General features: G+C 43.5%; 2 protein-coding genes and 1 non-coding gene across 5 annotated transcripts; 1 reads left to right on the top strand and 2 right to left on the bottom strand.

Moving 5' to 3' along the window:
* Positions 1-23,105: 23,105 nt before the first annotated feature.
* On the bottom strand, positions 23,106-31,524 carry POU2AF3 (POU class 2 homeobox associating factor 3). Its single transcript, XM_005611555.4, has 5 exons — positions 31,386-31,524; positions 30,839-30,933; positions 26,798-26,852; positions 25,163-25,392; positions 23,106-23,776 (listed from the first exon to the last, which is right to left on the bottom strand). Exons 1-5 carry the CDS (start codon positions 31,411-31,413, stop codon positions 23,405-23,407), a joined length of 780 nt encoding a protein of 259 aa, XP_005611612.1. The 5' UTR covers positions 31,414-31,524; the 3' UTR covers positions 23,106-23,404.
* On the top strand, positions 26,291-35,811 carry LOC102148027 (uncharacterized). Of its 3 annotated transcripts, XR_011440461.1 has the most exons (4): positions 26,291-26,954; positions 27,653-28,025; positions 28,981-32,026; positions 32,796-35,811. It is a non-coding gene; the product is annotated as an uncharacterized protein (transcript). The 3 variants fall into 3 exon arrangements; XR_011440462.1 differs by lacking the exon at positions 28,981-32,026 and having other exon boundaries at positions 26,297-26,954; XR_011440460.1 differs by lacking the exons at positions 28,981-32,026; positions 32,796-35,811 and having other exon boundaries at positions 27,653-28,213.
* A 6,285-nt stretch (positions 35,812-42,096) lies between these two features.
* On the bottom strand, positions 42,097-44,897 carry POU2AF2 (POU class 2 homeobox associating factor 2). Its single transcript, XM_023644769.2, has 2 exons — positions 44,483-44,897; positions 42,097-43,248 (listed from the first exon to the last, which is right to left on the bottom strand). Exons 1-2 carry the CDS (start codon positions 44,768-44,770, stop codon positions 42,847-42,849), a joined length of 690 nt encoding a protein of 229 aa, XP_023500537.1. The 5' UTR covers positions 44,771-44,897; the 3' UTR covers positions 42,097-42,846.
* Positions 44,898-71,347: the final 26,450 nt, after the last annotated feature.

Genomic DNA, 71,347 nt, shown 5'->3' with positions numbered 1-71,347 from the left:
ACCGCTTGGTAAGTCATGCTGTGGCAGGCATCCCACATATAAAGTAGAGGAAGATGGGCACGATGTTAGCTCAGGGCCAGTCTTCCTCAGCAAAAAGGAAGATTGGCAGCAGTTAGCTCAGGGCTAATCTTCCTCAAACAAAACCCCAAAAACAACTCTTTGCCTTTGTTTGCCACCTAGTCCATGTTGCTTCAATCGCTTGCTGTTTCTGAAAGAAGCTGTGAACCATCCTGCTTCTGTGTCCTTGACATTCCCTTCCTCTCCTGTGGACTCACCTCCAATGCTCAGTTCCAATACCACCTTCTCTGAGAGACCCTCACCATCTGGTCAGAGGTAGTCAATGACTCTGAGCTCCCAAGGCCCACTGAAGGAATTCTCCTACCTCTAGTGAGCCCCAAGGATCCCCTGGAGGAAATGCATTCCCCTTCAGGAGGTATGAGGACACTGGGATTGGACTTCAAACTCACTGTAAAGACAAACCCGCTGGATGAGTTTTGTGCCTGTCACACCAGCCCTGAGCTGTCACCCTCTGCTCATCAAGTGGTCATGTCCTGAGAAACGTCTTTGAACTGATCAGCGGTGTCTATTTTCACTCTATAGCTGGATGGAAAGGGTTAAGCAGTTAGGCAATCCCCCTGTGGCTTGGTAATTTCTGGAGAATCCTGGCACAAGTAATTTGCATAATGCAGACTTATCTCTTGGATAATACAGTGCCCTGCAATCCCAATGCAAATGAACTCCAGTTGTATTAACCTCTCAGGCTTGGGGGCTGTTTTTGACCATTCCTGGGAGCCCTTGCAGGAGATCACCCTTGCCCTCTCTAGCCACAAGGACAGCAACAGTGCAGACAGCACTTCCTATGTCTGGGGTGAGAATTCTCCTGGAGGTGACTCTCACCAACGTCTCACAGTAACTTCAGCAGTCTGGCTCTATGACTCACTGACAGCATGACCTAAGAGGTCAGACAGATCTACTTTCAAATTCTGGTTCTATCACTTAGTGGCCATGTGACTAAGGACAACTTGCTTGGTAGACCTCTACCCTAACTTCTCCACCTGTAAAATGGGTCCTCAAAGGGTTGCCATGGAGATTAGATAAGATAATATAGTATATGCCAAGCACTTAGCCTAGAGCCTGGCGTCTTGAGTGATTGGTGGCTGGGGTGACAATGAAGAAGACAACGTGATCTCTCAGAGATTCCTCTCTGAAGCCTATGGGATCTGATGCCAAAACATTCTCCTTTGAACAGAAGACCATCTGCAGTGTTCTAGAGACATGTGGTCCCCTCTCAGTGAACTCTGGAACTCCATCAGGGGGTGACCAGTGGCCCCTCCCTTATGGGAATCCCCATCCCCTTAGGTAGTCTGCCACTTGTCGAGAGATGGAAGGGAGTAAGCGATGACACTGAATCAGAGATCCTATCAGAAAAGTCTAAGGACACTGTGCACGCAGGAAACTGAGTCCTGTGCATTTGTGTTCTGATCAGATTCACATCTCTGCTAGGGGGAGCAGAAACCTCTGGCTCATATCTGCAGAGCAGGGCCCCCACCTGAGGCAGTTACAAGAGCCAACCTTCTGAGTATCTGCCCCTCCATATCTGTCGTGATCCTGCCATCATAAGCCCTCCTTGCGAGGAAGACCCTGACTGCCTCTGTCAACAAGGAGACTTAGAGTGTGGGGTCACCCTCTCTTCATCTCCAGGGAGATAGTCATATTCTAATCCTGTCCCTTTAGCTGGGGGAGTGGAGAGGACAGGGGTCTTGAGCAGGGACCCAGGATGTTCCCAGAGAAGACACACTGAAGAGGCCAGGGTCCTGGATAGCACAGAACAGTCTGAAGGACCCATGTGATGAGGAGAACTGGGCAAGCTGGGCTGGAGGATAACATCTGCCCCTTCACAACTTCGCTTTGGCTGGTCTTTCCTCTAGGTCACGGACTCTTAGATCCCCCCAGACCAGCAGACCCCACTGAGCCCTGGGTTTGAAGGGCCTGGATTTGGTCAGCAGCCTCAGGCACAGGGATCAGCTCCCAGCCTCCTATCCCTCCCAATCCCCATTCCCCCCACCCCTGCAAGGTAACCTGCTGGTGGAAAGTTAATGAGTGATCTATTGAATCCCACAGGTGAGATGCCTGCTCTTTACTCCCAAAACGCAGATGGCTGAAGGAGACTTTATTTTAGGGTTTAACTATTTGAAAAACTTATTTTGCTGAGGAGTATGGGTCTGGATTTTATGTATCTTAGAGCAGTTTCTTTGCAGAGATGACTCATGAGGGACTCTCGGGCATATGGTGTGGGAGATCGATTCGGCCTTGCGCAGCTTCTCAGGGACCAGGCTTCCCAGGAGTCAAGATAAGGCAGGTAGAGCTCTTGTCAATATTTAATCAGGATACACAGGAGTCGGCTCTGTAAAGGCAACACTCAGGGCTGTGTTTGTAAACTCTGACTAGTTGCCAAGGGAAGTATTAGTTCCTGCCACGTTTGAAGGGCAAGATTACAGAGTTCTTTTTTTCCAAAGTCAGTCGCAGGAATTCAGATGAATACACTGTGCTGTGTGACACCCCCCAGACCCTTACATCTTTAATAGCCCTGCTGGGGTTCTGTGTCTGTGCTGGTAGGGCGAGAGCCTGCAGCTCTAGCCCCCACTTTTTGAGAAAAGGCCCCCTGTCCTCCTGACTGGACCTTCCCAGGCCCCCTCCTCATTGCCCTGACCTACTCTGTCCACCTTCTCTGCTCAGCCAGTGCTGAGCAGGTCAACTGAGCAATGGCCTTACAGGAAGGAAGAAATTCTGTCTTTAAGTCTTTGTATTTGCCCCTTATTATTTCCAGATGACTCATCCTAGGGATTTGGTCTCCCTGGGGTGAATTCCTGCCCTCAGAGCTAAGGGGCTCCTCCACGTTGGGGGTGTTAGTTGCTTTGGGGCTGAACCGTGTGTCCTGGCCTGGCTTCCATAACATTCTCTGATCTCAACAGACAAGTCCTACCCACCTTGTCCTCTACCCAGCTCTCCTTTGGATATCACTTGCCCTTTCATTTCTTCTCCCATGGTGTGTGTGTGTGCATATGTGTAGGGTTTGGGGCAGTGCATGAGCTCTTGATATTTCCCTGATGGAAATCCTGGAGTTGCGACGGGATATTTAGTACTCCCCAACAGATCTCTTCCAGCTCCATGGCATAAATCACAGTTTCTCACAGCTCTTTAGGAGCAATAAAAGTTGCCAACAGTTATTGATTGCTATTCACGCTCTAGATAGAGGGTTAAGCACTTTATCCATTAGCTCATTTAATTCCTCGCTGCATCCTCTGAGCTAAGTGTTATTATCAACTTCATTTTATAGATGAGGCGAAAGAGACACAGAGAGGTTAAATAACTTATTTAAAGCCACACAGATATTAAGTGATCAAGCCAAGATGGAAGCCAAGATCTGCCTGAGTCTACACTGCATTCTTTGCCATCATATGCTAGCATTTCTCTAATGTAAAGAAATAAAACAACCTTATTTTAAATTTATTATAATTGCACAAGTAACACATGAATACACTATTCTTGTGAAAAAATTAAAACTGCTCAGACAAAGTTGGAATGCCCTTTGATCAACATCCTCTTTTTTTGCCCCTTTTCCTCATTCAATGGGTAATTATTCTCAGTTTGGTTAATATACTTTCAGACCTTTTCCTACATATTTACATATCTGTAAATATATGCGTAGAAAATGTGAGAATCATTTGCTGTTCAGCAATACATGGAATCATGCTGATAAGCATCATTCTGTAGCTGCTTCTTTCACTTCACAATATATCTTGACTCTCTTTCCATGTACGTGTAAACAGATTCATTCATTCCTGTCTACCACTGCCTAGAATTTCATATTATGGGTATATACTATAGTTTTCTAGATTTTATTTTTCATTCTCCAATTGGTGAACATTTGAGTTGTTATCAAATTTCCATTATCGCAATGTTTCCACCAAGACCCTTGAACATAGCTCCCTGTGCACTTTTGTGAGTGTTTTTCTAGAGCAGAGGAAGTAGAATTGCTGTGTGATAGAGTATGCAAATTTTAATAGATATGGACAAATGATCCTTCAAAGTGGCCATGCCAATAAAAAACTTTTTAACAATTGTTACACACATGTTGGGGAAAGATACCATCTCTCTAGGAAGGATGGCACAAGAGAAAATGGGCTTAATCAGCAGTAGGACACACACACAGGCAGCAGGCAGCGAGTAATGGGAGTTGTGGCTTCACAGCCTTCTGGCTGGGCAGGTGCCAATCTCTCTGAGCCTCAGTGTTCACATCAGCAAAGTGGAGACAACAATCTCACTAACTCAGAGGGCTATCGTGAGGATTAACTGAGATGATACAGGAAAGGCTCACAGCATGTGACCATGTGCATGCAAAGCACTTGATGACAGTTATCATTAGCTACACGGGAAGGAAGTCAAGACAGGGAATGTTCAGGGCTGCCTTTCCTGGAAAATCTTTAGGGACAGTAAGTCCACATCTGGGTTGGACCCGGATGCTGTCCTCTAGAAGCAGAAGACTGGATGACAGGGCACTGATGTCCAGCCAAGATAAAAGCAGAGCTAGAAGTCAAAAGCCAGGACCTGGATTTTGACAGGCCAGCCTAGGAGAGGTAGAAGGCTATACAGCATGCACGTTCATTACCTTTTAATGAAAATTACAAATTCACAAGAAATGCTTTTGATATTTTTGCTTTTGAAATAGCCTAACTTTTTAGCTCTAACGTCTTTAACATTCTGTGTGGCAATTTCGCAGGATTTTAGGCCATCAAGGCAATGCCAGTACAGTAGCAGTGCTTTCATTTGGTTTTATTTTCCTATCAGCATAGCATAGCCATCTTGGCTTTGATCTTCACTTGATGTGAGGAACCTTGAAAAAATTGTGGAACTGGTTTAAGTCCCAAACCTTGTAAAAACTGGATGATATAATATCAATAAGAAGGCTAATGCTGAGGCTGGCCCTGTGGCCAGGTGGTTAGGTTCGCCTGCTCTGCTTTGGTGCTCCGGGGCTCACCGCCTCGGATCCTGGGCGCAGACCTACACACAGCTCATCAAGCCACGCCGTGGCAGTGTCCCACATGGCAGAACTAGAATGGCTTACAACGAGGATATGCAACTGTGTACTGGGGCTTTAGGGAAAAAAAAAAATAAAAAGAGGAAGATTAGCAACAGACGTTAGCTCAGGGCTCATCTTCCTCACCAAAAAGTATACCTTAAAGGGGCTGGCCCCGTGGCCGAGTGGTTAAGTTCGCGCGCTCCGCTGCAGGCGGCCCAGTGTTTCGTTAGTTCGAATCCTGGGCGCGGACATGGCACTGCTCATCAAACCACGCTGAGGCAGCGTCCCACATGCCACAACTAGAAGGACACACAACGAAGAATACACAACTATGTACCGGAGGGCTTTGGGGAGAAAAAGGAAAAAATAAAATCTTTAAAAAAAAAAAAAAAAAAGTATACCTTAAAAAAAAAAGAAGAAAAGAAAAGCTAACACTTATGGAACATTTAAAATGTACCAGATATTGTGCTAATTAATCACTTTAGGTGTGCTACTAGGTTAGTATCTAATTTAATGTGCACAATAAGTAGAAGTAGGTGGTAGTCCTGGGAGGCAAATCTGGGTTCAGATCCGCTAGCAGTGTGGTCTTGGGCAAGAGACCTAGTGTCTCTATGGCTCAGAAAGTTTTGTTGAGAAGGGTAGTGGACTGATATACAAGACTCTAGAAACAGCCCATGGGCTCTCCGCATGAGAGGGCCCCTCCCTGACCATGATGGGAGGAAGGAGGGGAACAAGTACCAGACTCAGGGTAGAATGCCCCCCATTGGGTACCACTCTAGTTGTAGGACTGAGGTGGGCCTGGAAGCTGGGGAGGCAAAGCCCTCGTGTCAACCTAGGCAAATATAACCGCGAAAGCGGCAACTGACGCCAAGTGCCAGGCTGGGCCCAGCTCTCCTGAGGAGTGGCCTTCTTTTGGGCCTGGTGGATGAGACCAGTGTTGGCAATCCTTGGCTTGAGAGGAAGCAAAGGGGGTCATACATTCCTGACCTGCTTCTTGGAAGTCTTCATGGTGATCTGATACTGGCATGGCAGATTGGGTCTGGAATCAGAGCTCTTGAATCCTTACGAACTTCTTAAAACCACCATCTCCCCATCTCCATCCTTCCCCACGCCCAACTCCATTGTGCCAAAAGATTGCCCAAGGCCTAGTCCATCTTTTTCTAGCTTCTAAACCCTGCTGAAACCCAAGATGGGAATTCCACAGGAGGGACAGTACATTAACATCTTGGCATCTTGGAGCTCATCAGAGCTGGTTTTCTGTCACATGGGAATGCTGAGAACAGGGCAGTGAGAGAGTGGGACACCAGAGAGGTAAGTTTTGATGGTAGAGAGGTTTGGAGACTTGCCCTGGGAGGGCAGGCCTAAGCATGGTGCAAAAGAGAGAGGGAGACAGAGACAGAGAGAGGAGAAGTAAAGAGGTTCTGAAGAAAATCTTCGCACTTGTGACCATCTCTGTCTTGGTGACCTGGTTGTCTCCCCCTTCACCTTGGGACTATGAAGTTTGTTCTCCCTTCTTGGGACGTGACAACTGTCATTCTGTGCTCACCAGGCAGCCTGGAAGGTGGGATGGGAGCACTGTCCTCTCAAGTACCTCTTGGAAACTCTTGTTTCCTGAGAGGGCAGGGTATGGGGAGAGTTGGTCACAGGAAGACAGGTCTCTCTGGGCATCAGATACTCTTTACCTGCAGGAACCTGCTGTCCCCAGTGCCCTTCGACTAGCAGTTGGCACATCACCATCTTTAAAGGGAAACCATTTCTTGTGGGATTTGCTTGGGCCTCAGCTTCCCTCTCCAAAATCAACACAGACAGTTTTCTAGCCAGGGTGTGGGTGATGGAGTGCAGGACGGGGAGCCCTGAGTCTGGAGTGAAGTAGTTGGGTGACCTTGGGCAAGTCTCTTTGCCTGTGGAGTGACAGGCTTGCCAGCTGTAAGGGTGGGAAGTGTCAGCTCGCAGTGCAGGAGGTCGAAGAGCACGGAGCAGTTTTGGCAGAGAAGGTTTGCCTCTTCCTTGGTGAAATTAACAAACATCCTCTTTACACGAAATTGCATCCCTAACAGGTCCTAAAGCAAAGCTAGTGAGTTGGAGGGTCCCATGCAGTGTGAAGAGCTTCTGAGTTTCCAGGTCTCCGTTTTTCCAGGAGTACTCTTCCTAGGGGGACCAACTGTCCCAGTTTGCCCAGGGAGAAGGGAGGGCAAACCAGGACAAGTGGGTTATCTTAACTATTCCCCAAACTCTTTTTCCTGAGGCCTAGGGCAAGACCCTTCTGCCACTTGGTCTCAGGCTGAGTCCAAACCCTGATGTCCTTGGCTCTGACCTACTGGAGTCCAGCAATGGACCCGAGCAACTTGCTTTTCTTTCCCATGATGTCTTACCCTTGGTGTCATTCTCTCCTCTGTGTTTCAGCAATCCCATCCCCCTTACCCACTCTGAGAGTCAGGCAGTCTTGGATTTCAACACTTGGGTGGGTTATTCGACCAATTATTGACATCTGATCAGCACAAAATGACACATATTGCATTCTTATCAGGCGCCAGGCAATATGCTAAGAACTTTACATGTCATAACTCATTATTCCTCACAGCAACTCCATGAGATATCCTTGTTAACTGTATTATCAGGCATTATTATTATCTGTATTAGAGTTCTCCAGAGAAACAGAATCAATAGGATTTGCATATATATATATATATATATATATATATATATATATATATATAAAGAGAGAAATATTTTAAGAAATTGGCTCATATGATAAAGCAGGCTGGGAAACCCAAAATCTGCAAAGTGGGCCTGCAGACTGGAGACCAGGAAAGAACTGATGAGTATGGATACTGAGGCACAGAGGGGTGAAGTAACTTGCCCAAGGGCACATAGCAGGAAGAAGAGGAGACAAAATTTGAACCCGGGCAATCTTTTCTTCAGAACCCGTGTCCCAAACTACGATAGTAAATGGTCTTTATAACATAGGGATATTACTGCACTTATTACCTTGCTGAGTTCTTGGAGGATAAAAAGAGATGTGTTCTATTCACAGTGACTGGCAAAGAGGAGACACTCAGTATTTGCTGATTCCCTTCTCCCTTTTCCCTTGTTATTAAAAATGAGGCACGTGGCCACAGACAGGCTGGTGACTGTTACTATTAGACTCAGATCCTTCAGCACTCCTGAGGAAAGGATTTTTAGCCAGGGGAGCAAGTGTCATAGGTGTGTATGCAATGTTGAATGGCTCGCGGAGGTGGAGATGCTGGCCAGGCCGCCTGCATTCCTCTGTGTGTGTTCAAGCCAGACTGGGGCCAAGCCCTCAACAGGCCAGGAGCCTGGAGAGAGATAACAGGGCCTGGAGATGACCTGTAAAGTCCAGAGCCCTGCAGCCAGTAGGGAGATAGGGGTTGGCTGGCTTCAGGGCCCTTTATGAGCCTGCCCTTTGTCCTGGACTGAGGTCTTGGCATGCACCCTGCCCCTGTCTCTGCTGCTAGGCGCCAAGTGTTGTTGTGAGGACATGGAACCCGTCTGATGGTGATCCCTGAGGCCACCTCACCTGGTCCTCCACCCAGTTATCGTTCCATCTGACCTGAGACCCAGCGATTGAGCTGCCCGGCTGTGGTATGTGCAGGAGATGCTTTTGCTGCAGGTCGCTCGTGCTGGCCCCTGTTGGCTTTCGAGGGGAAGCCACCAAGGGCAATGAGGTGAGCTCTGGGCTCAGCAGGCCTAGGCTTAAATCCTGACTCCATTCACTAACTGTGGCATTGGTCAAATCCCATTACCTCTCTACACCTCAGTTTCTTCATCTATAGATTGGGGATAATATGTCTGATCTCTGAGCTGGTGGTTCAGTTCAAGGTGCTCACACATTTCAAAGGGCTTGACATAAAACAAGAGCTCCTTTCTTCTTGTTTCTCCCTGGAATCACTCTTTGTCTGATTAAGACGTTGGTCCTGAGGCCACCTGACAATCTGCTCTGTCTTCCTTGAGTCTACAAGTGTCAAGGAGAGTTCAAAGCACCTTGGGTTGGCCCCATGCTTGGAGCCTGGGCTTAGAGTGACTGACAAAGCCAGGCCAGGCTCCCCGTCCAGCAGTCTTGGGTGGGGAGGCCAGACTTGGCTGAGACCCAGATGGTGGCGACAGTCTCCCTGCAGGAAAAGCACCCCAAACGACTGGGGTGGATTTCTTCTACGGTTATATCTCCTGGGAACGAGTCCTGGCTGGCTTCGATTGATTTTTTTTGGCTTTTAAGTTATAGCACATGGATTTCTGGATTTCACAGCCCTCTAGCCAATATGCAAATGGTTTTAATTTGAGGTGTAACAGACAGGTGGAATTAACACTCAAAAGCCGGCAGTTTCTTGGTAGTTTCTGCCATAAAGCTGATCACTAAAAGCAAAATTATTCTTTCCTGTAGAAATAGTCTGGGTGTCTTTCATCTTGTGGTCCTTTTAGGCTGTGGTATTGAAGAGGAAAACATTTAAGCAGGAAACTCTAAGAAGAAGGAATTTTTTTCACTCCTTTTGGATATGACACATTGTTTTCTTCGTGTGGGTTTAGCAGGAGTAGGTTGGGGGCTGTTGTCTGAGTGACAGTTGGGTCAATCTTGGATCAGAGAGGCAGAGGCCAGGTAACTCTGGGCAGCCCCCCAGAACTTTTTTCCATCCTTCCTTGTCTATTAGTTCTCTTTTCTTTAACTCCTTGTGGGTTTTTTTTCCTAATGGGACACTCTGGTCCAGTAGAAGAGACATTGACTAAATAACTGGGATGAAGATAATGGTTAAAAGCATGAGCTTTAGAGTGGGACTGATGTGGACTCAAATCCTGATTTTTTTCCACTTCCTGTCCTGTGACTATGGGTTCTTCATTTTACCACACTAAGACTTGGTTACCTGTAAAATGGAAATGAAAATAGCACCTGCTTCATTTTGCCAGGATGAAATACATAATTATGTAAATCATACAGTACAGCCAGCATAAGGTTTAAGTCTTTGTTTAATGTATTATCAGCAAACTTAGGAGCTCTAACCCACCAGCAACTGATGAGTCACATTGTGGTTCCAAGCCGTGTGAAGTGCTCCGTGGGGAGGCGAGAGAAAGATGGGTCTTATTTCTTGGCTCTGAGGAACTCTGGGAGGAACAAGACTTACACATGATGAGTTAAACAGATCTAAGCCAGAGTTTCATAAAATGCTCAGTTGAATGAGGCAAATGATAAGAGGAACTGAAATACAGGGAAGAGAGGCCATCATGAGAAGTGAGAAGTTGCCTAGCCTTTACTGAGCACTTACCGTGTACTGGCTTCCGAGGAGTGGACCCTCAATCCTTGCCATGGGAGGTGGACATATTTACCCCTGTTTTATTCACAAAAGGACACAGATGCTCAGAGACATGTAATAACCAGTCCAAGGTCATATAGCTAGAATTGGCTAGAGCTGGCACTGGAATCTGTAGGATGGAGAGCAGGCTCAAGCTGCCCTTGAAAGGGTACAGAGAGGCAGAAGTCAAAGGGGAGCACTGTTCCTAGGTTTGCTGCCTTATGGAGCTATGGAACTGAACCATGCTAGGACAACACTAGGAGTACTGTCTGGGGCAAGAGGAGGCCCCCTTGGGCACCCCACTGGGCTTGTCATGCTTGGCAGGCTGTGGGCATCAGCGTCAGCCAGTCCTGGCAGGTAGAGACCACATACGGCTTCTGCCTTGCCACAGCCCAGCAATGAAACCCGACACGTGTCTTGGCCACACAAGGTGCCAGGTATTTGACTTCTTATCGGGCTGGGCACATTCCATGGCCAAGTGGTCACCTGGGTTGCCTCTGTCAGGGTAGATCCACTTGGGGCTGTGTGTGCATTTGCATTGCTGCCTGCCTTGAGAGTTTTGCATTTTTGAGAGTCCGGCCTGGCTATTGGGGGGCGGGCGTGCTGGGTGTGCTGCCCTGGCTGCTGTCCTTAGCAGCAGGGAGACGGATGGCATCCTGGGACAAGCATGGTTCTGGTGTAAGAGGACCTGGATTTGAATCCCACCCACCTTTCTTCGTTGTATGACCTTGGGCAGGTCACCTCACCTCTCTAGGCCTCAGTTCCTTTTCCATAAATAGGAATGGTAAAAAACGCTTACCTTCAGTTTCATTTTGAATATCAAATATGATAAAGAGCCTGAATCACCTTGCTAGGTGCTCCATAAAATTAATAATCATTATTTTTAACGACCTTAGCTGCTTCTGAAACATAGAGTTCTGAGCTCTAGACTAGTACTCAGAGGAGAGTGGGCAGCGATGAGTACGAGAATGGATCTGAGGCTGCCATGGTATCTTGCTTGTTCAGACTTGGAGGAGCCCTATCTTCAAATCCTAAGCTGTGCGAAGGAATTAGAGCTGAGTTTGAGCTTGTGGAAATGCTGCACTTCACCAGATGCTCAGAAAGGGCTGTGTGGTTGTGATAAAACTTTGCCCCTAAAATGTCTCTCCTGGGCTGAAACTGGGCTTGAAGAGAGTTTCGCTCAAATCTGTTGTCCAGTTAGGAACAATAGCAATCGCGATGTGCAAATGCATGTGTGTGTTTCTCGTCCACGGTAGCCAGGGCTTAGTGGAAAGAGAACACTATGTGTCAGATGCACGCTGCGTTTAAACTGCAGCTTGCTACCGTGTGATGTGGGGCAAGTTCCTTTACTTCGCTCTGCCCCTTTTTCATGTCAGGAGGGCTGTGTTCTTTTACTCCTTTCTTTCCCTTGGCATCTACAAGAGCCCTGTGAAGTTGACGTTATTATGATTATTATTATGGTGAGCAAACAACCCCAGATCACTGAGTGATTTTCCCAAGATCACTTGTCTAAGAAACCTAGAGTGAGAATGAGGTATTACACCAGGATCGAGCCTCATGTGTTGAAAATCTCATCCAGACCCACCCTGGGACCCTCTCGAAGAAGTTCTGGGCCAGGGGTCCAGTTTGAGACCTTGAACTCTTCTTCTGGCTTCCTAACCACTGTGCTTTTCCAGACTAAATTTCTGTTCTCTGGTGATACCAACTGGATATTTGCATAGTGTATCTCTGAGAACAATCTCAGGCCAGAACTCTGACGTTTTATGAGAAGTTGGCTGATTATATGAGGCACCATTAGTCTGCAGCCATGGAGCAGATAGGGTAGACTGACTCTTTCAGGGGGTTATAAAAATTCTTTGGATGGTTATTGCCAAAAAAGGTCTAAAATGGACTGCAAGGTGTTTCTCCAGAGACATTTTTTGGGAGGGTAGGTCCGGCTTTATGGAGAGTCACTAAAGAATAGTCTAGATGGTCCTGGGGTTTTGATTTTGATCAATTCAGTCTGAAGTCAACTTTAGTCTCGAAAATCAGGTCAACCAGCCTACAGCTCCAACGCCCCAGTCAGGTGAACACAATGAGGGGTCAGGTGAGAGGGTGGAGGGTAGCTCTGGTTAATTCAGGGTTCCCTTCTGAGTTTCAAGAAGTGGAATGACCCCTTAGGGGTGGAAGACCTGTGGATCAAACAAGAATTTTATTTTCCTCCAGCAAATGAAGGAAAATTCACAGTGGTTGGGAAAAAAAGCCACAGAAGCTGTGGCTTTTGTGGATGCAACCTTAGCACTGTTTTCTCCACGTGGCCTTGTCCTTGTTAGCAGGAGCTCGTGGAAGCTGATTGCCGCAAGGCGCCAGGGAGGAAGAGGGGCTGCACAAGGAACTGCACTAGGCCAGGAGGCACAGATTTCTGCAAATCAGGTTGCGGGTGAGTCAGAGACTTCCACTTAATCTTAGCCCGCCCAGCTCCCAGCTTGGAGAGTCAGGTACAATCGCTGATCCGCTTGGGACACGAGGTTGGAGAAAGAGAAGCAGGTAATCGCTGCATGAGTCAGGCCCAGAACTGGGGATACAGTGGTGCCATTGGCAGTTCTGGAGACCTCTGACTGGGGCTCCGGAGCTGACTGACCCCTTAGTGTCAACCCTCTACCTCCTGCTGGATACCATTCCCCCAGCATTACAGCTATAAGTGAAAGGACTAGAGGACAAAGAGAACTTATCAAAGTCTTCCTGGCAGAGAAGTTAACCCAATTCTGCCCTTCCCAGTATGACAAGCTGCTAAAATCCATCAGATTTCTCTTTGGGTGTTTCTCTCTTCTTCCTGGCTTATGTGGTAAGATGCTTCCTTTTCCTGGAGGAGTCAGGAAGCATCCCACTGTGGATGTTCTAGCATCCTCATGCTTGTTCTCTTTCTTCTGGATCAGCATTTGTGACATATTCCAGGAATAGAATCCTTACTTTGTTCCTTCTTTTCCTTTCCTCCCCTCATTTTCCTCTTGCTCTCTCTCTTCTTTCCTATAACTTCCTCAGCTCCTTCACTTTCCTCTTCTTCTTCCATCTCTTTCTCCTTCCTTTGTTTATATACATTAATTTTGCTCCCTACCTCTGACAACCTTGCTCCCTTAACAGAACTGTGGGCTCCCTGAGGCCAGGGACCGTGTCCTAAACTTGCATCCCACCTGTCATATGCAGGGATTTTCTTGAAACATTTGTCAGTGTGGTTCTCAGTGAGGCTGTGTGCCCCCTGGCCTGTTACAATGCTGCAGAGACCACGGCTGGAGCACTGCCCTTCCTTCCCAAGCCCTCCTTGGCCACTTTCTTTGGCTGTGGCTCTAGCTACTGCTCGGGCAGCTTTGGTAGCTGATGGTTGCCTGTCTCTGCCCTGGATGGCTCATCCTATCCTCAGTGTCATATCCTCAGCTCCTTGTTTCTGCCACACAGACTCTTTTTCAGCAGAAGATGAGGTCTTGGACATCAACTAGGCAAGTCTGGAGCTCCCCCTTCTCTGCATTTCTTTATGCCTCTGCTGGCAACAAGAATTCTTAGTGGCTGGAAAAGCTAAAAAATATCTGAGCCTTAAGTTTCTGACTCAGCCTGTCTGAAAAAATAATGCAAACAAAATCAAAAACAAATTTGCTGAACTCTATTCGTAGGATTTTATTGCAGACAAGTGTATATCATTATCCAGATGAGAAGGGTGAAATTTTGGCTTTTCGTTACTAGGGACTGCGAACACAAGCAGAGATGCTTGAGAGTGTGGGGTCAAGACGTCTCTACGGAAGGGTTAATTGAAACCTTAAGGTTAAACAATTAATGCCGATGGTGCCCTTGCTACTGGTCAGGCCCCAGGTTAACTGCTGCGTAGACATTCTCATTGAGTCGTCAACCAACCATAGGAGGCCTGCAAGTGTTATTTTTATGCCCATTTTACTCATAAGAAAACTGAGGCTTAGGAAAGGTTAAGTAGTTCAGCCAAGCTAGTGAGCCTCGGGATTCAAACCTGGGATGACTCTGGGGCTCTTAGCCCCTGTGTTACACTACCTCCCAAAAGAAAAATATAGTGGCAAAGATTGGAAAGCTCTCAGGAATCAGGTCCTGGAATGAGGCAATCCAATTTAGAACGAACTCTCAGATTAACAAATCATCACAAGAGGATTATGATGTTTGTTTTGTACGTTTGAGTCCATTAGACTAGCCCTATAAAATTATACTGTTTACTTCTGGACACCATTGTTACAATTTGCGCAACTGCCACCCGGTGAACAAGCATCTTAGTCTCGTGCTACTCAGAGTGTGGTCCAGAGACGGGGCAGTGTCAGCATCAGCTGGCAGCCTGTTAGAAATGCAGGCTCTCAGGCCACACCCCTGACCTGCCCTATCAGAATCTCCACTCTAATGAGAGCCCCCAGTGACTCCAGCGCACATGAGAGTGAGCCGTGCTCACCGTCTTGGCCTGTGGCTGTGTGGCCTAAGCAGCTGGATTTTTCTCAAGAGTAGAAAGCAGAGATAACTGATTCCCATTTCAGCCCGTCCTTTTTTCTATAGGAACAAAACTTTTTATTACTTAAAAAATATTTAACCACTCATGACATAACTGATAACAACGACCAGCTCATAAGAACTTTAATCATTTAAAAACACTTCTGTTTAACAGTGAAGTCTACCTGAAACCAAATACCTGGGCGAGCTACAAGTATCCTGTCCGCTGAACATCACCTGTTTCCATTCTCACACTTCAAGATTTTCCTAGTCACTCTACAGGATGAGGTCCTTGAAATAGCTCAACAGAAGCATTTAGTCACCTGTGTGCACTATTTAGAGGAACAAAGATAGCAACCACTTTTTAAGTACTTAGAGTCAATAGCACTTTACTTGTATTTCTATTATTTTTTTGTTTGGTAGTTTAATTTTTGCATCTCTTTTGATTTATTTTATAGAAGAGAATTCTACATTGGATTATGAGATTTTGTCAACAGAGACCTTTCCACTTTCAGAATGCCTGGTGCAGTGTTTCATATATAAGAGCTGCGTGATAAGCGTTTTTTGAATGTGGGACAGCCTAGCAACTCCAAGCTCTTCCCAAGAATGCTTCTTAAAGGGGTCTTGCTGTATTTCTTTAGGACGTTTAAAATAGTAGTTCCATGGCATCATTGGCAGCAGAGCTGTACTGGAGCAGTTTCCTCGGAGAGGCCGTGGTGATCTCGGATCAAAGTCTCTCAGTTCCTTTTCTGTTCTGCACAGTGTTTTACTGCATAGCTTTTCAATTCAGCATTTTATTGTCAGTCAAAGATGCCCTTGTTCTGCTGATGGACAATGCTGAGAATGGATGAAGAGTGGGTCAGTAGGGTGAAATACCCACTTCAGGACAATTCTGTTCTAGAAGCCTCTAGGACCTTTCCTAGGAGAAGAAGTTCATATGCTTTGAGATTAGACAGATTTAGGTTTGAATTGTGGTCCTTTAAACTGTTGCCTTGGGCATTTGACTCAATTTCTCTAAATTTCAGTTTTCTCATCTATAAAATGGGATAATAATACTCACCCCATTGGTTGGGGACCAATGACATAGGTAGGTGGTCTAGCAGACACAAAATAACTGGGGAACTCCATCTGCAGAAGTGACCAGCTGAAGTGGGCAAAGCCCTTATTTTCTCCTAAAGTGAAGAGAGAGCATAAAAACCAGAGAGGAAGGGAAGTTTTTCCGACGGGAATGAATTGACTCTTCTCAGACATCTGTGCCATTGATAATGCTCTCACAATCCCCAATCACTCCAAGACAGGATGGCCTCTTGTCTCAATGTCTTAAAGAATTTGGAAACGTCTTGGATGATCTGGCCATGGGATGTGACCTGGCTTCCTGGGATGACACCTGATATGAACTCCTTTTGATCAATAAAGAAAAAAAATAGCATCCCACAACTTGCTCCCAGGACAAAACCAATTTCGAAGACTTTTTCTGAATGAGTAGTTTTTCTCCTATTGATTTGAATGCTTTGGTCACTCAATTGTAGGCCAGAGAGGTGAAGGTGCTGGTTCAACATTCCAGAGCAAATAAGTGGAAGAACCACGAACCAAACCCAGGTTGGTCTGGTTCCAGAGCTCTTAAGTCTGGGCTGTAGCACTTTGTGTGGAAATGATGGACTCAGTGTCTGGGCAGCTGGGTCCCACTCCCCTCTTGTGCTGCAGGAAGGAGAAGTACATAAGTGAGTGAACCTTTCTCCGGTAGTGAGAGGAGGAGGGAACACCGAGGCCCAGGCTCCGCATGGCTAACCAGATCAGAAGGCTCAGTTATGTCCTCCACAGACAGCCTCCTCCAGTTTGTCGTCAAGTTCTTGCTCCCCAGCCAAGGGGAGGCAACATGCCAGCATGGCCACAAATGGTTTCTCACCAAGCAGGGTGTCCTCCTGCAGACTTTCCCGCAGGAGGGGGCATGAAGCTTTTGGAGAGGGCAGCCAAGCCCACTGTCACTTTGATCCTTCCTTTACCCCCTGTGAAATGTTGGAGACAAGAGAAAAGTTCAGCCTTTGTATTTTCTTATTCACAAAGCTTGGCTGTGAATGAGTGCTTAAAATTCTTGAAAGAGAAATTTAAAGAAGGTACAGGGAGATCCTCCAGCAGTCTGTGTCTCGTTCTGCTCACTAAGCCCATGGCAGAGAGACAAGCAGCTCAGGAATAGTTTGGCTCCTCAAACCCAACTCAAACTGGCTGCAGCTGGTGGAGTGATGTGGCAGGAGCACAGTCAGAGGAGAAGAGCCAGAGTCAGGACCTCCGGAGCTCTGGTCTACCGCATCCATCTCTGGAGACCCTCCATCTACTGCAGTTGCCCTGAGCCCAGACTCTAGTTCAAGTTTAGATGGATGTCCTTGCTGTGTTTTTCTGTTTCACATGAAGAGTGGTATGCAAAAAGATTTACTGAGACAGGTGAGGTGCTCAGGCTGAGAAGGGCTTGGGCAGGAGCCAGCTTGTCCTCAGAGCGCCATCTTCCATGCACTCCCCTGGGTGTGCCGTGTTCCCCAGAGAGAGCAGATTCAGGCTTGCTGTGTAGGAGCAGGCGGCCGTAGAAGGAGGAAACATTTCTGTGGCTTACTCAGGCCAAAAAGCACATAAAATGAAGACACTGAGCCCCACAGAAAGCATGTGAGCTCTCCTACCTGCCTGCTTCAGTGTCTGAAGTGGTGATGGGAAGAACATTCTCCAGATAGAGCATGGCAGGAGGTCATATGAACAAGTCTGACTATGGGTTTCCAGTCACTGAAAGTCACTTTGCAACATGAAGCAAGCAAAAGGAGCCACACAGAGAGGAAGTCAAAGAATAAGAGAATTTCCACAAGATGCCATGATCCCTCAAGGCCAGTATTCTCTCATAGTAATAATGAGCACGGGGGGATATTTGCTATTGGCCAGGGCCCACACTTTTTATGAATCTTTAAAAAATATCTTTCAATAACCCTATGGGCTTGGAAAGGCTACCAAAAGTTGTGTTTTGTGTTTGTCCCCTAAGATGACCTCAAAAATTAGGCACATGCCCCTTCTACCTCTTGTTCCAACCCTCAGATAATCAGTTCTTTTTCAGTAGCGCATTGTTGACCTGTCACAATTTTATGCACAGGAAAGAACACTGAACTAAGAGAGTCCACTGCTTCCCTACTGAAACATGGTGGTGTCCTTAGACAAGTCACTTTGCCACTCTGGACTTAATTTCCTCGCCTGTGGAATGTGGGGTCGTGGACAAAACCGCTAGTTTTCATCTCTGAGATGAGAACATTAGGCTCTTCAGGGGGCTTTTAAGAAATGCTAATACTGGTTTCATTAAAAACCCCCACACACCTACAACACATAAATGCATGCATGTAAAAAATGCTGAAAACGGAATAAGATCTATAGTCTAGTTAATAGCATTGTACCAATGTCCACTTCCTGATTTTGATATTGTACTATAGTTGATTAAGATGTCAGTCACCATCAAGGAAAGCTTGGGTGAAGGGTCCATAGGGCTCTCTGTTTTATTTTTGCAACTCCCTGTGATTTCAAAATAAAGAGTTAAAAAAAATCCTAATGCCAAAATCCCACCCTAGAGATTGTGACTCATTGGTCTGGGGCTTGGATGGCACTATTTTTTAAAACCTCCTCAGGTGATTGTAATGTGCAGCCGGGGTTGAGAACTACTAAACTAAAAGACGTCTGGGTCCCTTTCCAGCACTCAAATGTTATCAGTCAAATTAATCTCAACCCTTCTTGAAACTATTTAAATGTTCCAGTTGTACAGTTTTTTAAGTTTATTGCCCACTGTGTAGAAACTTTCTTTTATTTGTCCTGAAGTTCCCCCTTGTTTGAGTAACCCAAGCTCCAGCCTCTTTCATTTTCAAGCGTTATGATCTTGGAGTTGCTGCTTCTCAATTGATGCCCTTTCCCATGATCTTGCCTCCACCACGGCCACCGCTCACTGGCTGCAGATCACTTCCTGATCACCCTGGACCATAAGCCCCTACAATAGCAGCTACCAGCTCTGCGTAGGTCTCAGCAGAGAGGGGTGAATCGGGCAGGCTTCCCTTTAAAGTCTCTTTACTTGATTCTCTATACTTGTGCCCAAAGCTCTCTGGGGAACCAGATTTTCCTGAACAGCTTGGGTTAACCAATAGGAATGACAATGTGAGAGGAGAAAAATTCAAACATAGTGCTGAATGGGACTGTGCTCACAGTCTGAAAGAAAAGCACCCCAAAATCAAGCCTCTCATACAGAGCCCACTTAAGGATGCACCCCAGTTCTTATTCTAAATCCTCTGTCCTCTGATAAGCCCTCCTTTTGGAGAACTCCTCCTTCTTTGCACAATCACAGTGAAATTCTTACCCTAGCCCCCTTTAGTTTGAGTGTCACGCCTGCCTGCGCACAAAGTGACCTCTACCCGGGATTTACCCCTTCCCTTCATCAGGGCAATCCTAGGACTTGAGTGACCTGCAGCAGAGCTATTCTGGAAATCTGGCTTATTCGACCAAGAATTATACAACGAGGGAGGGAGGTGGTGGCTTCAGTAGGACAGTCTCAGGTGAGCTTTGGCATTCCAGGGCCAATCCTGACAGGTTCAAAGGCAGATGTCTCTTCTTCCCTCTGGATTATCCAGGTGGCAACAAATGGATCACACGCAGACACACAGACACATATACACACATAAACACACTCTTCCACATTTCCCAAGAACCAACAGCATGTTCTCTAACCACGTTAAGCAAGAGAAACTGTTTTCTAAGCAGATGCATTTTCCTGCCTTCAATGATTTTGATGCTTTGTTATTATGCCGGGCTGTGTCCTTTCAGATTTGTTCATCTTCCAGCCCCTACATCTTGCCCAGAGGCCTATTGGAGCATAAGAATTGGGGCCACTCACTCTGCCTTTTAAAGCACAGAGCCACGGAGCACTGAATGGCCCCCTCTGGCCATACTAAAATCTAGCCCCTAGGGCTTTGAGATACTGGGCGCTCCCCCACCCCCTCAACCACTGCAGACCAAATCTCAATTTCTTTAGGCCAGGCATCTCCATTCCTTTCTCTGTGAGATGAAGGGAGGTAGTACGAGGACTAATGACTCTCCTGAGCAGCTCTGCCAGGGATTGGGCTGGGGGTTGCATAGAGTTTGAGGATTTAGAAATGATGGCAAATCCATGTCAATTTTAATCTATATTATTCACAATTTTCATTGGTTTTGATTCTAATTCTTTTTAGCCTTCGTCTTTCTCAACTGCATAATGATTTGAAAAAACAATTTCTATCAAAAGGTAGTACCCCACCTCCACCTCCTCTTCATCCCCCGCCCCTGGCTCCATCATTCCAGTTACCCTTATCTCTTCCTTGCTGTCTGATGTCCACCTGCAGGCCTAGGCCCACTGCCCAGATGCCACTGCTCTGGGCCATTGCTTGAAGTCATAGTTTCCAAATGTTTACTACTAAGATTGTCTCATCTTATCTCTCTCAGCCTTCAAGGGTTGACTCCTAACTTAAATTTCCCAAGAATTTGAAAATCAGTCCATGCCCATCCTAACTGAAATTCTCCAGTTTTAAATTTTTAAAATCATATCCTCTTTTAACCTTTGACTGCATTTTGAAAGCACGTAATGAGTCTTGCACACAGTAAGCACTTAATTAATATTTTGTTGTATTAATCTCTCTACTGGTTCTGAATAACAAAATTATTTATTCATCTGAACTTCCATTTATAACCTTATTAAATGCCTCGGTGGTATGAGGAACTGGCTACAGACATACATGTGACTTTTAAGACAAGAGATCAAATACCAAAGAGATTTTTCCTCCAGGTATGATGCATGGAAAGTATACTGAGGGTACTGGAAGTTTAGACCGTGACCTCAGACAACTTCAATTGGAGAATTCCTACTCTGATTTTTAGGTTGTGTGACCTTTGGCAAGTTACTTCATTTTTCCAAGCTGCAGTTTCATCATTGATAAAAATGAGGAAAATAATAGTATCTATCTTGTGTGGTTATTTGAGGATTAAATGAGATAATGCCCACTGCACTGGCCCGTAGAAATGGCTTAGTCTCTGTAAGCTATTAGTATTGTGCTTGTAGGTCCTACAAGTGAACAATTCAGACAACTGAATATGTCAGTGTTTTTCAATTGTAGACAGAGGACCATCTATATCAGAATCAACTTACGTATGTCTAGAAAATGCAGATGCCTGGACCCACCACAGGCTTACTGCTCAAGCTTTCTCACTGAGGTGTAGGCGTCTGTATTTTATCCAGCTTCCCAAGTATATGCTGGTGAGAGGCATTCTAAGTTGTCCCAGTGCTGCTGTAGGGGTCCTGAGCTGTTCGGTGTGAGCTGTAGTGGTTAAGAGACTGGTGGGCAGCATTCATCCACTTCATAGTGTGCCAGGTGACCTGTTGGCCCAAATTTCTGGAAAGGTCTTAAAGGCCATTTTAAGGTGGAGTTATTCATTATGATGCACAATAGCTATATAAGCCCTTGTCTCACCTTCCTTTATGAATCTTTTTCCATACTAGATTTAGGCAAAAACTAAGGCGATGTGAAGAAAGAACAAGAAACAAACAAGGAGATGGGAAAATGTTCTCTCTTAGAGCTGCAAGAGATCTGATTCAGAAAGCGGAGGATGGAAGTAGGGGATAAAAAAAGAAAGAAAGAAAGAACGGCATCCAGGCCAGGAAAGGGATATTTTGGTGCCAAACACTGGACATCTTTGTGTTCTTTGCTCTTTGTCCTTTTGAGACAGCTGCTGAGGGTGGGGTGGAGGGTAAGCAGAAGCTTTGGTTTGTGTGAACAGATATTTGTTGACACCAGGCCAGTTTCAATTTAGTTAGAAACTATTAAAAACGTAGTTTTATTGGCATCTCAGAAAGGTAGTAATTGTTCTGTGTCTCTGGCACATCTATTCTATGAGGCAGGTTGCAACTCGTCCTGTTTGCCCAAGCTTTAGTGGAGTCCCCAGGGAGGGGACAATCAGATGGTGTCTTTTTGAAAGCATATCTGTCTCCTGATAGAAGGGGGCCTGTTGAAGTGGCAGATAGTCAATTTCTTCCCCTCGGCCCCCAAATGGGGGGCTACGGCAGCTCTTGTGCTTGGCATCTTTATGTCATGTGGACAGTTCAGCCCTTCTGGCGAGTTCTGACTAGTTGAGTTGAGGACACAGCTTTGTGTGTATGAGGAAGTTGGCATTTAATGGGAAATGATTCCTCAGGTTCCTGAGCAATCTTTCACAAGTGGTGGCTCAGACTTTTCACCCCCAGAGAGTGAGGAAAAAGCATAGCTTTGGTGTCCTTCAGACCCAAGCTCTGGGGCTTATTGGCTGAGTGACATTGGGCAGGTGACTTAACTTCTCTGAGCCTCAGACTCCTCATTTTGTTGGCAATGTTGTTGTGAAGATTAGATGAGATGTGTGAGAAGCCCTGAGACAATTCTGGCACACAGGAAGGGCTCAGAAAATGGTAGCAGTGTCCAGTGCCAAAGGTACCGGTATTGCTGCCATTGTGTTGAATCTTGGGACATGGGAAATGCCCCCTAGACTTTACTGCAGGCACTAAGTCCTGTGCCTTGATGCCCTCCGCAAATAGGGTTTGACAGTATAGTCTAGCATAGGTAGCTTAAGTAACTCCTTTTTCATCTTGAAAGACGGTTGGGCTCGTTTAAATAGATTAATCAGAGGAAGTAAACGCTGAAATTCAGTTGTAAACAACATGGTCGATTCTATAAATCAATCTGTAAGTACGAGGGATGCATATTTAAGGACCTAATGCAGAAATTCACATACAAGGTAACAACGAATTCCAAACATCGCCTGCATGGCAGCTCTCAAGAGAAGGAAGATCAAGTATTTGCCCAGAAAGTTTACAAAACAATACTTTGGAAATGAAAAAGAGTTATCTACAAGTTAACATTGCTGTAGGTAAGATGTGCTTTTTGGTCATATTAACATTTCATTGACTAATGCTAGGTATGAGAGACTGATGGTTCATAAATATCATTCTGTGATGTTGCTCCAAGATGTACGCCCTTCTTTAGAGGTGAGGCTGACTTTCATTTTTCAGCCATCACAGCTATGTCTACTCCGTCGCCATGGGACCTAAGGCATCCCATCACATTAAAATAATTTTAAATTCATGAATAAGTGAGATCAAACTACCACAGAGTAATTAGTGATTTCTAGAATTAACGGATATTAAAACCAATTGGAAACTACCACTAGAAAATTTAAAAAATAAATCAACATTTAATAATACAAAATTATTTATTAGTAAAAAAATTAGAATTTGTTCGTTACACAGAAAAGTAAAACAATTGAGTATTCCCTACAAAAATTTTAACTATCAGCATACAAAGTAGGAGTGGAATCATGACCAGGTCTGAGGACTTCATGTTAATGCCTAAGTTAGCATCAGAAAATTGAAAATGGTGGCACGTAAGCTGTGCTTGGATATTTTGTTAACAGGTCGCACATCTCGGTTGTCATTTGGTGTGGTAGAAAAATAGATATACACATGCCATGTTCCAAATGAATGTAATCTCTATTAACTATAGCAGATGTCACAGTTTGTTTCCCTCTTATAGAAATCACTGGTTCCTGCTGCTGAGGGAGCAAAGTTCACACAGTCTGTGCTGGGATAGGAAAAATACTCTGACGCTCTGATGGTGTCCAAGTGTTCTGCCTCACAGGACGCACAGTAGCAGACCGAAGTGGCGGCCGAGGAAAAGCAGTCGTACTGGGCATGTGAGGGCAAGAGAGGGTAGGAATAGTCTTCTGAAGGATAGCCGCAGTTTCTGGTGTCCAGAGAAGGGGGGCAATTGTAATTCTCTGGAGCATATGAAGGTAGCTGAGCCGGCGAGTAACTGCAGTCTAAGGAACCAGAGAGAGTGGAGGAATCCGAAGGCGATTCTGGGGTCTAGAGAAACAAAAACCAAGGAACAAAGAGCTTGATAACTTAGACAGGATTAAAAGAACTGAATAGAGTGGATTTATTAACTCAGGGTAAGAATACTAGGGATAGGAAAAAAACACAACAAAACCCAAGCCAACCCAAGTCTGCAGAAGTAATTTTCTTTGCTTACTACGTGATTTCATGACACCACATTCTCTATTTACCTATTTCTTTCCCAACAATAAATTGCCTTGCTCTGCTGGCTTCCTTTGTTATAACCATACTTAATAGGATGCTTTGTCCTTAAACCACAAAATCCCATTGTGCTGCAAGTCACCTGCACATCAGATCCTGCTGTGTGCCACAATATAAGCTGCAGGTGGCACCGTGGATGTTTCTCCACACCCTTGACTGTGGAGGACGAAGGGAACACACTCAGGTAGAACTGGGATCCTCAGTGATCCAGTGTCTAGGAGACTCCAGGATGCGAAACTACTCTTATTGTCACTAAAGTCTTGTCCCCTGAAGAGAAAGGTGCCTTCTGCTTTCTTTTAAGTTGGTGGGTCTACAATTATTCCTGAGAGAGCCTAACTTGGAAGCTGGAAGAGAACTGGATGATTGGGGCCCTGTATGCATACTCTTGTGCAGTTAATTTCTTATCCCCTTAAAATTTAGTCTGGTACCTACACAGACTTTTGACAAACAAAGAGAAAAAAGAATTTACATTTTTTTTAAATTTACTTTTTAAGGTTAAAATAAATTATGTGACTACCTAAAACAACTGACTTCTGCTACTGGAACCCTTACTCCATTTTAAAGGATAACACACTTTCAAACATTTGAGGTCCATCAGGAACAGACAAGCCAAATTCTTTCAAGTACTTGGGCTTCATTTTTTACCAACCATCTCAGACCCAAATGAGTTCTTGTGCCTGTTGCAGATAAAACAACCGGTTAGTCGAACCAGTTCAGTGTCAGAATAAAACAAAAACCCCTTATCAGAATGACAGCTTGGTACTGTGTAGAAACAGCCTTAATTCCATTTTCAAGAACTCAAAAATGCAAGGGCCATTGTTTAAATTAGTGATTTCCAAATAAGTAGATGTCTTAACTTTACAACTTTATACACATTAAATGACTATTGCCAGGAAGCCTTTTTATTGCCACACACCAACTTACTTGGGCGTAGCTGACTTGGGAAATCATAATTACTGCACGTGTGTATCCAAAGGTTTGTGCCCTGCAATGTGTGGCTATTTCTACCTCCACTGAGTTCTAAATAGCTGTCTGCTTGTGTCCTAGATAATTTCCTTGTTGATAGTATTTCTGTGATTTCTCATGAGATGATGCAAACTCTCTTACAAAGCATTAAGCAATAATCAGGTTTTGTAAAGAACTGAGATACATTACCAGGCTCTGGTTGAAGCAGAAAGGGGCAGCTTGGAAGCTGTCTGGGAAATAGTGTGGAGTACTTTGCATGGAATTGAGCGAAGGGTCCGAGTGTGTCTCCGTCTGAAGGTAGGAATCAAAGATCTGGTCGAGGCAGCTCGGGTTTTCTTCACAAGAAACACAACTGGAAAATTCTCGGGGTTGAAAATAATTAGGCGTGGAAGAAATCGGCTCAGGCTCAAAACACAGTCCTAGCAGAGAAAGGAAACAACAGATTTTTTGTTTATAAATGGCACTTATGGATTTGAATGGAGTTCTAGCCTACACTCTGAATATTTACTACATCTAGGGGAAAGGGGGGCTTAAGAAGTTCTCAAAAAGTAAACAGGCAAACAATTCCGAGTTTTTAGTTGCCTCAGCTAATTCAAGTCTCAAGGAAATGAATCTGGTTAATAATGTGGAAACTGGCTGTAAATTTGGCCCAGGGCAAAAACAAAAGAACAGCGATCCAACCTGTGTCCAACTGTCACAGTCAAATAAAGGCTCAAGTCTCCACTTTCTTGGACTATAAAGCATCTACATCTAATGCTTATCTTGGAGTTCAAGTGAATCTCTCAGAAACAGCTGATAGAGTTTGAAGCTTTAGGAAAAGTTCTGCTGCCAAGGGAAAGAATTCTCTTGATTAAGGGTTATTGCTTACCTAAACTTTTCACGTTTAGTTACTTAAAATTTGAGGATTGATACAAATGGCAACACAAATTATAAAAATGGAAACCAGGAATGTAGACTATATATAAGTATTACTTGTTTTAAATTTCAAAAAGCAAAAATATTTTCTTAGTAAACATGTTAACATGATAATAAAATTAATATGAGTTAAATACCAAACAAGAATAATTCTGAAAACATGATTCCTTTTCCATTTTGGTATTAATAGGCCTGATTTGTGATTATTATCCGTAAGTGCTCAAAGAAGATAGGTTTAGAGTGTGTCCATCAGAGGGACGGCAGAACGCTAGATTATTTGAAGTCTCAGGTTTCCGTTAAGGCTAAGTTAAAGTGGCACATTCAGTGGGGAGCTCCCACAAGCACAGGTTTCCTTACATATGACCTCCTTAAACTCTTAGCTGCTGAGTGGCATAGGTAGGAGTGTTTATGTAATAGAGTTATTCGTATTGGGCTGAGAAAATTTACACTTGTTTGAACTGCTTTCAGGGAAGAGAGAAAAGAAGGAGAAGGAAGCCTCTGTCGGTTAGAAACTAAATGAACAAGAGGAAAGGCATTATTCTAGGATCTCAGAATGTTCTGTATTCCATCTCATAATACACTAAAAAAGATAACAAGTTTCTGAAAACAATTCTGATCTTTTAATCAAGCTTAGGTACTTGGAGATGAGGACCTGGAATAAACGTGAAGAACGGACTCTTGGGGTAGAGTAGAGAGCAGAGAATAGACAGTTCAGAAAGGAGGACAAAATTTTGCATTTGTTTCCTTGCTGGGTTTGCATCTGGAGTGACTATGCCTTTTTCACCTTCTGATTGGTTGGATTCCAATTAAATGGTGGTGCCTCTCTTAAGCCCTAAATCAAGCACTGAGAGACTGTCGAGATGGACCTTTGAGAGTTTTTGAGGGAATTGTAACACTGGCTGTACTGACCTGCAGGAGATGGTGCAACTGGGTCTGAAAGCTGGACACTGTTGCCTCCAGACAGCTGCCAAAGCAAGAATAGGACCATAAAGCAAAGTGAATTAAAAGTTCCATAAAGGGAAACTTAAGACATCTTGACGTGAACTATGTCGCCTTCTACTCTAAGGTAAGCCAGGTTCTTTCTTCTGAAAAGACTTACTGTTGTTAAATACAACCAACGTTATATTTTATTTAGATGCAATTTTTATGTTTGCTTGGGGGTTTTTTCCTAATGTCAGATTCTCCCATTTAAATTTTAAAGGTTATTAATTTTGATAAAAAATTAACTTAAATGATTTTTATATTACATAGAAATGTGACAGTTTGAGAAAACTCAGTAAAGAGCCTTTCTAGTAAGCAATTTAATTTAAAATTAATAAGAACTAACACTTTAATCCCAACTATCTATAACTTAGTCAATTATTTTCCTCAAAATTTTCACATAAAGTCTGGCTGCTTAGCTCCAGGAGTTTGTTTTCCTAAAAGGACACAATTCCTAACATTATGAATCCTGGAGAGCTCAAAATATTCACATGTTCTTACTAGCCATGAAATACTAAAGTGAAAAATATTTTCTTAAAGCTGTGACCAGTAAGCTGGAGCCTATCTACATTCTAGTTAAAGGTCAGGAAATATTTCAACTCTTTGTATTTTTTCTTTTTTTTACTATTTTCTATAAAAGTTGCTTTTTTTCACTACTATATTTAAATACTTGAAGTTTATGAGACCGTTCCTTATAACTATTTAAAGTCAGGCAGCCTTTATCTTCCAGTTGAATTGATAATTGTACTAACGGAGTAATTGAGGAATTTTTTTCCCCCTTAGGTTGGAGGTGGTGGCTTTAAAGTTTAAAGGACCAGCAGTGCTCTGTGATTCTGTGCTGGGAAGCCCAGCTCCCCGCACCTCTCCTGGGTTACAGGGTCTACTTACTCCTGTACACCTAGCCACTGGGAGACCGCACAGTCAGCCACTGCTGAAACAGGAGGTGGTAATTTTGAAAATGATCCATGCAGTAATGTCATGAACCAGGAAGCTGGAATCCTTCACCAGCTCTTTATGCAAATATCTGGCTGCAGCTTGAGCTAAAGTACTTGGACGGAGTGGGTTTTAAAAAATCTGCTTCATTGTAGAGCGCTCATTAACCCCATTCCTCCCCCGAATGGACTGTTTGTCTGCCTCCCCACGTTATCTCCCTCAGGTATGTTTACGATATTCTACTAGATATGATCTTTCTAGTCATGGGTTCACTTTCTGCTTTGCTCCAAGAATACAAAGAAATGCACCTCTTTCCTAGATTTCAAACAGCACAGAAATCCACAATCTATAATTTATAAAAACACATCAAGACTGTTGAAAAAAATTAATAATAAAAAAGGGTAAATTATATCTTTTGATAAGTACTAACTCAAGTTTCCTTTCATCCTAAAGGTAAAAGAATTGTGTGTATGTGTGTATACGTGTGTGTGTGTGTAGCACTGTTTGCAAGGTGATCTGGCCGAAATAAGTTTTTCAATCAAATTTACAAATCTGGCACGCATGTGTTTCTCCTGGCACTGTTTAAGACCCTGATATTTGTCTCAATCTATAACTTCCATTCACGATTGCCTTCTTAAAATTTCAGATTGTGGATACTTACTCTGACTTTATAACAGGCTAAGATAAATTTCTTCTCACTTTGTATATTTGATAAAATTAACTCTCTCCTTGGCTTAAAGCTTCCCAGAGGGGTCCTTCAACCATCGAACAAATTGGAGATCCTCTCTGTTAAACCAGAAAGGTCTACACCAAGAAGCAGGCAGACATCATACCCTGGGATCTGCCATCCTTGCCTATGACTGTACCCTCACAGCTTTCCTAGAATCCAGATCCTTCTGATCGTTCCCAGTGAGGGATTGTACATCTGGCTCTTGTAATTAAATCATCTGTGTTACTCCTACATGCCTGTGAGGGCATGGGCAGACAGAATCTTCCAGGAAGCCAAGCAGAGCAGGCTTTGCTCTGCATGTTCCTGCAAGGCACTGGTTCATAAGCGCTGCTTTATTATTTCTCAGGGGGAAATTTGGAAAAACTTAGATAAGTCAAACTGCTCTAGGGAACAGATACTGGTCAGATCCACGAGTGAAATGTTTGACCCTTGCTCTTCATTCCTGCAGCTAGCTAGCAAGGGAACAGTAGCCAAACCACCCTGGAAGAGGCCAACAGCAATAAAATCGCCATGCCCAAATGAGACTTCTCCAGGTGCAGCTGAAGCAGAATTCTACCATGTACCAAAGCTCCTTAACGAAAGATTACATTCTGTTATGAACATCTTGATGTTTTGCTTTTGCTCCAGAAGCATTCCCCAGTTCCCTTGTTCCTGGTTTTATTACTTTTATAACCATCTCTGAATTGAAGAGGTCGATGGTTGAGGCTACCAGACTCCTGCTCAGCACAGCTGGATCTGCAGAAAGATAAATTTAGGGGACCAATAGGTGGGAAGTTTTTTTCTATTAAGAATGAAAAGACCTTGGTCCTACTTTTAGCTCTACCACGAGTAACTGCAAGACTTTGAACTTTACCTGTAATAGATCTCTGATCTGCTTACCACCCCTGGTTGTTGTAAGACCTAAATGAAATAGAGTGTGTGCAAGCACTTTAAAAGGACCACTGTAAAACCCTCTACAAAAGGAAGGAAGTTTATTGTGTTAACTGAAATTCTGCATACAGAAGTAATCACTTCTCCAGCAAATGTACAATTTGTGCGGGTACATGCCCTATCATGGCAAACTCACACCTGATCTCAACTCTACACTCTGTGCAAAGGCTGTGAATGAACATTACTGAAGAGCTGGCTTTCAATCCTTGGCTGTAATTTTATTTTAGTTGCTTTTCAGAAATAATAATAATGATAGCTTACATTTTTGGGGCACTTACTAAGTGGAAATCTTCTGAGCGCTTTCTATGCAATAACTCATTTAACCCTCACAGAATCCTATTATCTCCAGTTTAAAGATGAAGAAACCGTGGCAAGTGAGACTGAGTAATTTGAGGATATACACCACAGAGGAGCCGAGAACTGGCCCACTGGTTCTAGAACTTGTGCTCACTGCCCCTACATCAGTAGCCTCTTCCCACAAAGGCCCATTTCATGAAGTCATGCATTGCACATAAACAGCATCAGGTACAAAAACCGTTGTGGGGCAGATGCCAATAAGCTGGAGACAAAACCAATCCTAACACTGGCAATATGGGCCCCATGTGTCATATCCTACATCCACACCCAAACCAAGCCACAAGTAATTGTACGATGAATTGCCCTCTATCAGAGGATAACCTTACCTAGTTTGTTTGGTTCTGCTGCTGCCCTGAGCGATCTTGGCAGTACTATCTGCTTTAGCACATATATAAAGTGACAGGTACCCTTGTGACTGCCCAGATCCATCTCGTCATAACTGAAACTGCTTAAGGCTTCATTACATCATAAGGAGGTGGTTCTATATCCTGAGCTGTCTCCTCTGCAGATACATGGCTCTTTCTGCTGGGAATTTCAATGCCTGGTGATTTACAGATAAATGACCTCAGAGGCTGGGTTCCTGAAGAATGAGGAGGGAAGGGGGAGGGTGTTCCACAGAGATTCCTTCCTTGAAGGGCTCCCTAAAATGAAATGGGTTTCTGGGAGGATTTTCTTTGGCTATATGAGGGCACACACACTGTCTTCCTAACAAAAGAACAACCTCCTTACCTGCTGGCTGCTCCTCACCCTGCACAGGACCAACAAACTCTTGATACTCAACTATGATCATATGAGGACTGGGCTCTCCCAAATTCTGAGCCCCACAACATGCCCCAGTTGTTCTTTGAGGCTTCCTATGACGAAGTGGGATGAAGCTGGGCACAGAAGTCATAAGAACAGTGAGGAAGGCCAGGTCTGGAGATGGTGACTGGGTTCTCAGGTGGGCTCCTGTACCTTCCCAGACCCAGGGCTAAATGAGGCTGAAGGAGTTGAGTAGTAAGAGAAGGGTTTATGCTTACGGTTCCCCCTGAGGCTGCCTGGTGCGCCCTTCTCTGCTGCAGCAGCTCCTTCACTGTGATCTTCACCCGGACACCTTGGTACACTTTTGGTTTTTCTGGGGAAAAGCAACTGAGTCAGTGGTCAAGTGCAAGTTTTGGGAGTTGGAGGTCCTCTTTATAGACTATAGCACCTGAGGCCAGGTTCCTAGGTTTGGCGAATGCAAAGAGAACGCTAAAAGACAAGTGGGAAAGAAACTCAAATTTCTCAAACTTGAAACGATGAAGCTCCAGAGGCAGGGCAGGTTTCAGGGCCCCAGTGGGAACAGAACCTCTGGAAATCTGTGGGGCCACACTCCCCAGGCTGAGCCCTATCCTTAGACCAATAGCACACAGGTTTTTCTGCTCAGGAATGTGGACACCAGTCTAGGAGATTTCCCCATCTTGGCTAACTAAGATAGGGGAACCCGGTGTTCTGGGCCCAGCCGCTGGCCTGGGAGAGGGTATTATGGACCTGGGGAGGGGCTGGGCGGTGGAGCAGGGACCCCCTCTCTGATCTGAAGCAGCTGACCTGGCCCACCCCACCGTGGTGCTCTCATTCATGTGCAAGCTTGGAGCCTCTTCTTTATCCACCAGATCAGGTGTGGCTTCTGGGGAGGCTCCGACCTCTACTTGCCCTTGGTCTGAAAGCCAGCCCTGGGGCTGGCAGCAGACAGGTGCAGTTTGGCGAGCCTTGTCCTTGGGCCGGTGAGGGACCTGCTAGACGAAACCCAGTAAAGGGACCAGGCCCGAGGACATCCCTCCCTCCATCCCGTCTATCTTTGCCTTCTGCCTTCTCTCCCTCGCCTCTTTTCTCCGCCTTTCTCGCTCTCCATCTTTTCCTCCTCCCGCCTTCGGCCCGGCTCCTGCTCTCCCTGCTTCTCTTCCCTTCCCACCCCCTCCTTTCTGGGGCAGGCATCTCTCCGCCGCGCAGGGAGCCTCCGAGGCGAGTCCGCACAGCGCGAGCTCCGGGGAGGCCGGGCCGGGCTCCCGAGGATCGCGCCTCCGTCTGGGGGCCGCCCTCCGAAAGGGGCCGCCCCCGGGGCTGGCGGGCCGGGTGGAACCGGCCTGGCTCGCGAGAGAGTCCAGGCGCGGGCCGGAGGGGTCGGCGGGGAGGGACGCCCCGCGCCGGCAGCGGGGCAGCGCAGCCTCGGGCGGGCCCGCGGAGCCACAGTGAGTAGGTTGGGCCGGGCCGCCAGGCCACGCCGGGCCGGGCGGGCGAGCTTCCCAGGTTGGGGGTGGCCGGAGGAGTCCAGTGCGACTCCGGCCCTGACCTCGACCCTGGAGTGAGCGCTGGGGGTATGGCGCGGGGAGGGGCCGGGCCCCGCGCCTTGGGGCGGCCGCGCGATCAGCCTGGTGGCTAGGGGACAGTGCCAGGCCGCCAGCGCCTCGCCTGGTCACTGCGGAGACCGCAGCTGGACAGGAGGGAGCCCCCCTGGCCAGGTTCCGGGAGCTAGGGGTCTCCCCAGGAATGGAGGTTGCTCTAGGCGTCGCCCAGACACAGGGAATCCCGTGCCGGCCCTCAGGGCCAGGGCGCCGCGCCCTCTCCGCGGTCCAGTCCCCCGACTTGCCGCCTCGTTAGCGGCTCTGCAGACAGCGGGCGCGGCTCGGGGTCCCACAGGGACCGCCAGCGCTCAGCCGTGTGCTGCCGGCCCGCCCTGCTCGCGTCCGGGGCTCACCGTGAGCCTCTAGCTCCCCCCGCCGCCGCCTCTGGGCGCGCAGAGTCCGCGCCTCAAAGCCCCAGGGTCACCCCTCTGGCAAAGGGGGAGGGCGGGTGGGGGGACCGAGGTACAAGGACGTTTGCAGTGGCCAACTGGGCCTCTGGACCTCTGCCCTTGGGAGCAGGTGCCGAATGGGAGCGGCCACAGAGTGGCCCGGGCCTTCTCAGGATCCCCGGCTCATCCTTGCATGCCCTGACTTTGTGCCTCTCTGTTCTGTGCAGGAGAAGCTGTGGAAATACGCCGGGATCGAAACGCCCCTGGCCCACATGACCCCACCCAGGGAGAAGCAGCCGAGAGTTACCGGACATCGTGGTCAGCAGAAGCTGGGCCGGTGGCTGGGTGCTGCAGCTGCAGGGACTCAGTGCCTAGGAGGGCTCCTGTGCAAGGAGAGAAGCAGAGATGCAACATTTTTAAAGTTTCACAAAGCATCCAGCTGCACTCAGGTTCCTGGAGCAGGAGACAAACAGAATTAATGTTTTATACCTTCGGGTATAGGTTTGAGTTTTTTCCCCCTCATGCCAAGTATTTAAAACCTCTAGAAACCCATGATTTGACAATCAATGATTGCGCGATACTTTCAATTTGAATATTCAAAGGCTTAACAAAATGGACTATCTTCTGCAGAAATCCTGCACACAGGCACCCCACAGAGAGTCCAGAGAAACAGGGAGTGAGACCCCTTTGGGTCCTGGCCCTTGCTTTTACTGTATTTTCAGCATTTTTCCCACCTTCCCACAGGCAGAGCAGGAGTCCTCAAAGATGCTCTGTATTTCTGCCTCAAAGGCAACTCCGGGGGCCCTGAGGGACTTCGGCTGCCCTTCATGACCACTTGAGCCAGGCTGGCCAGTCACACTGATTCCCACATCCCCAATCTCCATTTTAAGGGCAAATCTCAGGTTTTGGGGTGTGAACATGGCAGCCAGTAGGTATGGCATGTCAGAAAGTTATGTGGGCCCAGGTTGCAGGCCGGAGGCCCGGCAGGGGCCTTAGCTCTGGACCTCGTCTCCTTCTGGCCCCGCCTGGCCACGTGCCAGCTTCCCTGCCCTTTGTGCCACTTTCGGTCTGGACCCCAGACGCTGGGGTTTCTACAGAGAATACCTGCCCATTAAGACCCTTTGCTCCTCCCCAAGGAGCTGGGGATGCACGTGGGGCCTAGCCTTTCGCAGATTTTCTAAGGCTGGTGTTTCTTCGCTGGGAAGTTCCCTCTTCTTTCCTCCTCCTCTCTCTAGAGCCATCCCTGCCTTTTTGTTGCAGGAGCGTGTGTCTAGAAACAGTGGTAAGCTTGCCTCCTACTCATTTTAGCTGAAAGGACATGGATTTGTGTTCCAGCCTTCATACTTGGAGGTGAGGTCAGGCTGCCCCCTTGGTCCAGGCCCGAGCCTGTCACAAGTGACCGGGACTGTACTGGGTTATGTTCTCTAAGCACTTGCTCTGCCTCTCTCGTGCTTGAGAAGACAGGAGTGGTCTAGAGAGGGAGCAAGTACCAGGCCAAATCCTCTCCTAGCCCCCAAGGGGCTGGGGCAGCCCTGGAAGGCAGAGAGATAGGGTGGGGTTCCCTTTGCAAATAAGCCAAGACATTCCCATGATGCCAGGCCAGGTGATGGTTAGAGGCCTCTGCTCTATGTTCCCTAAGTTCTCTGAAATGCAGAAAGTGGAGTTGAGCCCCATGGGCCACCAGAAAAATACCTGAATGCTCTCCAATGTGTCCCATGCAGGGTGGAGCATTCAGAGATGGGAGAACAGGGGTCTCTGAGAGTGACAAGACACCAGAGTCTGTTGCAAATAAGCCAAGACATTTCCCTGATGCCAGGCCAGGTGATGGTTAGAGGCCTCTGCTCTATGTTCCCTAAGTTCTCTGAAATGCAGAAAGTGGAGTTGAGCCCCATGGGCCACCAGAAAAATACCTGAATGCCCTCCAATGTGTCCAATGAAGGGTGGAGCATTTGGAGATGGGAGAACAGGGGTCTCTGAGAGTGACAAGACACCAGAGTCTGTGATGGATAAGGCTTGCTTGGCCCCTGAAGCCATGTCTCTGAGGGAGGGGATGAGAGCTGGTAACACCTGAGTGGTACCTGCCATTGGAGGGCAGGATGGGGTGTGTTTGTCTCCAGCCCAGCTGGAATCTGTCAGCTTCTGGAGCCTTTTCCCCCAAAGGTCCCTGAGCTTGTGTCCTGAGTTTTCTTGGTGGACGTCAGGCCTGAGGCAGAGTTGGGAGGAGGGGAAGGACATTGGGAGTTGTCCTTCCTCCCTGCCCTCCCCTGCCTGGGCACTGCTCCTCCTGAAGGGACAGTGAGCAAAGCAACGTGGAACTGGGGACATCTCTTGTCCTCCTAGCTTCTTCCATTACTTCTTTTCTCTTTTGTCCTCCTAGCTTCTTCCATTACTTCTTTTCTCTTTTGTCCTCCTAGCTTCTTCCATTACTCCTTTTCTCTTTTGTCCTCCTTTTTGTTTTACGCTTACTTTGGGGTTTGCTTTTTAAAATCTCCCTCTTTGTCCTTTCTGTTTATTTTTTTCCGAGATTCTTTTTCTTTGTTTCTCTTCCTGTCACTGCTTTCCTCCATCTCTTGTCTGCATTGTTTTTTTTCTCTCTGGCCCCTTCTGCGTCTCTTTCCCCCTGTTCTGGGGTGCCATCTCATTTTTTCAGGCTTAATCTCCTTCCAAGCCTCTCCTTTTGCGTGGAGATGGGCAGGGACAGAGGGAGGCCACTGAGGTCCCTTGGCAACATCGTTGAGGTTGATGCTGATGACTGGCTGCCCTGTAGGAAGGGCAGGCAGGGGTTGGGTCAGCTCCCTAGAAGTCTTTAGGGACAGCGAAGAATTCTTTGTCCCTTCCTCCAGGAGCCTCTGCCTGAACCTTGCAGCAGTTCTGGGGGCTTCTATGTTGGTCCCTGCTGCTGGGATGGATGTTCTAGAGTGGTTGCTGGCCAGCAACTATAGAAAACTGGGTTTCCCATGGCCTGAGCCCTATTTTGAGAAAGAACTTCCTATTTTTTAGCCCAACATTAAGGAGTTTGGGTTCCTGCTGTTCCTGTAATTGCAAAACCCCAGCAGAGTCATAAGAGCCAAATGCCATGCTGGTGGGGGTAAGGGAGAATCCTTTCTGAATGCGGCCTGTGAATCCTCCTTACAGGTCTGCGTGTGTCAGGAGGCCTGGAGCAACCAGGGCTACACTGAGACCCCACAGAGTTGGATGTTCCTCTTAGGAGACTGGTAAAAGTTGTCATTTATTGAGAGGTTATTGGATGTCAGGCACTGTATTGTATTGTATAGCTTCCCCATTTTGCAGATGAGGAAACAAGCCTGGAGGGGTCAGCAGGATGCCCAAGATTATCGAACACAGAAATGGCAGGAGTGGGAATCAAACTTTGATAACTCTGACGCTAAAACCCTTGTTCTTAAGTAGTGTTGTCTTCCTGATGTCTTAGAGCAGAGGCTTTCAAACTCACTGGGCTTCAACCCACAGTAGGAAATTCATTGTATATGTTCACATACTGTCTCTATAACTATATTTTATATTTATAAAACAAACTTTTCATGAATAATCCACACCTATGTATATGAGGCACTCTGATATATTCTGTTCTATTCCATCTTTTCCGTTTCATTGTATTTATGAAAAGTATATGTTGCTTGGGAGTCACTAAGATAATTTGATGACTCACTGGTGAGTTGTGACTACCATTAGAAAACTACTGCCTGGAAGCTATGCAGACAGACTTGTCGATGTTGTGCCTGTGAAAACATTGTGGTGAGCTGTTAGTCTGGCTCTCAGGGTATGTGAGGATGTGAAGGCAGTGCAGCCCATTGACTTGAGAGTGTTCTGGAGACACCAGAACCCTGAGGAAGAGGCTGGCTAGAGGTGAGGGTGACCTGTGAATTTATGATGCTAATTCCACTTTGTGCTTCACAGCCTGGGAATTCTTTCCTCTTGCTGGGGACATTGTCATCTCCAAGGTGTCTGCCCTGAAGTCCTGATAATCATTTTGGGGATTTAATAAAAGTGAAAAAAATGTTGTGGGCTTTCCAACAGGCTTTAACAGGCCCACTTGCTTAAAAACATGACCTATGGTCCTGGTGTGTGGATACTGGAAGGGATCTTTGAGGTGCTGAGAGAGACTTGGGGTCTTTTTACAACATCCCTGCTGGTGGTCGTTCAGCCTCTGGCTTCCTCCACTGCTTAGCTGAGCTCCTGGCCCGTAGTACATTTGTGTTGAGGAAATGGGAGCTCTCTATTTGTAAGGCAGCCTGTTCTCCTGTTGGACTGCTTTAAATATAATGATCACTGATTGCGCCCAAATACAATTGTGTATTAATTGAGCACCAACTATGTACCAGTTATGGTATGGAGCACTAAGAATACTAAGATAAGTCTTGGTTTGTGCCATCAACTGCTCTGTGATGAACACAGAATAGCTGTTTTCCCACTTCCACACTACTGTTTCTCCATTATCTGTTTGTTTGGTTCATTCATTGGTTCATTCATTCATTTATTCATTCAAGCATATACTGATTATCTCCTCTGAGCGGGCCCAGCGCTGAGCCTGAAGAGGTCATGCCCATCCCTGTCCTCCACCTCAAGCCTTCTCCTTTTGAGGCTCACCGTCTGTAATTTCTCTAGTTCCTCATAGGTTATAGTTTTTCAGATCTCTGAGCCACTGAGCTCAGAAACCCTTTAGTTTGTCATTGACCTTCTTAAAGTCACTGAGCACCCAGAATAAAGGGAATAGAATAGGTTTCTTTTTAAAGTTTTAAACTGAATATTTAACTGAAGATTTTTGGCAGGCTTTTGTATGCAAATGACACTGCAGAACACTATATTTTTCTCCCAAAGTAGGAGATTTTGTTAAACTTAGACACATGAATATGAAAAGACTTTCAGTAGAAAGAAAAGGGAGTTTATTCCCTCCAGATTTGACTACTGCTCTAAATTCTCTTTATTAATGCAAAGTTCTTTTGTCACTCTGGCTTTGGGACACTGTTACCAAGCCTTGTGGGAAATATCAAGTTCCAAAAACACGGAGGAAACAAGTAGTTACTGGGTCCTAGAGTGAATGTTTGGTCCGTATGAAAATGACCAGGACGACTGTTAGATGGAGATTATTTAATGAGTTGTGCTAAGTAAGTCTCTTCCCATAAAACATATTCAAAGTTTTAAATTTTCCTTAAGAGGCTTCTATGGGGGAACAGGCATTTGATAATTTCTCATCTAAATAAAGAAAATACCATCAGACGCTGCTTGAAAAGTTCATCCTTTACTGAAAACATTTTTATTATGCAATATTAAGGCATACAAAAACATATAAAGAATACCATGATAAAAATCTATGAATATATTATCACGGTTGGAAATAAAACAGTCGAGTGATCTTTAATTTATGACTAAATTGATTTATTACACATTGAACTTTTGGATTATTCTACTCAAGAGGTTTGGTTAGGGAGAAGGTTAGCAGGGACATCTATCAATTTTCGTAATGCAAAAGACCTAATTCTTAGACATTATTTGTTTTGTCCACATTTTTTCCCTTTTGGAACTTATAAAATTTTTTTACTCTTCTTTCCTTTTAGCTTATAATGTACTGATAATGACAGTGCATATTGCAAACCCATAATTTGTCAGAGGTTATGATTATAGGACACTTTTATATCAAAGATCAGAGGTAACTTAGTGTCATCACTTACAAATAATTATAGAAGATTTTAATTATGATTTACTTAGGCTGATTTTTTGGGATTCTAGTTCCTGATCTACTCATCATCTTTGTTTTAATCACACCAGGGATACCACCACACATTGAATAACTTTTATTTATAAGACTTAGCAATATATTATAGTACATGTAGATACTAAATGAAACATTTTTCGGTGCTACTTCAAAGGTTCAGTAATTTTCCTTCTTAAAGAAATTTAAAGACACTAAATCAATCATTTTAAATATATTATCACTAAAGCTCAATATCTACTACTGTCAGAATTTGCAGAGTGTGGTTACTGTTAAATACTAAACATGGTGAGGATTTTCTCATTCATTAGTTTCCAAGAGTGGTCACACACAGTGTCAGGGTCTAAACAGTTATTCGTCTTTGTGGTATAATTTTAGTTTGATTTCACAAAGGTTTTACTGAGTACCTACAGCATCCTGGGCACGAAGCCAGGTGCTGGGGATGTGTTGCTGAGCCATTCATGAGTCCTGCCCTTGATCAGTCTAGTTAGAGCCTCACTCGTTAGCTAGAGTGTATGATTTTTTTTTTTTTTAAAGATTGGCACCTGAGCTAACATCTGTTGCCAATCTTCCTTTTTTTCTTCTTCTCCCCAAAGCCCCCCAGTACATAGCCGTATATTCTAGTTGTAGGTCCTTCTGGTTGTGCTATGTGGGATGCCGCCTCAGCATGGCTTGATGAGTGGTGCCATGTCCATGCCCAGGATCCGAACTAGGGAAACCCTGGGCCACCGAAGCAGAATGCATGATCTTTTTTTTGAGGAAGATTAGCCCTGAGCTAACTACTGCCAATCCTCCTCTTTTTGCTGAGGAAGAGTGGGCCTGAGCTAACATCCATGCCCATCTCCCTCTACTTTATACGTGGGACGCCTACCACAGCATGGCTTTTTGCCAAGCGGTGCCATATCCGCAGCCGGAATCCAAATCAGCGAACCCCGGGCCACCGAGAAGCGGAACGTGTGAACTTAACTGCTGCGCCACCAGGCCGGCCCTGAAAGCATGATCTTAACCACTTGGCCATGGGGCTGGCCCCATAGAGTGTATGATTTTGTATGTAACCTCTCTAGAGTCAATAGTTATTGAACGTGGTGTGTAAGAGGAACAGTGTAATATTATTTTGAACAGAGAGGATACTGTGGACAGAACCTAATGAAAGAGTATAATTTTGGTGTGAAGTTGGTAGAATCACTATAATGTAATGTGACTTAAATCTTGGTCATCATTTGTTATTTTGGTTCTTTTAAATATAACTGATATTTTATTATGAATGTATTATTTAGATTTACATATTGACAAATGGATCACAAAAATTCTAGCAATACTTTTCTATGTATGTATATATGTATGTAAATATATGTTTTACTTTTGGGGTTAGTAGTTCTTTTCCCCTCGTAGAATTTCTTTTAGAGTACTCCAGCACGTCAGCACTAAAGTGCTTCTTCCCTTACCACCATAGTGCCATCATACTGTATTATTAACTGAGCTGTAGCAGGCCATAATGTTCATTTAAAAGCATTTATTAAGTGAACGAGGTAAAAATGTGGTTTTCTTCTCTTACTTGGAGTTTGTGTAACAGCGTAAGAGAAACACAAACACTTTCAACTACATACTGCAATATCCATTTCAAGTGATTTATGAGAGAATTGCCCATATTCAGCTTTTGCATGGGCAAATTTTGCTTTCCACTTCTTTTTGACGTTACCCTCTGGTCAGCTTTCTTAGTAGCTTGAACTCGACATCACCATCTCTGCTTATATTGAATCTTAAGGGACCTGAAAGAGATGGCATTTTGACCCTGAGCTCTTTAATTTTCTCTAGTATTCCCAGGAAAGCTGTGAGTCCTCGAACAGTAGGTTTAAGGAAGGAGAGGGAGAGAAGAATGTGCATTTGTTTCTTATGCTGGCCTTGTGCATTATTATGAAAAGTTGCAGTTAGTTCCCGGCATGCAGTAGGAAATAGAGAGTGCTTAGAGGGGAAATGGGATAGGGAAATATAATTAATTTCCCTGTCGTGATTTTGTGGCTTGGTTTCACTTTTTAACAAAGTATTGTAAATTCCAAAAACGCTAAAACCGAACTAAATCAAAATATATGTAATATAGCAACACATTGTCAAGCTAAATAGAATTCTGAAAAATCATGTACTATTTGGAATCATTAGCACCACTCCCCACCCCCCAGCTGCTGTAGACGAGGTAACTGAAATGGATAGTAGATGTAGTATGGGCCTGTGTAGGTCTCCTTTTTATAAATTAATTTTCCAAACAGTATGAAAGGGCTTGGCTGCTTTAAGAAGGATGTGGACACCCCTGCACTCACTGCATTTACTGCCATTTCCAAGTCTGGTTGCTGAGCTCTGCTTATCTGAGAGTCGAAGTATCCTCAGATCGTGAGGAGATGAACATTATACGTGAGTAGATAACAGCGAACTAAGAAAAATGAGCATGGCTAACATTAGTGTTAAAATCAAACAAAAGTCAAGGTGATGTGGACCCATATTTATCACTTACACAACCGTTATTGTGTTGTGTGCTATTTAGTAAGAGGGAGTAAGCAGTAGATAACTGTGATTATTATAAATTTTATACAACCAATCTTGAAAAATGACTTTGAGACCCTTGTGAAGACCCCTAAATCTATAGAGATGGCCAGATCTCTTTGTTCTGATGCATAGGCCTGCTGTCCAGGTATGAGTGACACTGGATGACAGGTGCCTCTGCCAAGGATATTGGGAACCAGGACTGAGGTCCCAACTTTCATCAGACTTAAGAAAGAGCAGCTCTCTCTCCCACAGTGAAGTTGCCTCCTTCCATTGAAGAGCGAATAGTGCGCAAAGTAAAGATCAGGCTGTGAAACGAAGTGGTAGGAGGGAAGGAGTGAGGCAGGGGGCCCAGCAGGGTGCAGCCCGGAGCTGAGGACCACTAGTGCTCCTCCTTATCTGCTCCTGTGGGGATGCTCTCCCAGGAGGGAGCTGAGGGGTGTGAGGTAAAGGAAGGCTCCCTATGCAGGCATTTCTGCAGGCACTCCATAAATTAGGAATGTGCTTGCTTAACCAGAAAATACCCTTAAAGGTCTGTAGAAGGAAGAATATCAATTATTCACTTCTAAGTGAGAATGTCCTTATTAGATTTTTTTGGACTCCTATCTAGCTGAGGGAGAGCATGGGACACTGGCACAGAGGATGTGATGGAGACTGTATTGAGGGGCTTTGGGCAACAAGGTAGAAAATGAGACCATTGGGACCCCAGGAGATGGACGGAAAAGGCACTGGGTCAGGAGGCACCAGGGGCATCAGAAAAATGGGATAAAAAAAGGAAGGTGGTAGGGAGTTGGGAGGAAGAGTATGGATGCAACCTGCGGGCCTCAACTCATGCAGTGCAAAGTCAAAGTGTGTGCAGGGCATTTCTGATGGGCTTTGTCTGCATATGGGCACACTGCTTGGTGGGAATTACTCTGGGAACTTAATTGCAAAGGAATCCACACCAGTCGAACTTTCGCGAGACAGATGAATGCTTCAGATGTCAGTTTCGTCATTTATACATAGTAAGAGCTGCACGTTCTGATGGATGAGCCTGCAACAAGGTCTTCCTTTAAATGGGAGACGATGTGTGTAAAGCTACTGGTGCACACCTGACAGTACATCCCTCTCCAAAGACCTTTTGCTTCTTGGTGTTCTGTGGTCTGTTGTTTCTTGCTGGCAACCCAGTCCTGCTCTCTGTATTTTCTTTACAATGCGTGCATTCTTATTTGATCCCACAATGCCCATGTTACTGATCCACTCTGAACTGTAGGTTTATTCCATCCAAGACACAAGGTCTAGCTTATTTAAGGCTACTATTGATCAAAGAATGTTTTTGGCCTTTATTATTTTTTGGATTAGCCTAATTTTTGGACATCCTGGGCTTTAGGGCAGAGTCAAAACTATGTGGTTATGAAGCCATAGCCTCCTGACCTCATCCTATTTTAATGACAAGAAAGCATCCATATGTGGTGCCATAATTTATTACTGGGGCTTTACAAGTCACTGTAAGGAGAGAAATCTATATAATGCTTCGCACTTTAAAGCCACATGGTATAAAATGAGTGTTGTTTCATATGCCCCAATCTATATTATATTCTATGCATTCTCGCTTACTAAAGAACACTCATGGTTCACAACTAAGAAAAATTGGATAGGAAAATCAGTATGTTTTATGATTAGCATAAACTTTTTAATGTAATTTAAGAAAAAATTATCAGTGCCAAAAATGATACTTCCAAGCTAACAGAAGATTCAGAATATAATGGATTACTAAAGTTCCCAAAAGACCTCACTGTCAGGTTGTCTCACTAGAATATGGTCCCTGATATCCTGAATTAACATTGTGTTCTATTTCAGTGGGATTGTGGTAGGGAGGATTACAAATAAAATAGATGTCACCGTCCATTAACAAAGGGTGGCATGATGGTTTATCCCGAAAATCCAGTTCTGAATGAGCTGCCACACTGAAAACAATCTGTGGAATACAGACCCAAGTTAAAGAAAGGCATAGCAGAAGTCCTCTGGTGCGTCCCTCAGTAAGCTCTGCGGCATTCGTACGACCCCCACGCTGTGCTCCCGTCTTCTTTTGCCCATGCAGAAGGGTCCTGAAGGGCAGAGGTGTCTGCCTCCTCGTCGGGGGAGAGGGACACCACCTTGGGCGGCAGGTCATTCGACATCGTCATGAAAGGAGTGAAGGGGTAGGGGGGCGGGGTGGGGTACCCTGGCGTGTGGTACAGATCCTCCAGCGCATGCAGCGAGTAGGACTGAGCCCCAGCTAGGGGGGCCCCCCAGCTAGAGCTCCTGTGCTGGGCGGAGCTCCCCAACTCCAGCTGGGAGAGGCAACTTGTGCTGGGCGGCAAGATCTGCAGGGCCTCGGCGGGGACGGGGTCTGGCTGGCTGAGACCATCGGGCACCGTCTGCTCCCACGAGTCCCTCTGACGAGAACGGAAAGGGCACTGGGGTTAGTCATTAGGTGATACTCTGATGGGGAGAGATTTCCTCCCCGACAGGGGGCGCTGCTGGACCAAGGCTTCCAGAGCCGACCTGGCGTCCTCGCTCTGCTCTCCGAAACCTCCTTCCCACGCAGCGTTCCCTCTGGTGACTGACAGCAGCAGCGGAGATTTGAGTTCCCTTCTTACTCTAGAATTAGATTCCCTATATATACGAAGATTCTTTTCCCCACAAAACAGCGTTAAATGAGTGAAGTGTGAGAATAATCAAATGAACATTTATAGAGCATTTTACCATTTACAACACACTATGTCTTGGGTTCTTTTTGAGCTGCACCATGCCGGGGTCCTAGACAGCCCTTTCCACAGCGCGGTAGTCAGTGCCGGCTGCTCCTGGAAGGCGTAGGTCTCTAAACCACAGAGTGAGTTTCTGGGTGGGCTAAGAAGACCACCCTGCCCTCCGGGAGCAAAGAGCTAGGAACCTCATAGGCTTGTAGCTGGAAAGATTGGGATTCCACTCATAGCTGTGCCACTTACTGCCTTCCTGACTCTGAGCACCTCACTTTGTTCATTTGTAAAATGGGACTTTAATAACTATATCTCAAGTCGTTGCAAGTATTAAATAAACAAAGACACATAAAAGTTCCTGGCATAGAGCAGGTACTCAATAATGCTAATCCCCACCCTCTTTCGTCTAAAATCCCATCTTGAGAGATTCATTCCTTTGTGGTTGAAGGCTTTACAGTTTTCTATAAGAAGGGTGTTAGTATTCTTCAGATCATTATGAACTCCTCTTTTTGAAGGATTGCGTGAGAACAAGGTTCTATAGGGTAGAAATATTGTGGCGGAGGGGAGGCACCGGACTGGGAGGGAAGGGAAGCCCCGGCCGGGCTTGCCCTGGGAGATTACAGCCTAGCTGTGCCTGAGATGTAACTCCAGGGCTCCTTTCCTTACGTGCTAGAGGAATGATGGGGGGACATTTGGCAAAATCAGTAAAGCATTAACAAAAAGGATAAAAATCCTGCCATATTAATCGTCTCGGCCTAAACCCTGGAATACATCCTTTTTGCTGTCGTAGTTGGCATGGATCTTCGAGGAAGGCTCCTGGAGCGTATCCTGGCAGAGCGGCCTGGTTTCATCCTGGTTGCCAAGTGCACGCACTGGCCAGACGCGCGTGACCTTACCTTACACGCGAAACGTGAAATATCTGTATACTCACCAGCACGAAGTGTGTGGGGTCGCTGGGGAACGGCGGCGGCAGGAGCGGCGGCAGGGGCGAGGGGCTGAACAGAGAGCCGGTGTTGGGGGTCAGGGCCGGGGGGCGGTGGTCTCCGTAGGGCTCCGTGAAGTAGGGATCCAGGAGGGCTGGGTGGCCCTGCCCTGCGGAGGCCTCGCAGGGAAAGGGCTTCGCCGCGCCCGAGGTGCAGACGTCATTTGCAAACTGCTTAGCGTTGTGGAAGTCTGAGTCAGATAGGAAAGATCTTCTGACCCCGTAGTAACCTGACATCACTGGTGAACCTGTTGCCAAATGAAAAACAAATGGGCAAAAATTTCCTCATGGGAAAGTCAAGGCGTCTCTTGTTGCAGCTGAGTTTCTCCACGTGTGAAATGGTGTTTCTAATGTATGCCCGACACCAAGGCTAATATTTCAATAGATAAATGTCTTGAAAAGCGTTAAATATTGTTGTATTATCTCTTTTAACTGGTCCAGCCCAAATAACTATTATGTTTCAAGTTCACTCTGCCTTTGGGGATGAGTTCGCTTTAGATGGTGCACTAACTGGTTGATCATTCACTCACTCAACATACATTTATTCTGTATCTTCTATGTGCCAGGCACTGCTAGGAAGGGGTTGGGCTTAAAGAGATAAGAATAAGAATCCCTTAGCATTTACATTTTATCGAATGAAGCATCTTTGTCACGGCTTCTGAGCTCTATCCCCATATACACAGGACCGTCAACAAGGGGCTGCTTCTGGGTGTGTTGTCTGAGATGCAATATTTCTAGGTAAGGTGATGCTGTAACCCCATGCTAAATCAGAGGCAGGTTGTACTTGTCTTCTAATTCTTTGTATACTGACCTTTAACCTGGTGTCTTGCACCCAGCAGGCATGGAGAAATGGCTTGCTTGCTTTGGGATGATATGGCTTTTGTGCAGTCAAATTAGAGGACCATACACAAAAAAAGTTTTCTGGCTTTGATGAGTCTCATGTTATTTGCTGCCCTCTTGTGGCCATACTGAGTCCCTCCCTCAGCTGCCCCGGGCACTGCAAGTTTGGGAAGAGAATGTCTGGCACAGAAAGTTTCCCTTGGTGAAAACAGGGGGGAAGAAGCTGAAACTGAGGAGTCTCATTTAAGGGAAGGCCAGCAAAATGATCCCAGAAGTGAAGGGATGTGTTTGCTAAAGACGGTCTGACGCCAGAGCTCAGGTGTAGCAGGAAACATGCTATCATTTAGTACATGTTCAGGGGCATAGACTCAAGGGCTGTAAAACTGATTGTTTCCAGCTGTCGTGGGTGTGGTCTAATTAGCTAAGACCTTCACCTTGAGGTCACAGGAGGCCTGAGCTGGGAGGGAGATGCAGGTGCCTGTCTTTCTTACCTTCCCCCAACCACAGTGGACTGCTTCTGAGCTTTGTCCCTGTCCACCTTGCCCACTCTTCCTCAGGGAGAGGAGACAGACTCATCAAGACCCTCCTCCTTTGGTATCATGGCTCAGTCATACATTTCTCTGCATACACAGCACCCTGGTGTTCGCCATGTGAAGTGGCACTTCAGATTATGCTCATATTCTCTCACCTGAGTTACAACCCTCTTTCCAATTGACCTGCAAGCTCCATGGGGGCAGAACTTATGTCTCACACATTTTCTGTAAACCCAGGAGTATAACACTGTGTTCAACAATTATACGTAAATTTATTCATTCATTCAGAGGAAATCAAAATTCCTTGTAGAAACTTACAGCACCATTCTGCTCACTCCACTTTCGTCCTAAATTCTATGGCCCCAAATTTCTAATCTGTTCATGAATTTGAAAGCAGCATTGGGGGTTTCATCATAAGCATACTTCCTTGGAAAGAAATTTGTGCAAGTGAAAATTAATATCAATAAATAAAGTTCTGTTTCACACTATGAATTTATCTCCACTGGAGTGGTTAAGGCTGAGAACAGAATGAAGAATCTGGAAACTAGCTGTCTAGGGTCTCATGTCTATATTTCCAATTTCCAAATAAAAACAATCACAAAGAAAAACCTCTTTGCTCTCTTAAGCATATATCTTTCTCCGTGAAAAGGAAGAATAATTCTAGAAGGTCAGAGAAGCTGCAGAAATTTTCTTCTATAGAAGGGAGCAGACACAACCGGATTCCAGTGACTGTAAATGTGATTGGGAAACACAACTCGGAGACATTCAGATATGTGAGATCTTCTACTGCTTTTATTCCTTTCCCTTATCCAGCTCTGAAGGCGACTAAAACTACTGAGAAAGCCTATGCCACTTCTGAGTTTGAGATCTGGAAGGAGTGTGTGTGTGTGTGCATGCGAGTGTGTGCACAGATCTGGGCGTGCGTAACCCTATTATTAAGAACTCCCTTTTCCATCCTCACAGGAGTCTTTTACGAGACGTAGGTACTGAAATGAATATAAAATGCTGAACTAAGTGCCTGACCTATAGAGAGCACCCAATAAATGGCTGTTCCTCCATCTGTCTGCAGGCCTCTCTCTTTCTGTCCTAAAGCAGATGCATAATCTGTTGGATCATGGTGCCAGAAAATTTCAGACATTTTTAGATTGTATCAAGGGCCTATTGCTGTTTGCTATTGCTTTTGCCCAATAAACTTCCGCTAGGCAAGGGATTAAAAGGCTGCCTTCAAGACAGAATGAATTTTAAATTCAGGGATGACTGAATGAGGTCTGTCTTCACTGATTTTGTATTTAAAAAATAACTATTTTAAAGCAGCAAAATTTTGAAAGTGTTGTAAAGTGGTTGTAAAAGAGTGGAAGCCCAAATGCCCGATTTAAACTCACAAAGGAATGAATGACTTGCTCTTTGAACTGAAGAACTCACCTGGCATCTGGACGAATGGTGACGGAGAGGAACTGACGCTGCCCTGGAAGGCAAAGAGAGCAAGTGTTTTCTTCTTTAGTTGCAAGTTTGAATCTTAGAAAACAGTTTCGGAAGATATCTTACAAGCTTTATTTTCTGATACTAAGAACCACTATTTGAGGGGTTAGTTTGAGGGGGTTCACTGAGAGTAAGAATGAAAGTACAAGAGAGCAAAGTTTCACAAGGGACTGAGAGAAACCAAAGTTTTAGATTCTGGTAAATGTGCCAAAAAGTATGGACTAGATGAAATGGAATAATTTATCCTTTGTTTTTTGCTCTTTGCATTAATATCCTTCATCAAATATATATTAAGTGATTTATATGTATTCATACATGCATACATGTGCTTGGCGTTTGGCTTCAACATTGAATGGGCACTTTTTAACTGTCTATCTTCATGTAGAGGTGAAGCTCCACCAAGGGTAGGGACCTTGACTGTGACTTGTCCTCAGTGCCCGGAACAGAGCGTGGTTCATAGTAGACACAATAAAAATATGTGGAATAAAGATGCAGTTCTCAAAGAACTGTGGTGTAGTGAGCATGGGAGTTTGGGGAATTTTGTTGGTTGAATTATATCCCCCCAAAAGATATACTGAAGTCCTAACTCCTGGTATCTGTGCGCATGACCTTATTTGGAAATCGGATCTTTAAAGATGTAACTAGTTAAATTAAGATGTGGTCATACTGGATTAAGGTGGGCCCTAAATCCAATATGACTGGTGTCCTTAGAAGAGGAGAGACACCCAGAGACGCAGTCATGGGGAGAAGGCCATGTGAAGACAGAGGCTGAAATTTGAGTGATACAGCCTCAAGCTAAAGGACACCAAGGATTGCCAGCAGCCACCAGAAGCCAGGAAAAGGCAAAAAAGGATGCTCCCCTGGAGTCTTCAGAGGGAGCCCGGGTCTGTAGACACCTTGATTTTGGTTTTCTAGCCTTCAGATCTCTGAGGCAATAACTTTCTATTGTTTTAAGCTACCCCATTTGTAGTAATTTGTTATACAGCCCTAGGAAACGAATACAGGGAATGATGGACTGAGACAGACAATTCACTATAGTGTAAGAAGTGGCATGGCTGGGGAACAATGGGGTGAGGTGGGCACCTAAGCTGGCATCAGGCATGGGGTGGGGAACACATCCTGGAGGAGGTGATGCCAAAGCTGACCTTTGAAGGAAGGGGATCCAGGTGTGTAGAGTCTTAAAATATACAAATGCAAATTGTGGCTTCAAGATGACCAGGAACAAAGGTAAGTGGAAAATGACGCTGTTGTAAAAGTTGAGTCCTCAATATCCAGTTCTTTGGATCTGAGCTCTTAGCTCTGACCCTCAAGGTCCTATAGACTCTTAAGAGTTGGAAGAGATTTTATAGAGAGTCTCATTCAGCTATCTACTCAATGCTGAAATCCTCCCCATATTATTCATACTTGGCGCCTTTAGCCTCCAGTGTTGGAAAAATCAGCGCCATCTGAGAAAACTCATTTCTTCTCTTGGGACCGCTGACTCCTACAAAGTAGGCTGAAAAGAACCACTTTCTTAATTCTAATCTCTTTGGTCCATACAGAATAAGTTTAATCCTTCAGATATTTGAAGACAACCCTTCATTTCCCAAGTGCCTTAATCAGCTCGGGCTGCTATAAGAAATACCATAGACTAGGTGGCTTTAACAACAAACATTTCTTCTATTTCTGGTGGCTGGAAGTTTGAGATCAGGGTGCCAGTGTGGTTGGGTTCTTGGTGAGGACCCTCGTACTGCTTTGCAGATGGCTGACCTCTTACAATGTCTTCACGTGGCAGAAAGAGATCATCTGTTTCACATGTCTCTTCCTATAAGGACAGGAATTCCACTCATGAGGGCTCCACCCTCACGACCTAATCACCTCCCTGAGGCCCAGTCTCCAAATACCATCACATTAGAGATTGGGGCTTCAACATTTGAATTCTGGGAGGATACAAACTTGCAGTCCATAGCACCAAGCTGGAATTCTATCTTCTCCAGGTAAAACATCCTCCAACCACTCAGAAGCAGCATAGTATTTAAAGTGAAGACTCTGGAACCAGAGTGTCTCTGTTTGAATCTCAGCTCTGCCTGTTATTAGCTGTGTGATCTTGGGCACATGAAGATTTAATGGGATCATGTATGTCAAGCACTTAGAATGTTCCTGGGATAATCAGGATATAAATGTTAGCTATTATCACTCAGATGCATTTTTATGCCCTTTATTTTTATGGTATATTCTTCTAAACATGTTCTGATTTGTGTTTTCCAATTTAAGAAGTTAACACTTTTAAGTAGCAGAGGGGAACTCTGGGCATGCATGGTCAGAGGTGGGTGTAGATCGGGGTGCCCTAACGTCTTATTTGGGAAGGCAAGGAGGCAGTGATTTAACATAGAAGCACCTGTGTTTGGGCACATTTTCCCATATTGCCAGAGCCGATGTTATCAAGCATTTCCCTCTAGTTTCCAGCTCTGTCTGTCTGTCTAGGTCTTTCCTGGAATGCCTGTGCCACGGCCTACACCCTCTGGCTTCTGCCTCAGCCTCCCTGTGTGTATAAGTAGGGTGTGGCAGGGTGGTAGCTGTCCTGGGTGCTGCCTGGGGAGATGTCTCCCTGTTCTTCTCCTACCTTCTCTCCCTGCTCACTCCCCTTAAATTGCTCTGGCCAAGGCTGGGATCAGGAGGAAAGCTTCTGTGAGACATGGTACATGTGCCTAACGTGATAGTATTAGCACCCTGTTCTCTCAGTATCTGTCAGCCATTCGTTCATTGACTGGCATGGCTCTACCTCTGGCCTCTGCCCAAGGCCTGGATAAAGCTCAGTCTATGTAACACAGCCACTTCAGCTTTTGACATCTCTGCTGTAAATGCTTTCCTATCTTTCTCTTCTACCAGCAACAATCTCTAGAATCTTCTTATACTCCTTCTCTTTCTTCTAGTTAGGTTTAATTATTACCGAGGAATTGCCAGCATTGTCCCTCCCTCAACCCAATTTCAATACTTGAAGACTCTACAAAGGTTTCACAACTACGAGTGTAGTTGATTTTATTTATTATTTGATGAAAAGAACCTTCTTGTGTTCACTTCTTCTACGTAATTTTGCCCTCTACCTGCTGTGGAAATTGAACTCTCTACTGCCATTCTTTCCAGTTACCCATAAAATTTTACCTTGCATTTTTAACAGACTACAAACAATATCCTAAAACTCCCACTGACAGCCAAGATCTTTAGAACGTTAACTCTTTCTACTCCTCTCCTAATTTACATGTGTATATTTGCTTGCATTTTAGCTTGTTTCTTTTTGTTAAACCTCCACAAATTAGACATCATAATTATTAGATTTATTTACATGTTCACAATTGCTTACTCTTCTTTTAGACTTTTTTTTCTAGATTCATTTTCCTTCTTCTAAACTAATCCTTTAGAAAATTCCTTTCGTGGAGGTGGCGTTGGTGGTAAACTGTTCTGGCTTTTATTTATCTGAAAATATCATTTCTCTTGCCCTTGTACTTGAAAGATAATATTGCTGGACTCACAACTGTAACTTTATGGGTATTCTTCTCTCAGCACTTTAAAGATGTCACGCCAGTCTTTGGCTTCCATGACCGCTATTAAGAAGTTTGCTATGAACCTTATAGTTATTCTTTGTGACATTCTTTCCTTCCTTTCTGACTGCTTTTTTTTTTTTTTTTTTTTTTAAAGATTTTATTTTTTCCTTTTTCTCCCCAAAGCTCCCCCGGTACATAGTTGTGTATTCTTCGTTGTGAGTTCTTCTAGTTGTGGCATGTGGGACGCTGCCTCAGCGTGGTCTGATGAGCAGTGCCATGTCCGCACCCAGGATTCGAACTAACGAAACACTGGGCCGCCTGCAGCGGAGTGCACGAACTTAACCACTCGGCCACGGGGCCAGCCCCCTGACTGCTTTTTGATATACTCCCTTTGTCTTTATGGTTCTTAAAGTTCATCTCATTTTGCCTAGAGGTAAATTTTTAAAATTTATCCTGCTTGGTATAAGATATGCTTCATGTGTCTGGGGATTTGTGTCTTTCATAAGTTCTGGAAAAGTTTCAACGATCCTCTCTTTAAAGATTGCTTTGTCTGGGGGCTGGCCCCGTGGCCGAGTGGTTAAGTTCGCGCGCTCTGCTGCAGGCGGCCCAGTGTTTCGTTGGTTCGAATCCTGGGCGCGGACATGGCACTGCTCATCAGACCACGCTGGGGCAGCGTCCCACATGCCACAACTAGAAGAACCGACAACGAAGAATACACAACTATGTACCGGGGGGCTTTGGGGAGAAAAAGGAAAAAATAAAATCTTTAAAAAAAAAAAAAAAAAAAAAAAAAAAGATTGCTTTGTCTGTATTATCTCTGTTCTCTCCTTCTGGGACTCTGTTCAGATGCATGTTAAACCTTTTACTTTTGTCCTCTATATCCCTTAACTTCATGTTATTTTCTTTATCTCCATGATTTTCTGTTCTATATTTTGGTATAGAATGGTATAGATTTCTTCAGATCTATATCCAGTTCACTAATTCTTTCTTCAACTGTAGTTAATTTGCTGTTTAACTCATACATTGAGTTATTTTATTATCAATAATTACTTATTTTTTCATTTCCATAAATTCCATTTGATTTTTACAAAACCTGCTTGGTAATTTTTGATAGCCTCTTGTTGAGTGTTCTTTATTTATTAAGTTATTGTATATTTGGTATTTGGTAATTTTAATATCTGGAAGTTCTGGAAACTTATTATTGCCTATTGTTTATGCTGACTTTCATTCATAGTGGTTTGCTTTTTTAAGCATTTGGTAATCTTTGATTGAAATTTATATCTGGTTAACCTTAAACTGTGAAAAGCTGGGGTCCTAATTTGAGGTTGCTTTCCTCCAGAAGATTTATGTTTATATTCTTAGGATCCAGCTCTCTTCCAGGTTCCCAGATTAATGGAGTCCCGGGTTCAGCCCCTCAACCTTGACAACATCTCAAGGATCAGTCTTCACACGTAAAGCTAATTTGAAGACCTGTCCTCAGGGGAGCCCACCTTTTTGGTGTGTTCACCTTCTCATCATTCAATGTCTTAATTTCTGCTCAAAACTTTCCCCAACCTCCCATGTCAACCCTCCCTCCCATCCCAGCTTTGGAGATTTTCCTTACTTCTTGCCAGCTCAACAACTCATTAAAATGTGTTTTATTCAGGCTCTGGTTTTGTTGTGGGTGAGATTTCCCCCCTCTCTGACCATCTAGTCTCCCTGAAACAGAAATGAATTCCTAAATATTGAAACTGGATGTAGATACCTTCCTGTTTCTTACACAGCACAAAATATGTTATTTTACCATCATTTCCAACATTTTCCAGCAGAGATTTAAATTATAATGGAAGTAATTCATAAGCATATACTCATAGTAATTTTATAAGCACACTGTTAGGCAAATGGCCAAATGTCTTAAATGTATTACCTCATTTAGTTCTCACAACCACCCCAGAAGACAAGCAATATTATTCTCATCTTAATAATGAGGAAACCGAAGCACAGAGAGAATAACCTAGGTTCCCCTGCAGGATGAGGTGGTGGTGGTGGTGGATGGGATCGAACAAGGACTTTTCTGATTTCAGAGCCTGTTTCTTAACTACCACACGTGATACTGCCTTCCAAGCATTTTAATAATTCAAAAACAAAAATAGGAAATCTTCATAATTAAAAAAAGAATTTTAGTATAAAAGAAATTTATGGACATCCAGAGAGATGATATAATTATATAAAAGCTCACAAGAGGATCAAGTTGGATTTATACTTCATATATCTCTCTCTATATATATCTGTAGTACTTCAAAATTTATTCTATATTTAGGGGGTCAGCTTTGTCGAGGTATAATTTAAAATTAATAAAATTCACAAATTTTAAGTATGCAATTTGGTGAATTTTGACAAACTCTTGTGACTCACTCACTATCATAGTCATGACATAAAACATTTCCATCAAATTGATTATTTTATAGCTATAATTAGTCCTGCCCCATGGCCTGGGAAATATTTGGATGGATAAATACGGAAAGGAACGATAGTGCACCACTTCAGTTCATCTCACAGCATGTAGAAGAGTTCTAAAGGGCCTGTGTTGGGACTGGGAAGGATTTCACTGGACAGATTTCAGAGCTGGTCCTTACTCCCCCAGCCCATTCCCAGATTTTATAGGTTAACAAAGAACAGCCTAAAAACATGAGCCTTCAGCATGAGTGCTAGTTGTTATTACAAATGTGAAGGGAAAACTCACATTCCTTTCTTCTTTGTTCAAGATATTATATTCACACAGTTGCCTCTCACCATACGAATCTTCCAGAAATAGTATTGAAATTAATATTGAAGCGCCCATAACTTTTGACCAAGCGAGATGGTATATAATTTTTATTTTGCATACTGCAAACAACAGGATCCTGCAATGCCAGGTAGCCAAATTTAGAGGTTTATATTTGAATGAAATTTGCCAGTCTGCAACTTCCTGTAGCTAACACAGCAGCCTCACAGCTGCCCCAAAGCCCCTCCATGAAAATGAGTTAATTTGAACTAATAGGTTACCAAGGTAGTAAAGCGATAAGATTAGAAGTTTCCCTTGGATACGTTTATCGTCATTTTTATGACCCTATAATATTTTTAGGGCCAACCTAGTTGAAGGAATATATTGAAATGTACTAAGGAGGAGATCAACTAGCGTTAAGATTTTTCATACAGCAGTATGAAATATATATATATATTTAATTCTGATGGTATAGTTTAGAAAGTATCTCTTTAAACTTAAAGATGTTGATACTAATGCTTAAATAATAATAATCATAGCCACTTGTGAATAGCTTGGATCCCTTTTCAAGGAATTCACAGTACTTTATATATTTAATTTCTCATTATCATAATATCTGTGTTTGGGAGAGGTGGTGCTGATGCTATTATACTGAACATTCTAAAACCATGTTTTAATATCTAAAATTTAGACCCATCATAGGTCGTATGATTTTCCTCCAACTTTGAGATGAATATTAAGTTAATGCCAGATGTAACCCAGTTAGCCTTTAAATGGGTACCTGTGTTAGGTCTGAATACCTTCTTCCTCCAGAAGGAAATGGGCATAGAGAATTAGATGGCTTAATTAATGTGATAAATATGCAGTAGAACTGGGGGCATTCTGATTGGTGAGAAATCTTATACAGTGCTAAACTATACCAAACCTGTTTTAATAAATCTTATTAGTTTTGCAAAGTTTGAAACGGGTTTTGATTTATGGCCCACTTATCTAAGTTACATAGTAATTTAATTGTAAATGAGAAAAATACTCCATAATAAATAGGAACTACAGCTACAAGCATCTACCACCTGCCAGGTGCTTTATATAATATTATCTTACTATAAAGTAGATATTATCACCTGAGGTTTAGAAAAGAGGAAACTGAACATCAGAGCAATTAAGTAATGTGCCCCAAATCACCCATGTCGTCAATTACAGAGCTAAGGTTTAAACCCAAACTCTGACTCCCAAATTTATGCTCCCTCAACCTCTCAAGGACATAACAAGCAAGTTCTCTGCACTAGCCCTTACACCAACAGCATATATTTACTGAGCTCCTCTGATGGGAAAGGCACAATGCTGAATGTTGCAGGCACTAGAAAGAATGCAATCAAAGGGCTTAGATTTGTATCTACTTAGGAACACAAGCCATTTGTGGTAAATTAAATCTGACCACAATTTCTTTGCAGCTCCTCCCATCAAGAAATGAAGTCTATTCCTCTCCCCCTTGAATTGGGGATGGTTTTGTCACTTGCTTGGACTAACAGAATGAGGCAGAAGTCATTGTGTGACCTTCAGAGTCTAGGCGTCAAGAGGATTTGCAGCTTTCACCTTTGCTTGCTTGAAATGCTGCCTTATGATTTCCTCTTCAGAAAGTCAGTCTAGCCTCCTTGTGGATGAGTGACCACGTGGATGAGAATCCAGGCACTCCTCCTGACAGCCAGCACCAACTGCCAGACATGTGAGGGAGCTATCTTGAACTTTCCAGCATGGCTGAACCTCCAGCTAAATGCAACTGCATAAGTGAGCCCTGGTGAAACTAGCAGAGGAACTTCCAGCCACCCACAGAATCGTGAGACTTAACAAATCATTACTATCAATTTCAAAGGTTCAGGTGGGTTCTTATGCAGCAATAAGTACCCAATACAGATCTACCCAGGAAAAAGTAGCTCATGGTACAGAACAGTATGTATCTGGCTTCCAGGTGCATGGTCCATGCTCTACATGCTCTGGAAGTCAGAAAAGGGGGAAATCAATGTGCTGAGGATTTGAATTGGGCTCTGAAGTATGAGAGGATGGAGAGAGGAGACAGGAAACTTCCAGGTGCAAGGAATTTTGTGAACAAAGCACAGAGGTGGGAAAGCACAGCTCTTCTTCAAGGAATAATAAGCAAGTGGGTTTGTTGAGAGCAGGAATTTCACCTAATTGATTAAATAAAAATGTATTGTGTGCCTACTATGCATCAGAATTGTGATAATTTCCAGAAATACAAAGATGAATAGGCATGGTCTTAGGCAGCGTACTCCCTAAGAAACTTAAGGAGTGTCATAAAGAAGATAGTTGTTTAAATATATATGTAATGGGTGCAATAATAAAAACAAGGATTGAGAAGACGAGCATTTCATGAATACCTACTTCATGCCAAACTCTGTGTCAGGCACTTTACATGTATTAGTATGTGTTTCATTGTTTTTAGTAACAACTAACATTTGTGTGCTTTATGTACTCCGCACTGTGCTACACGATTTACATGCATTATCTCATTAAATCTTCACCATTAACCAATGAAATAGATGCTGTAAGTACTATCTCTAGATTATAGATTGTAAAACTAATAGGCAGTGTGAAGGACTTGTCCAAGGTCACAAAGCTAGTAAGTGACATAGGCTGGATTCTGACATAGATCTAGTCTAACCATGGTTTAGAGCAGGTAGGTGGGAGGTGTGGGTGAGTGGTGGAGGTGAGTTGCTGTCTTAGGGGAAGGTGACTGAACATGTCACACTACAGGTGATATATGGGTCCAGTTTTGAAGGATGAAAGGCAATCAGGGAGCAGATAGGACAAGGGGTGTTGTTGTTGGGGAGCAAATCCAAGGCTTAAATGTGTGGACAGCATGTGAGACATGAAATGTGTGCAGACAGGAAAGCTGAAGAGGAGCTGGAGGAGGGCACAGGAGCCAGGCTATGAAGGATTTTTTTGAGCCATGCTAAGGAGCTTGGACTTTGTCCGCTAGCAGGCAATGGTCCTTTAGAAGTTTCTCAGCAGTGTAGATATGATGATGGTGGCATTTGAGGAAATTTAACCTTGTGCTGAAAATGATGGGTTGGAAATGGTTGAGTGTACGGGCTACAGTATTGAGCTGAGTTCAGTGATGGGGGTCTGATGGGTTCTCAGTAGGGGCGAAGTTTCAGGAGGCCAGCAGGTGACACTTGTATCCACTTCCACTTGGCTCTGTTTTAGAGCCCAGCAAGGGCTGGTACTCGCCCTGCAGGTGCTGAGGGCTGCTGGCCACCTGTGCCAGTTGTACCAATTCTCAGGGCTCTTTCTCTCTTTTCTTCTTTTTCATCAACTTCCCTTCTGATACGTCTTTACAAGTGTATACAAAGAGGGGGCTGGCACATCCCCCTCATACTGCCCTATTTGCAAAGAAAAAATCCCTACATTCTTAAATGATTTATTACTACATTGCATAGGTCCAATCCTAAGGCCAATAAGAATTTCTGAGGAAGGAATATTGTAACATATTTCCTTAAGAACATTTGTCTTGTGTCTACAAAGCCTAGATTATAGAGGATTTATCTCACAAAGAAAGAGCTCATCTGGTTTTGAGCTCCTTGTTTCCATTATTACCAGCCTTGAGTGACAGTAGGTACTAAGTAATTGACATAGAATGGAGACATAAAAGGATTAAGTGATTTGCTTAAGGCCTTCAAATGTATAGAGGTCAAATGAAGACTAAAAGATGTGTTTAAATTCTCTCTTGGGGGAAGGGAATTTACCATGAATATGTTAATTTATAACAGTGCATATAAATATCTAACATAGATTTTTATGTTGAACATAGATTTTTATGTTAAACATAGACATTAAATGCTAAGCATAATGTTTAAAAAGATGTTCCTTAACTTGTTGGTGCAACAACTTAATTTCTTTCTGCTAAAATGTCAGCAAATTTCTGGAAGATTGTATGTGAAACTCAGTGTGGAGACCCCTGAAAATTAGAAGGAGAGGATGAGGGGACAGGGGAGATAAGCAGACTACTTTTTACTTTATACTCTTTTATTCTGTTTGAAATTTTACATGTATTAATTTGTAATTAAAACGGCTAGTTAATAAAAGTTAAAAAATAGAATTTAGGAATTTAAAAAAAAACTATGACTCCATGTGTCTTAAATTTCTGTTATATGAACTATTTTGTGTCCTTTGGAAAGTTTGTACTGTTACAGAATTTCAGTTTTCTAACAGTTTCTTGAAATTTTACTGTAAAAACTCTCTTACTTGGCACAAAATTATGTCCAGGCTGTCTCTGGGAGAAAGTGATTTCTGTTGCCTACATTACAAAGCGAAACCCATTTTTTACCCCTGGGTCTTGGTGTGCTTTTGAAATGCTATTTGTGTTTATGTAGCTAAGTTAGAGCAACAGGAGCCACTGGGACACACGTTGATAAATCGCCCTGCACACTTTGGCCGGAACAGATCTGCAGAACTTCAGCTCTGCCAGATGGGCTTGCGATGGCTGTTTTTGCTGCAAAATCTGATTATTTTTGCAAGCTGTGTGAAAGAATTCACCACCAGGAAATATTTTAAGTTTCATGACATTTGAAAAAAACTACATAACCAACAGAACAGCTGAAAAAATAAGTTGCTTGCAAAAGGTTCACCTTTGTTATTATTATCTTTAAAAATTTCTGCAATTGTGAAGGAGCAGGTGGTTGGGTGGGGAACATGGAAAGCCCTGGAAATGTGGTTTAGTTCTCTAAACAGAGCAGGACAGTGGGCTAATTAAGTCAGACAATGAACCATTTTCAACGCCCTGGATAAAATGAATGCCAAAGATATAATATGTACCTCTGTATTCAAACATCGGCATTTTGAGTGTACAAGGCATTGCCTACTCAGAAAATGTTTTTTTTCTTTTTAAATTCTTTCTGGGCTCATGAAGCGGGTTAGTTGGCAAAGTTAACAAGCAATATGCAAAGCACTGTGCTATGAGAGTGAGCAAAATGTGTAGGGGACGTCACTCCCGGGGCAGACACTGATTTCCTTTATCAATAATCTCTCCAACGTTGCAAATAAACTGATCCTTCTGCTGGCAATTCAGAAAAAAGTAGCAAGGGCAAATGAGATGTACTTATTAAAGAAAACTTACAGTTTTCCTAAGAGATTTAGTAATCAAACACGAAGAAAATAGGTATTTCTAAAAAATAAGAAAGAAAAATAATGTAAGAAAAATAAAACACTAGCAAAGCAGGAAGACACACATTGGGCCATCTGAGGATCATTTTCTGTGCCCAGGAAAGCGTAAAAATCTTACTAAAGCCAGAACACATTGTAGGATGGGTTCAGTTTATGAGAGTTGAAGAGACGAAAAATAAATTTTATGGTAAATTTGAAGAAATCGGAGAAGGGCAGGAGTCTGTCTTGTTATAGCAGTGCTACAGACTTTTTTGCACTCATGTGTCTTCAGAGCTTGGGGTGCCTCTGTCCAAAGCTTGTCTTTCGTCTAACTACAGATTCAATATAACATACATGTGCTTTGCTCTTAGATTTGTTAATACAGTGATAGCTGCAATGGCCATACGTAAATCCAAGAAAGAATTTGTGTATGGCCAGCTCTCTAAATTTAGGGCCCAGGTAATTCGTTTGTAGTCTTATTTCCATTCTACTTCTTTCTTCTTTTGATGTTTTTATTGTTGTTTAGGACTACCGTTAGAATACCCAAGAGAAGTAGCACAATATGTAAATTGTCTAAGTTTTAGCACGTTTTGGAGGTTATACCTTGATTAAAATTAGATTTTGATATCAGTGAAAGCTTCCATCTGCCTTGAGCATGAAAGACTAAAGCTTGGCTTCGACCTCGGAAATGAGTCCGTTGGTTGTCCCTCCTCCCCGTCTTTTCCTACGCTTTCATAAGAAGGTAGGAGGATCAGGAAGTTACCTTCCCCTTTCCTTAGTGGCTGGTATATTTATTAAGAATATGCATTTGATTCTTTATTATGTAAAACTCTGAGAGAACGCTGGGCACCATGGAGGTAGGGAGAGCATCTAAGAGGTAGGTCACCAGAGACAGCAGGTCAACTGAGCTGGTAAGCTCTACATTTCACTGGACTCAGGGATCTCTTCTAGCCTTCAGAAGGGAGCGGATATGGTCTCTGACTTCAGGTGGGAGAAATGGCATTCTACATCCAGTTCCAGGTGCCAGCCATAGGATACCAGCCTCTCAGATCAGCTCAGCAATATTCAGAAAAGAGATCACACTTCACCAAACGGCATAGCAGGAGAGTAAGCTTCATGCAAGAAGGAAAGGTCAGAGCGAAATGGATTGGGTGAGGTAGGTCCTAGAGATCTCTAGGAGAGCGGTAGAGAGGCTTCTATGAAGTCACGGTGGTATGTTTTGACTCTGGTGCAGGAAACGTTTCCTCATTTACAGAGAGAGCCAGGTGCCATGCGGGGCCCAAATGGGGAATGACAGAGAGGAACTATATTCTGGAACCAGGTTTTGGGACAGAACTAGAGTTAGGTTCTAGAAAGAAATTAAGAACTTCTTCTGTCTAGTTTCTTCTAAGATGTCTGGGTATCACAGGAAAGGCAGGTCCTGGCTCTGGACGTGGCATCGTCTGAGCAGTCTAGAGAATCTTTGCAGGGACAGGAAGGGAGACAAACTGTGATTTAAAGGAAGCAAAAGTCATGATGGTGATCCAACATCAGGTATGGAATGTGAAGGGTGAGAGGAACTCTGAGCAGAGGACCTGAAGCAGAGTGGTTATTCCAAAGCTAGTCCTTCCTTGGACCAGAAATGTAAATTTAAGAAGGCAATACGTTAGGTAAAATAAAGACCATGCAGTCCAACAAACCTGGGTCCAAATCTGAGCTCCACTGCTTTCCACCTGATTCTTAATTTCCTCATCTGAAAAATAGACATGAGTGGCACCCTCTTAAGGCTACTGTGCTTTTCAATAAATGAAACATATTTTGGAGTGGATAAATGAAAATAATTGTAAAGTCCCTATATCAGAGCCTAGTAGTAAATGATAGTTATCATTATTAACAATTTTTATTTGTCCCACAGAGAATTGAGGTGATAGAAGGGGACCCAGGCCTGGAAGTCACCTCTACTGTCCCACCCATGCCCATCTTTGACCAGATATTAAAGTCAGAATGTTTGCACTCCACATAATTGCTCTCGTGCTTTATGTGATTGTTCTGTTCTCTATTTCCCTTGCAAACTCAATTTGCAAAACTCTAGTTGAACTAGAGGAAAGGGGATGTATCTTTCTCAGAATAAAGAGGGAGTTCAACTTGGCCTTGGAGTTTGGGGGTAGGGGTACCTATGGGTGGAACATGTTCTGAGGTTGGGAGAAGCTATCGTCAGTAAGAGAAACAGCTGTACTCAGCGGGGAGGAGAAGACATGTTAAAAACTCTGAGTTCTGGTCCCCTCCCATCTGTACTACTCATAAGCTTATATGATCCTTTGTAATTGAGGAAATGTAGGCCTAAAAAGGTAACATTACTTGGTAGGTCAGTAAATTGGTAACAAATCCAGTCAAAATGTTGACTTATTTCCTTCTTCCTGCCATTTGAAGTTGGAGTTTTCATAAAACAATAGTCCGTGATGGGAAGTATAATATTTGGTTTGTTATCCAAGACTGGTTAAGTCTTTGGATATTTAGGACTGCAGAATGGGAGCAGTTGAATTTATCTTAATGAAATGCACTAAATTGGAGTTTCAACTCTAGCCATCTTGTCCTGTGGAATGGAGGAGGGTGGCATTGCTGAGTCAGAATAAAAATAAGGTTGCTAACTGTTGCTTCTACTACTTTGTTGTTCCATTTGCTCATAGTGAATCAATTTTTCAAACCTACGAAAGTCACCCAGAGGCCTTTCTAATGGGTTGACTTATTTAAACTATCTTAGAATTTGTCATAATAAAGACAGAAGTATCTAACTCCCAAGGCTGCTGTCCAGAGCTTGCCACAATCTCGAGGGTATCTCCCTTTGTGTGGCACGCTTTCGCTGGAACATTGATCAAATGCTACAATGTTCCAGGTACTTTAAAAACCATAAAAGTTGCCATGTGATGAGAACTTACAAGGTGCCATGTACCAGCTGTACCAGGTGCTTTATATGCATTATCTAACTTCATTTTCATGACACCTCTATGGTCGCTATCTCCATTTACGTAGGAGGAAACAGAGGCCCAGAGAAGTTGGATCCCCTTCACATGCTAGAGTCAGATCTTCGGTCCATCTGACTCTGAGACACAAGCTCATTCTCTCGTGCTACTGAGCTGCAGGCTCCAAAAGGAACAAACAGAAATAGCAAGACATTACCCAGTTGGAGTAGAGATTTAAGAAAACAAGTAGTTAGAGTGCAGTGTAATAAATATTTTAGCAGATAAATATGCTGGAGGCTCTGGAGCAGAAGGGAGTGTTTGGGAGAACTTGGCAGACAAGACTAGAACTGAATTTTGAAGGGTCAGGTGCCAGGCCGGGCCTCCCAATCTGCTCTTTCACTTCTCCACCTGCAGACCAAGTTGGTCCACCCACTGAACATCAGTGTCTCCTCTCCCTCTGGACCTTTGCCCCCTCCAGGTGTTCTGCTTGGCCTCTACCTCTCCTCACTGCTTACCTGCGTTATCTTCTTCCTTCAAAGCTTAGCTTAAGGCTCACCTTCCACCCAGAAGCTGTCTACCTCTTACCCTCAAAGCCCATGCTTTGCTCACACTCTTCTCAACCTCCATAGTGTTCACTGATGGTCACTATCGTATGTTTGGCCCTTGGAGCAAAGCCGTCTTTTTATTTTTAATCACTTATTTCTTGTGTAATTCCTTCTCCCACAACTGGACTGTATATTTCTGCAGGTCAGTGAATTTCTCCCGTCACTTTGAATTCTAAGGTTTCTCGCATGGACTAAAGTGTTTACTAGCAATAGCACTGATTGAGCACATACCATGTACCAAGCCCTTGACAAATATTAAATCTAACCCTTATGATAACCTTGCAAGGTGGATATTCTCTTCTCTTGACAGCAAGATTAAGTAACTTTACCATCACCATACAGTTAGCCAATGGCAGAGCTGGAATTTGAGTTCATGTACCTGGGTCCAGCGCCCAAACTCTTCACCATGCTATGCTGCCTGTGCCTTAGATAATGAGCCTCAGCCAACCTAAGTGCTGTAGGTTCCAAGATGGCAGAGTGATCCGAAACATCAGCTCAAAGATGCTTCAGTTAGGGTGTGAGCTAGTTCTCAGAGATTCAGATCTGTTTTAAATCCTCAACAGTGAGATGGAAACATTTGAAATATGAATAACAAAAACAAGAAAGACAAGGAAGTGAGATAAACTTATAAAAGTTTGAGTATTAAAATCGAATATTGAAGTGGGAGTAACCCAACTCTCTACGTTTATTGATAAGGACACGGAAGCCCAGCAAGGAGAAAGGAATTGTCTGAGGCCACTGATAGCCAGAAGGAGGGATTCAAATAGACTAAGAAGGAAAATTTCTCTTTTGGTGTAGAAGAGATGTCTCGGGTGTGTTTTCCAAAGTTTCAGGGAAAACAAAGAAATTTTGAGGTGCTGTAATATACCGTTCCCAATCACATATTTTCTTTTTCTAATACTTCACAAGAAATCCAAATGCAAATCACAGATATGGACATCACAATGTTTACACTCGGTGGTAACTGAAGTGTGCATGTGATTGGTGCTACAAAACAGCAGCTGGATATAGGACTAAACAAACCTGGAGCTAGCACTCCTGCTAGAAAGACAGACAGTTATTATGGATGGAGCCAGGCAATGCACAGCTGTTCCACAGTTAGAGCTTACCCACCTCTCTGCGAAGATCAAACACTTTCAATTACTCTATGCCATAAATGCATGATATGGCACCCATTTACCTTCTGTTCCTCTGCATTTTTTCATCAATGTGTACTATTGTCATGCTTCTTTCTGTGCTTAAAATGTTTTCCTTCCGAAAATGATTAGGAAAGATTATTAACCAAGACAACCAGCTGGCAGTATAGCCTTATCCTATATGCTCTTGACGTAGAGATTTTAACAGCTAATTTAAATGTAAGGATTTAGGAAAATACATAAAGGGAAAATAATTGTAAGTCATTATGATTTGAAAAGCAAATACTTGAGGCTGGTATAAAAAGAATCATGCCAAGTGAAAATAGTTAAATTTTCGTTTGTGGATGTATCAATATGTATAATTCGAGGCTGATATAATCCAGATATATTTCCCACTTGGAATAGACCTCCTCAACATTTTCCTCAGTTTAGACCTTTTAAAAACAACCAGATCTTCACTTATTTTTCCTCGTGTTTATGTAGAATATTATCTTAAAGTGACTTTCGTATCTATTTCCTTATTGTTCCTCACTATAGCGTTTTGATGAATGAGCAGAGCTGGATAGCTATTAGTGTGCCCGTAAACCAATAAAACAGATTGAACGTCAGACCCTGATTCCCGTTCTTACTTTCCTCCATACTGCATTGTATTCCCCCATTCCACTACACAATTTTAATTCCAAACTGATCTCCAACTCCCACTCAGCAAGTTAAAAAACTTTTTCTCTCATGCCAGCTGTTGTATGTTCAATGATTTTAAATGAATCTTTATGATAGCTTCAGAAAACCTTGGTTAGAAAGCTCAATAGCCTGTAAATCATTCACTGACTTTCAGAACAAAAAGGAAAAATTGTGGTTATTAGGCTTACTGCTGCTGCTGCTTCTTTATTTTACTATACATAACTGAGAGTTCACTGAATTTTGTGATGTTATTAAAAATTTTCAATGATTAGCTTTTATGGAACTCAATTGAAACAGTGTAATAGAAACAATACAAGATAAACCTACATGAAAAGTCTAATTGTACAGTCTTTGGTACTAGATGCTGGTGAATAGCTCATATTTTCAATATTCTGGTAGGAGATCTAGTAGTATAATAAAGAATAACAGAAAAACTTAAGAAAGAAACAGAAAAGCCATTATTTAAAAACAGATATCCATGACAATAGTTGTGAAACCAATGGATTATGGCTAAAATGTACAGAAGTGGTTTTAAGTCCAGCCATTGGTGAAAGTCCCTTTTGATGCAAGGGATTTTTTTTGTCTTTGGTTCTTGCTGCAAAGATGTAAAACACATTTCGTGGTATCAGAAACAGATGTTCTTAAGGGAAATTGTGGTAAAGATGGATCAACACAGTGTGTGTAAACTTATCAATGTGTAGTTACAAAGAGAAGAGCAGCAATTTGGGCATCAGATGGATGCTTCCTAAAGGATCCTTACCCAGAGGGACATAGTTTTCATAATATATACATATTAGTTTCTTGGGGCTGCGGTAACAAATTACCACGGCCTGGTTTAGAAAGACCAAAATTTATTCTTGCACAATTCTGGAGGCCAGTAGGCCAAATCAAGGTGTTGGCAGGGCTGTGTTTCCTGTGGGACCCTAGAGAGGAATCTATTCTTTGCTTTTTCCAGCTGCCTGCATCCCTTAACTTGTGGCTGCATGACTCCAATCTCTGCCTCTGTAGTCGCATTGCCTCTTCCTCTTTTGTGTGTCTTCTTAGTGTGTGTGTCTCTCTCAAAACTCCCTCTTATGAGGATACATGTCATTGCTTTCAGGGCTCACTTAACAGGGTAAGTGCCTCCTTTCAAGATCCTTAAGTTAATCACATATTTTGCCATACAAGGCAACATTCACAAGTTCCAGAGATTTGATGTGGGATCTTTGGGGGGGGTCCATTTTTTTGGCCCAGCACAATGTGTATGGTAAAACCACATGGTAGGGGCTTCCATATCCTCAAGTTAGCCCGTGACTGATTATTGTCCGTGTCATCTGCAGCAAATTTTAAACACATCCAAGGATTGATTCCCTATCTGAACTTAATAAAAGATATTAAACTTACTGTCACCAGTTCATTGGTATAAAAAAGAGGAGGTAGTTTCTACCCATGCAAGTAGAGCCCCACAGTTGCCTGCCAGTAATGTGGTTCTCCATAGTGCTCCATGATTTCCACTCATTGGGTTGCATTTGCAACAGGGCCAGAAATAGGTCCTTGAGAGTGGATAGTTAATTAATATGATATCCTTCTTGGGACATACAAATATTCTAGAGTAGTGGCTAAGAAGATGAAACATGAGCAAGTGGACAGCAAACTCAATTAATGGGGATCCCCAAAGTCTGAATAACTACATTTTGGGACTACATGCATTTAATTAACCAAATTTAAAAGGTCATTGAAATAAGGATGAGAGTACGATATTAGCAATGAGATGTTGGGTAATATATGTGAACACAAAGCTAAGGTTGAGTTCATACTGCCCACGTACTTGATGCCTGAGAAAAACTACCACAGTTAGAGCTGGTTTGTGCCTTTCCAGTCCTAGAAGTCCTTTCTACCTGATATATTATCTTATATTTTGATTTTCTTTGTTTGCATGTGCTACGGCGTGAATGTGTGTGTCCTCCCAAAATTCATGTGTCAAAATTCTAATGGCCAGTGTGATTGTATTAGGAGATGGGGCCTTTGGGAGGTGATCAGGTCATGAGAGTGGACACCTCGTGAACGGGATTAGTGCCTTTAGAAAAGAGACCCCAGAGAGCTCCCTAGGCCCTTCCACCATGTGAAGATACAACAAAAAGTCCACTCCTTGGAAGAGGAATTTCAGCAAAACTGGACTATGCTGGCGCCCTGATCTTGGACTTCTAGCCCCCAGAACTGTAAAAAATTCTTGAGCTACCCAGTCTGTGGAATTTTTTTATAGCAGCCCAAATGGACAAAGAGAGCACAAGTCAGAGATTATTCTACTCCAGTCCACACTGCTCTTTCCCTTTAAAAGGAATATGGAATTAAGAGTCAGAAGACCTCCCACTTGCTAACTGTGCAGCTTGGAAACAATTACTTCTCTTCTTTTGTTCTCAACTTTTTCGTCTGTAAAATGGGGAGCCATGCAAATATCACTCTCACAGGATTAGTGTGTTTATCAATGAAACAACACACAAGGAAATGCGCTTTAAACTGTGCTTATGAGGGTAGTATTACAGTCTTCATGTCACATGGCCATGCTGCCTGGCCTTTTGTCTTTAGCGTTCAGCATGGTGGTTGGTTTACGGTTTTGTGTTTATTAAAGGTATAAGCATTCTTCCTTTCCACCAGGTCATTTAGTGTTTAATGGCACAGACTGTGTATTGCAAGTTTCTTGTACCCACTTGGACTAGAACACTTTCAGTGTCACTGGGCCGACAGCAGTTGCTCAACAAGATCTCATCTGGGTGGAGACGAGACCCTTGGCTGTGGTGTGGATGCTCTGACACTTGCCCTGCGCTCTGTGGTAAAGTTCTCCAACTATCATGTGCAAAGGAATCACCCGAGGAGCTTGTTTCAAATGACCATTCCCTGGCCCCAGCCCCGTACCTCTATGTCAGTAGACAAGGAACTGGGACCAAGAATCTGCATGTTAAAATTAAATCAAATAATCTGGCTTATTATTAGTTATGTTTACATTGTTATAGCTTTTAAATAGTAAAAACATCAAAAATAGAGAAAGCACACTATTTGATAGTCACAGATCTTGAGCAAGACGTCATGTTACATAATTTTCAAAAGAAAAATATGTTTACAAACACCATTTGGATAATTGCCTCCTTGTCTTTTTTATGTAACCTGTCTTTTTGCGTAACTTTCTGGTATAGTGCCTTATCATTTGAATATGCATATTGGTGATGATGCCAAGGAGTGAGTGATATCCTCACTCACATAGGGTGGATACAGTTCTGCTCTTTGACTATGACATTATCCTCATTGTGACTCTTGTTTTCCCAGTTGACAGTTTGCCTGAAACTTTCATCAAATTTCACAATTCTAGCTATAGTTGTGGCCCAGAAATCCAGATTACTTCCATGAAGCTGCGGTTCATTTAGAGTAGACTCTGTATTCTCTCTGTCTCTCTTCCTCTCTCTACCAAGAGACCAGATTGGCATGATTTAAAAGAAAGGAAGAAAGAAAATGTGCAATAAAAGGTGTTCTTGGATGGCAGGAAATCGAATCTGGAGTTGAGTCACTTGAAACATGTCCCAGAAGTTTGATTTTGGAGCAATGTTGAACATGATGCCAACATTCTGAGCAGACGTCCCTATCTAGGTGTTGTACATGGTTGCCTCATTCATTCTGTGTCATCTGTTCTCATGTCCTGCACCCAGCAATGCCTGACAGATGCCTGACATTCATGTTGTTATAGTTCACCTCATAGAATAAGTGATTATTTACCCATCTTGATAGCCAACTGCTATTTCCCTTCTAAAATCATTTTTTTTTATAATACCTTTATATATGGATTTAGGTAATGTAATAGAATTACAGACAGAGCAAAATTCTGGATGCATCAGCATCAAGACACTCACAGGGCTCATTTCCAGGTGAGACAATTAGAGGTGGTACAATGTAGGTGATATTCTAACATCATTTTTTTTGAGATCTGGATGCAACTACTTAAACATTTTAGACACAGAGTGGAGCTATTTGTGAAGACATGATGGCAGATAGAGGTTTTAGACTTAAAGACATCTTCTACTAGGAATTTAAAATATGGTTTTGTGTGTTGCAGAGAGGATTTTTCTAAGTTGTTGCTATCAGGTTTAGAATAATATGTGAATGAAGGTCAGCATTATTCCCATCAACTGACCCTTTGTCAATTCACCACTGGGGAAATGAGAAAGTCAAGACATCATCTTTACATTGCCACTAGCTGAAGGAGCCAGCCAATAAGTTCATAGAGCTCTTGGAATCCTTGCTCATAGCTTATAATGTTAATAATGGTTATTATATAGCATGTGCCAGCTAAAGGAGGGCTTTGCTATCAAGAATATCAGACTCCAGAGGCCAGACATTGATGTATAGATAGAGGGAGAAGGGAGATAACTGATCTTAACAGAGAACTTAAGCCCCCAAAGATTTCAGAATGTATTAAATTGAGACTTACATTAAATCTTGCGTTACTTGTCTGCCTGGACCGTTTTTCTGCCAGTAGATCTTTGACTGTGTGCTTCACTCTCACGCCTTGATACACGCGTTTGCTGTAGTCTCCTGGGACTTAAGCAAATGAAATAGTAACCATCAAATGCAGATGGAGTAATTAGGTTAACCCTGCAAGGGGCATATTCAAGAGCTGATAATTGTGATGCTATTTTCTTCTTAGAATGATACACTTGAATTTGAAGTGGTTTCAATAGAGGTCATTTAGTCCCGTCTCTTGGTTTCTGATAGAAACTCATCCGATCTCTGCTTAAGTGAAAGAAGCACTGTTCCATCCTCTACACAAGAGCTCTTCAAAATGTCCTCTTTTTGCTACTCTTATTTATCAAGATTTGTTCCAGGAAGATTTACAATTTATTCTTTAATCACAAGATCAGGGTTCGGATGCAACTTGAAACAGTGCTTCATACTACATGATGCGACACTTAGATTTGCATGATTCAGGTTACAGAGTGACTATGCCTGCCACATCATATTTCTGCCCAATGTGGGTGAGCAGGTCAACTGGACTCTTTCAAGAAGATTATGTTCCTAAGGAGAAAGTCACTGGTTTACTGCACTAAATTAAGTATTTTTTATTTTTGAAAATACAGTGATTCAACATGAGGAGTTCTTCTTCAAAACTATGCCAAGGATAAAAGAAAAATTCATTCATTCAACAAATATTTATTGAGCACTTACTGAATGCACTTACTGAACATATTATAGTGCGTGGCAATTTACATGTCTTATTTCATTTGATCCATTTTACAGATGTAGAAACTGAGGTCCATGGCTAAGTTATTTGTCAAGGACTCAAGGCTGCTAATTAGCAATAGTGCTGGGATCCAGACTTAGGTCAGATTTTAGAGCTAACAAGCAGAAAAATTTGTTATTTTCACCATGAGGAAATTACAGAGAGATAACAGACTATAAAGAATAATGTTTCTCCAAGATTCTTAAATTGACAACACTGCTTCTAAGGATAGTGAGCTCCTTGTCACTGAGGACGGTCAAGTAATGACAGGAGAACATTTTCTTTGGACTATTATAGAAAGCATTTAAGCACTGAATTAGTAGGTGAACTGGAGGAATTATAAGATATATTCTAACTCAGAAATCATTGATCTGCAGTAAGTTGGATGGTTTCAATTCATTTTAATTGAAGCGTTGCAGGCTTACCGGCAATTTTAGCTAGAACAGAATTCAGCATCAGTATGTATGGCAGAAATACTACCATATATATATGTGTGTGTGTGTATGTGCATTTGGCATATAACCAAAAATATTCTCTAATCTAGTCGAACATGTAGATAGTCTAGGATATATTTGATTCATGAGTCAAATATCATTACGAAAAGAATAAAAGGGAGGCAGAAAGGAAGAAACCAAAACCAAAACCAGAGACAGAGAAGTGCATTAGAAAATAGAGGCAGCTGGCTTTGGAGTCAGTGTCACATGACCACGTGAGCACATATTTGTCATTGACTTGGGAAAATCGCAATCTCTCAGCCCTATCTTCTTCATCTTAAAAATGGGTATAATAATCTCTCCATAGCTGACTTCAGAGTTTTATAAGATACGCATGTGCAAATACTTTGAAAACTACTAACAAGTTTTGTACAAAATGTTGGTACAAAAAGAAGGAGAACAAAAAATCTGAGTTCCAAGACAATTTATTATTTAATTCAAATAAAGCCACATGCAAACTGACTTTAGCAAAACATAGTTGTTTGAATGGTTCTTTGGGTCTTATTTTGACAGAATCTAATTTTGGTCTATATAGCTTTTAATTAAAGAAGCTTAAAGTACTCTTCTCAAATCAGCCTCAAATTTAAAGCTTAATGACCTTATGTTTGTTCCAAAGGAATCTAAGCATTGCTCCTAGAATTGCGTGTGATGTCTTATTTTTTAGAAAAGCCTGGGGTTACAATTATTCATTGGTGATTTAGTGAGTACTTTTTATGTGTCTGGCATTGTGTCAGAACACAATACAAAAGGACATGCTATCTAGTGGGAGGAGAGAAATGCTTAAAACATAATCATAATGCAATGTGCTAAGTGCGACAACAGAAATATGCCTAGGATATTCAGAAAAACACAGAGTGTGTCAATTCCTTGTGGTGGTGGGGAGGCAGTTAGGAAAGGTAAGGTCACACCCGAGGTGAGGTAAGGGGGTGATGGCAAAATGGGCAAGAAGATTCCAGCTGTGGAGCACAGCATGGGCAAAGGCCTGGAGGCAAGAACAGAAATCGGTATGTGAGGAAGGAAGTGGCAGGAAGTGAGCCTGGGCAAATGAAACGAGTAGGGCTCAGTCATGAAGTTTCTTGTGGGCGAAGGCATTTGGACTTCATCCTGTCGGCTGTGAGCCACTGGAGGCTTTTAAGCATAGGAGTAGTGTGGTTAGATTTGCATTTTAGATAGACTTTTCTGGCAGCTGTGTCGAGGGTGGATTTAAGAATCGCAAAGCCACAGGGAGATCAGTCAGGAGGATTCTAGAATAATTCAGGCAAGAGGTAATGGGGTCTCAGTCATGGTAGATAGGAGGGCAAGGAGCAGACAGGTCTGAACATTGTTTACATGTGGGAGAGAAAGGAGTGGGAAGATTCAAGGGTGATGCTCAAGTTTCCACCATGGGATTGGTCTGGATATGTAAGTTTCAAAGCCATCATGATGTTGATAGTAATGAAAC

This window comes from Equus caballus, chromosome 7 (assembly GCF_041296265.1).
Source record: "Equus caballus isolate H_3958 breed thoroughbred chromosome 7, TB-T2T, whole genome shotgun sequence".
In the NCBI taxonomy this organism is placed as follows: Eukaryota; Metazoa; Chordata; class Mammalia; order Perissodactyla; family Equidae; genus Equus; species Equus caballus.
The sequence above is the reverse complement of the archived record's forward strand: the minus strand, read 5'-3'. Positions and strand labels throughout refer to the sequence as shown.

Coding starts and splice junctions, on each gene's coding strand:
- POU2AF3 (XM_005611555.4), bottom strand. CDS start 31,413: ATGAGAGCACCACGGTGGGGTGGGCCAG. Junction 30,934..31,385: donor ACCACGGTGGGGTGGGCCAG/GTCAGCTGCTTC, acceptor GCTTTTCCCCAG/AAAAACCAAAAGTGTACCAA. Junction 26,853..30,838: donor AGGCAGCCTCAGGGGGAACC/GTAAGCATAAAC, acceptor TTGCTTTGGCAG/CTGTCTGGAGGCAACAGTGT.
- POU2AF2 (XM_023644769.2), bottom strand. CDS start 44,770: ATGTCAGGTTACTACGGGGTCAGAAGATCTTTCCTATCTGACTCAGAC. Junction 43,249..44,482: donor ACCCCACACACTTCGTGCTG/GTGAGTATACAG, acceptor CGTTCTCGTCAG/AGGGACTCGTGGGAGCAGAC.